The sequence below is a fragment of the Castor canadensis genome, chromosome 15, assembly GCF_047511655.1.
Source record: "Castor canadensis chromosome 15, mCasCan1.hap1v2, whole genome shotgun sequence".
NCBI lineage: Eukaryota > Metazoa > Chordata > Mammalia > Rodentia > Castoridae > Castor > Castor canadensis.
This window is the reverse complement of record NC_133400.1, coordinates 20023905-20075536: the sequence shown is the minus strand read 5'-3', so window position 1 is coordinate 20075536 and position 51632 is coordinate 20023905. Positions and strand designations below refer to the sequence as shown.

The 51632-nt window shown below is 49.5% G+C and overlaps 1 protein-coding gene across 1 annotated transcript; it reads left to right on the top strand.

Annotated features, from left to right (window-relative positions):
* Positions 1-5477: 5477 nt before the first annotated feature.
* Bean1 (brain expressed associated with NEDD4 1) lies at positions 5478-50095 on the top strand. The gene is made up of 5 exons (XM_020174571.2): positions 5478-5585; positions 15101-15207; positions 40247-40507; positions 45982-46132; positions 47936-50095. Exons 2-5 carry the CDS (start codon positions 15183-15185, stop codon positions 48273-48275), a joined length of 777 nt encoding a protein of 258 aa, XP_020030160.1. The 5' UTR covers positions 5478-5585; positions 15101-15182; the 3' UTR covers positions 48276-50095.
* Positions 50096-51632: the final 1537 nt, after the last annotated feature.

Below are 51632 nucleotides of genomic sequence, written 5' to 3'. Positions count from 1 at the left end.
CACAACTTACTCACCTGTGGACAGGCAGGTCCATCCATTCTCAGTTAGCAAAATAAAGAGAATCATGGGTTGTCCGTGGCATTTTTACCTTAGTTAACTTTTACAATTCTTTTAAGAGCCTGAGTTCAGATGATACCAACATTATTTTTCTAAAGGTTTTTTTCCTAAACTTTTAAGTTAGACTCAAATGCACTTCTGAAAACTGTCAGTCTGGCAACTAATATTATTTTAAACACTGAAATCTGTTTTTGAATCCAAAGATAGTTTATTCCTGTGGCCAGAGGAGAAAAAAAAACAGTAGGAAAGCCATTAAAAAATATTCTTCTTTGTTGGTGGTAGTTTTTTGGGTTTTGTTTGTTTTGTTTTGTTTTGTTTTGTTGGCAGTACTGGGGCTTGAGCTCAGGGCCTCCTGCTAAGTTAGGCAAGTACTCTATCACTTGAGCCATACTTCCATCCCTTTTTTCACTGGTTATTTTGGAGATAGGGTACTGGAGTCCAGATGACCTGGATTGCGATCCTCCTACTCATGCTTCCCACCATAACTGGATAACAGGTGCGTGCCACCATGCCCAGCTTTCTGTTGAGATGAGGTCGCACAACCTTTTTTGCCCAGGCTGGCCTAGAACCTCAATACTCTTGATCTCAGCCTCCCACCTAGCTGGGATGACAGGCACACACCACTACTCCCAGCTATTGGTTGAGATGGGGTCTCATGAACTATTTGCCCAGGCTGGCCTGGAACCACGATGCTCCCAATCTCAGCCTCCCAAGTAGCTAGGATTACAGACATGAACCACACGTGCCTGGCTTCTTTGCTCTTTTACAAGTAGACATTCAACATACGTAGGCACCATCTATTAAGACTTATGTGTCAGAAACTGTACTAAGCACTCCATATGTGTTATTTCATCCCATCATAACAATGCATGAAACAGTTACTTTTACCTCTCACTTTCCCAGCATTGTCTGTGTTGCCTAGTCCTTCATTCTCAGGTTTCACTCTATAAGTCCTCCGTCTCCCTCAATACCCTCTCTTCAAGGAAGCCACTTAGAACCAATCCAGCACACACTAATTTCCCTCCCTTCTAGGGCCCACGCCCTTGACCCCTCCAACAAAAGACAAAGCTCTGTCATAAGACAGACCCACCGGACTGAAATACCAAGCTTACTACTGCTAAAGAATAAACTTTGTAAAGGAAGATATCATACAAATATAAAATGTATGCATGTCAAAAAGAGTATTCAACTTACCAAGGGGCAACCATTAAGATAGTACACATGATTCAGCTGGGTGCAGCTGGCTCACCCCTGTAATCCTAGCCACTTGGGAGGTTGAGATCGGGAGGACTGAAGTTCAAAGTCAGCCCTGGCAAATAGTTCACGAGAACCCATCCCCAAAATAACCAGAGCAAAATGAACTAAAGGTGTGGCTCGAGCAGCAGAGCACCTGCTTTGCAAGCATGAAGCCCTGAATTCAAACCCCAGTCACACACACACACACACACACACACACACACACACACAAAAGGATGTTATGACAATTCAAAGGAGAACCCAAAAAGTGCTCCTACATGCACTGCTGAGCCAGTCCTCCCCACGAGATATCAACTGACCTCGCCTGGACCAGAACAGTTTGCATTACTACCAGTTTTCTAGGACTTGCAGAATAATAGAATAACTGAGAAATTATGACTATGACAGGCATAAGCCCCTGTGGAAACAAGTGATACCTAATATTCAATTAAAAGGACACCTGGTTGTCTTTTTTTGTCTGTTTTTAAACATCTAATCTTATCTGGTGCTACCTATCAGCTGTACATCTCCTAAATCCTGAGGGCTTCAGTTTCCCCATCTGTAAAGTGGAAGTCTCAGTAGACAAGAGCTGCTCCAGGATCATGGGTGTTGGCCTGCCCCCCAGTTTCCTCCCTCTGCATCAGGAGCCACCTCTGAACTGGTGGCTTTAGGAGGACCTGGTCCCTGTCTCCACCACCTCCCACCAAGCATGAGCCAAGGTCTCTTCCTTCATCAGCCTCAGTGCCACCACAACCTACCCCAGGGCACCTTCAGTGACTATCAGATGGTTAGAGAGCTTTTTCTGCCTCCTTACTCCCAGCCCCATGGCCAAGGCCATATAGACAGCAGAAATGCAGTTCAAGGCTAGGGAGCCACTTCCGTAAAAGGGATACCTGAGCAAGAGGAAACCTTCCCAAAAGACCTAATGGGTTTTTTAGACAGAGATCCCACCCAGAGGACAGAGAATCGTCCACCCTTAGTTTTCAGACAATTCCTCCCCTCAACAATAATATGGACAAGTTTACCCTCCCTGGGGTGAGGGGTGAGCTGGTGAGGCAAAGAGGTTTAAAGGAGGAAAGGATGATGGGGAGGAAGAAGCTGAATCTAGCCAGGAGGCCCTTCCAACATTTCTGCCCCAAGCCTCCTGATTGGGATGGATGACATCATGGCCCCCGTTCTTTACAAAGAGAAAGGACATTTTGAGGTTCCCTGTGTGTGACTGGGGTAACATGAAACACACCCTAGGGCAAGTCCCCACAGCCCAGCACCTGGGGTCTCTCAGGGCTTCTCATTGCCCTAAGGTGCTGCTATAACAGACTGCAACAGACTTGGTAATTTACAATGAACCAGTAATATACTTGACTTATGGTTTTGGAGGCTGGAAAGTTCAAGTTTAAGAGGCCACACCTGGGGATGGCCTTCTTGCCACCTCATAATGTGGTAGAAAGCACCCCAAGGGGCAGAGAGTATGAGAAGGGCGCTGAGCTCAAAACCACCCACTCCCTGGATAATGGCTCTAATCCACCCCCCGTGAGGGCAGAGCCTTCATGACCAAATCACGTCTTCCTTTTTTCTTTTTGGTGGTACTGGGGTTTGAACTCAGGGCCTCACACTTGCTAGGCAAATTCTCTATCGCTTGAGCCACTCCGCCAGCTCTTCGAATCACTTCTTAAAGGTCCCATATCTCAATGCTGTTGCCTTGGGGGATGGAGTTTCCTTCACGTGGACTTGGGGGACACACATTCAGCTCACAGCATTACCACGGGATTTCCTAAAGGCTGTCCTCTCCAACCTCCCTATTTGACTCTGGGCAGACACTAGACACCACTATGCTTCTCCAGTGCCCAGAAGATTCCCTTCCTGTATGGCTGAATCTGTGCAAAGGAACACCTCAAAAATATCTGAACATACCTACCCACTGAGGCAAAGGACAGCCAGAGACATACACAGACTTACTATGAGGAGTCACTGCACTGCAATGTAGAAAACAGAAACAACCTAAGTGCCCAGCCATAGGGGACTGGTTACATAAAATATACCACCACCATCTGGTACCAACGCGAGGCAGCCCAAGTGAGACATGGGAGGAGAGGAGTATAGTACTTACCGACCTCATTCCATTTCAGGATACTTGCAGAGTTACACAAGTAGAAAAAAGAAAGCTCAAGGTTAACAGGTGGCCCTGTACAATATGTATTTGTGAATGGACGGATACAGTTAGGTAGGCAGAATTCAACTCCGTGAAGCTTAGATCCAATACCACCAGGCCTACTGGAAATGAACAAGCTGGATTTGCCAGACCACTGATGCTCGAATTGGGGAGAGAGGGGGATGAACTCTTTAGGGTTAGATCCTTCTACAAAGACTCACTCAAAGTGAGCCACCACCACCCCAAAACACATCCACACATGATCTTGCTAAAGAAGATGGCTTACAGGTACAACCACTCAGCAACCCAGTATCTGTAGTTGCTCAGGGAGATTAAGGTCACCCTTTGGGCCATGAGCATAGCCTTGGTTTGGGCGTTTTGGATCCTCCAATCCTAGCCCTCTGGCCCTGCCCTATCTCCTCTTTTCTCTGATCTTTCATTTGTTCATCCACAAAATAAATGCATGGGACTGGGCAAAGGGCTTCTCAGTCCCCTTTTTCAGGACTCAGAGGTTTCTTTCATTCCTGCCCCTGTCACTCATGCCACACAGCTGCCCCCATGACAGCCATAAGTTCAAATATGCCTGTCCAGGTCCTGGATGGCAGAGCCCAGAATGAGGCTGAGAGGGGTCCTCCTCCAGGAAGCCCAAGCTGTGGTGCCTGACAGAGAGGGGAGGTGGAATGAGGTTGATTTTCTCCAGGAGCTTGCTCTGTCCCCACCGTTCCTGCAGGGCACTTGGCTGGCTCATTTCCCTTCCACACTGTCCCCAGGGCTCCTCTGCTTCCCCAAGCCTTATCAACAGCATGTTCAACTCTTTGTCATCGTATTTTATTTTTGAGAACCACTTTCCATGGCAGGCCTCTGGGTTTTGAAACAACTTGGCTTGTCTTCATCAATAAAATGGGGGTTTGGAAATGGCTGGCAATCATGTAGTTCATAGATTCAGTCATCAAATTTACCAAGTGGGCACTCTGCCGTAGACCCCTACAGCCCCACCATCGCGCATTCCTCATGGAACTTCCAGGCAAGTAGATATTAAAAATGATTCTACACGTAACAATTGAGACCCCCAACCTAAGGTGCAAAAAACTATGGTAATGAAGAAAAGGAGGCCTGGGGGATGCGCTAGGATTTGTCCAAGGCCCCAAAGTAGAATGCGGACAGAGCTGGTGCTGGAAGCAGATCCATCCCCTAGGCCAACCCCTACCCCAGGCTTGCACCTGCCAGAGAAGAACTCCCGGATAGAGGGCGCAGGGTGGACGAGGACTGAAGGAAATAGGCCTGCTGATGGCTCAGAGGGCAGACTTCGGCCAGGCCTAGGTGATGTCCTGCATCCCAGAATTAACCAGCTAGCAACTGGGCACAGGAGACCAAAACAAGCACCTTTGCCCCTCCCAACGGCCCAGCCCAGCTGTGTCGCACCTGCAGCCCCCACCCCTCCGTCCTGCCCTTTGCTCTTTGCCTGTGATAGGCTTTCCCTGCCCAAAGGCCCAGCCTTGCCTCTGTCCAATCTGTCTGGCTGTCCTTCCCTGACATAAGGTTAGTGCACTCGTCTCTGAAACTGTCTGTATGTCTGTCCTCTCCTTCACACGTCTGGCTGGCGCGCCGGCCTCTGTGCATCTCTGGGCCTCCTCGCCGCCCTGCCCCGCCTGCCGTTGTGTGGGTGTCTGGCTGGCTGTGCGCAGAGGGGCGCGGCTCGGCCCTCCCCCCGCCCCCGCGTCCCCCCATCGCAGGATTGACCCGGGCCGCGGCGCAGCGGTGCTGAGCCCGGGAGACGCGCCGCCACCGAGGGGGGCCCGATCGGGCGACGGCGGCGTGAGCGGCGGCGCGGGGTCGACGGGCGGCCAGGCGGGGCTGCGGCAGGGCAAGGCCGTGGCCGGGTCCTGGGAAGCCGCCTCTGCCTCCACGGAGGGGATCGTGGGCTGCTGGTCAGCTCGGCTCAGCCCGGCCCTGCCTCTCCTGCCCGCCCCGCCCCACCCCTGCGCGCCCAGCAGGCCGAGGCCGAGCGGCGCGCCCCCCGCTACGCCCGAGCCCAGCCTGAGCGCAGCGGCATCCGAGCGGGAACCGGAGCGGGTACCCGAGCTGGAGCCGAAGCTGGAGCCGGCGCTGCGGCGCACGGAGCGGAGCGCGGCAGCCAAGCCGAGTAAGGGGCGTGGGGCTGGGAGCGGTGCTGGGGAGCGGCGCGGAGAGGGTCCCGGCCCCTTCCCCCGCGCTCTGCAGCGGCACCCGGAACGCACGCACCCGGGAGCGCGCCGCGCGGAGCCTCGGGCGCCGGGCGGGCGGATGCGCGGTCCGGAGCGGAACCGCAGCGCGCTCGGAACGGAGCGGGATCCCGGGACTCTTGCGGACCCCCGGCCCAGTTCCCGCGTGCCGGAGCTGGGCACCTGGGCCGGACGCGGCGGCTGTCCCTGATCACGCCCCCCCGGCCGCAGGGAGGGGAGGACTCCCTGCCTGACTCGAGTCCCAGAGGAGCATCCACCCGGTGTGGAGGGCCCAAGAACGGCTCTCCGGCCCCGCGCCCTGGTTTGGGGGGTCACCTGTGCAGCCCACGCAAGGACGGGAAACTAGGGCGCACTGTTGGCTGAGCGGGAGAGGAAAGGGACTGGGATTTTACGGAGTTTGAGCTTGGACCCTCCTCCCAACCCCCTTGAGCCAGGAAGTTTGACCCGCCTGGGCCATGCGCCTGCTTGGGTGCCTGCTGTGTTGTCCTGTCTCAGCACCGAGGATGAGAGGAGGAGGATGACAGAGGGAGCGTCCTGTCGCGCCTTCTTCCCCTTTGGGGCACACTTTCCCATGCTCAGTAGGAGGGACCCAGGCGAGTCCGAGGCGCCTCTGCTGGCTGCGCAACGCTGAGCCGCACAGAGGCATCTCCCAGGTTCCTTCCCCGACTGAACAGTGCCCAACCCGCCCCCAGCTGACTACCGTGGCCCTTCCTCTGTCGCGTTCAGGCTCTGTGGTCTGGGAGAGGCCCCTCAGTGAGGACCCAGGGCTGCCCTCCTGGGCCATGCAGGTACCAGCATAGGTGGTCAGGCCCAGGCAGGGAATGGGAGGGCACAAGTGGCAGGTGTGAGAAGCAGGGGCTCCAACAACTGTTGGGTCATTTGTCTTGATCTGCGGCGCAGCCCCACTGGTGCTTGCCAAGAGGCTCCCCTTCCCCCTCCCCTCTCTCCTCAACATCCAGATTTCAGCTTCTGTGATTTCACTACCCTGTGCCTCTCTGAAAAGTGGGCAAGATTCTGTTGTGAGCAGAAACGTCAAGGGTTTTGGTACTATAAGACAGTCTTGGCTGACTTCCTAGCTGTATGACCTTAGGCAAGACATTTAACCTCTCTGAGCCTCAGTTTCCCTGTCTGAAACATAAGGAAGGTGATTTGGGAGGATTAAATATGATGACTCTCACAGGACACCTGGCACAGTCAGTACTCAACTGCTTTGGGCCACAGTGTCACTTTTGGGGGTGTCCAGCATGAGTAGATGCTGAGGCAAAGTGAGTTCCCCTGAAGTTGTGGGGGCATGCCATTCCCCCAGCCCCTCTAAGGAGGCCTTGGAATCCCCTAAGACCTAATGGTATCTCTGCAAAGCCAAACTTTATCCTTATGGTCACTCCTTTCTTAGGTGCTCCCTCCAGACCCTCTGCCCCAGCTTGTCTCCCTGCCTACACCCCAGTTCCCCTCCAGGTTAGAAAGTGCCCACCTGACTATAAGGCCTCTTTGTCCTTGGCCTATATCTACTGCTCCAGGCAGAGATAGCCCCATGTATTGCTCACACTCTGAACAAAGTCACCTCCCTCCTCTCTGGGTTTGGGGGCACAGAGAAGATTGCTTTCAGTGGGGAGTGATCAGGTTGTCAGGTGACTTGGACATGCCACTGGTGATGACAGCAGGAACAACAGGGAGGCTCCCCTCCCTGAGAGTGGGGAAGCATGAGGGGTGACAGCTGTGACTGTGTGTTGACTGTGATGTGTCCATCCAGGTGACTACGTCCTAAGGCTGCCAGAAATGAACCTCAGGGAGGAAATGGAGCTAGTGACTGAGAGGTTAGAACTTCAGAGCTGGCCTGCCCCCAAGAAGAGATTTGCCCCAGTATGTGTAACAGGGGCCTCAGACCCAGAGCAAAACAGACACCCAAGGCTTAGGGAAGATGCGGCATCCTTGTGGTGGCACCGAGGGTATGGTAGAAAGAAAGCAGAGGACACCCATGTCAGCCCAGAACAAGGGATGAAGACAGGAACGATGTCCATATGTAGCCAGGTGGGGACCCCTTGTAGCTCTGTACAGAATCCTCCTCTGTCTTCTTCTGTAGCCCACTTCCTCACCTCCCCCATTCACCCACTAGGATGTCGCATCCCTGCATCTCCCATAATCCTCTTCTCAAAGGAATTCATCAGAAACTAATTAGGTGTGATTCCACCAGTTCGCTTGGTACTTGTAGTACAGCCAAAAGAGTGTGGTGGGGACATATGCGTGATAAGGCAGTCGTAGGGAATAAACAGCTGGACACCTTAGAGGACTGTCACCTGCAACCCTAGCCCTGAGAGTACACAGAGCACAGGGTGAGGGGCTGGAGGCATAAAATCTACTCCCAAACTCCTAAAGGAGAAGCCGGGGCCGGCAGGGTTTCAGGAGGCCCTTGGCAAGTAAGTGAGTCCAGGGTAGAGTTGTGACTGTGGACACGGATCTTGGAGCTGGACGCCTGGGTTTACAGACTCTGGGCAGGTGACTTAACCTTTCAGAGCCTCAGCACCATCTTGAAAGTGGGAATAAGTGCTACACACCTGCCAGGACAGCTGTGAGGACCGAAAAAGGAACGTATCCAGTGGTCCTCTGCCAGGGGCTCCGCGGGTCTGCATTGTGAACATGCATTTTCTCTTTGAATTCTGGCAACCACTGTGTGATGTAGTGAGGCTGGGAGGGAACTCAGGAGTTCCAGGATCCTGGAATTGTCCCTATGATATCAGTGAGAACACGGAGGCTTAGAAAGGCTGCGGGCCACTACCTCTGCTAGTGTAGAATACTTAAATAAATATCACTGTGATCTTATATGAGTTTGCAAGATTGATAATTAGCATATTGCGACTTACAGTTACCAAGGTGATTCAGTCAGTTTGGAGGTCTTCAATCAGTTTATGTCTGAGAACTGAAAGAGTGTGTTCATTGTCCAGGGGCTGTAGAATTTTTAAACACTTTTTTTTTCCCGTGGTACTGGAGTTTGAACACTTGCTTTAACACTTGAGCTACTCTTCCAGCCACACCTTCATTTTTTTCTATTAAAATAATAATTGAGCTGATTCAGTCAAATTGGTTTAAAAGAACAATCTCCCATTCCTCACCACTCTTCTCCCCATTTTTCTGCTGAGCACTTATCACTTCCAACCTCTCTAGACCTCAATTATTTGTTTATTGTCTTCCCTCATCAGTATCACGCCAGTCCCACAAGGGCAAGGCTCTTTAACCATTTTGTTCACTATATCTGCAGAGCCTAGGATGGCACTGAGCTTGGCAAAATTATAAGATGTCTTGCAAACATAAGGTCTGTTATTATTATTATTATTATTATTATTGCCAAGTGTGTGGAAGAAACCATTTTCCTCAATTATCTGGCAAATAAGACTTATACCGGGGATAACTTGATGAAGGTTACAAATGATAAAGATGACTTTCTAATATTTCAAAAAGGCTTCTTATCACTAAGTTGAAAGGCAAGTTCACTTAAAAATCTTTTCAATAACAAATGGCATATTCAAACCTTTTACTTTGTTAGCACAAAAGGTTCTTTTCTGAATCTTCATTTTAATTATCGTTCAGATTATCAAAGAAATACATGTTCAATGTAGAAAGTTTGGACTGTCATAAAAATATAAAGAACATAAAATCCCCCTTAATCCCACCACAGCCCAAACAGCACAATGACTGCGAACATGAAATTCTATCTTTAATCTTTTTGCTATCTACTCACTGGGGCTTTTTCTTCTACAAAATAAAACATGCTGTATGCACAGTTACAGAACCTGGTTTTTTTTTTGTTTGTTTGTTTTTATTCATATGTGCATACAATGTTTGGGTCATTTTTGCCCCCTGCCCCCACCCCCTCCCTCCCTAGCCCTCCCGCCCCCTCCCTCTACCCCCCACCCCCTCGATACCCGGAAGAAACTATTTTGCCCTTATCTCTAATTTTGTTGAAGAGAGAGTATAAGCAATAATAGGAAGAGCAAGGGTTTTTACGGGTTGAGATAAGGATAGCTATACAGGGAGTTGACTCACATTAATTTCCTGTGCATGCGTGTTACCTTCTAGGTTAATTCTTCTTGATCTAACCTTACAGAACCTGTTTTTTTTTAAAAAAAACAAAACTTTTTTTCTTTTAATGCTATACTAAAAGTCTTTATGTTCTAAAAATTCTTGAAAAACACGATTTCATAGCTATATAATATTCCATTAGAAGCAGAGCCATAATTTGCTCAGTCTATTCTCCCCTACTAAGTGGCAACATTGGAGTTACCGCTCATATGTCATTGCTATAAGGAATGCTTGCCTATGTCTCTTGGTGTTTTCTGAACCCTGAGCCAGGCTTCTCTGTACATTTGGTCAGGACCTTCTTGCTGGCTTGAATATGGACTGGAGATGCAGGTGGATAGGAAGTTGAGCCTTCTATGTTTGGGCCACAGTGGTGTTGGGGAAGGGGATTGCAGTTGATCCTATGAGCTACTTGAGGGAAATTAAGGCAATATGGACACCCAGCAACCTCCAGGCCCTCCCGCATACACACATGTGGCCAGATGGAGACAAAGGCCTCCTTGCTGCGGAGGCTCTCACATGCCCAGGTCCCTTTTATAACACCAGAACCAAGCCTCAAGGCCTCCCACTCAACCTTGGCCACTGTTCTCTTCACTCATTCCCTCCCCCACTCTGGAGCTCATGCTCTCCTGCGTCCACCTGCAGGACAAACATCACATGATTTCTGCACGCTTGCCAAGGAATGTTCTTCTCCACTGGGGACATCCCCACAGCTGGGTCCCAGCCTCAATGAAGAGTATCCTAATCATCCTCTCCTCCTCCCCTTTCTTTTTCTGCCTTGTGTCCACCTGTCTGTCAAATCCACCTGGATATTCCTGCCCAGGGCTCTTGCACTGTCTGCTCCTGGCCCCCTGGATTCCCCCCTCCAGGTATCTGCCCAGCTGGCTGACTTCCTCTGCTTACCTGTCATTCTCCCGCCAAAGTCTTCCACAGCCTCTCTATCTACATGTGCAGTCCACACCTGCACAGCTGTCCTGCTCCATCCCCTGCTGTCATCTAACAAACTCTATCACTGCCTCCTGAGGACAGGGCCTGTCAGGGGACTACCCTCAGCACCCAAGACATGGTACACAAGAGACTCAATAACACTAGAGGGCTGGGCATGGTGGCTCATGTGTATAATCCAGCTATGTGGGAGGCATAGGTAGAAGAATCACAGTGTGAGGCCAGCCCAGGCAAAATCACAAGACCCTACCTGAAAAAATACCTAAAGTGAAAGGGGCTGGGGGAGTGGCTCAAGTGGTTGAGCACTTGCCTAGCAAGCTCAAGGCTTTGAGTTCAAAGGTGGCCTAACCCAGGCTGTCACAATTGCCTTCTAATCATTTAGCACCCTCACCTCCGACTCCACCACTTATGCTTGCCTCCTGCTATGTACACCTGTGCAGCTCTGCCCGAGTCCAAGGAGGACTTCTGAAAGGAATAAACACTGGCCATATGGCTGCCCTGCTTCAGATCCTCCTCAAAGCCCTTTTGGGGAAGGCAGCTCACTCCCTCAACAGGCCCCTTTCTTCTTCTGTGTCTCAGGTTGTCATCTGTGAAATGGGGATTTGTTTGGGGGATCCAGTGAGCTAACAGCACACGACAGCAGTCAAGCAGGTGCTGTACACACAGGACATCACTCAGCCAGCCCTTTTCCCCTGCCCTCCCCTGTCTGTTGCTCCCAGCTTGAGGCAGGGGCTCCTAGGTCTCACTCTGTAGCTCCCATCTGAGCACCAAGAGCCACCTGGTCCTGTGCCCATGTAGACCCCAGCTCTCCCCTTAGTCACACACCCCTCTGCCCAGGTCTGAGTGTCGCCTCAGGACCCAGAGTGGAGGCATTCCAGGGGGGGAATGGAAAAGATGTGGACTTGCTACACACCATTCAGCCACTTCAAAGCCTGGAGTGCTGCCCGCCCGCCCACCCTCCCTCGTGCTCCCAGCCAGACAATCCAGTCAGAGATGAGTCACAGCAGAAAGGAGCCTGGGATGCTGGGCTCAGGGTGAGGCGGGTGGAGAGCAGTGACCTCTGCGTGGGCTGATGCTCAGCTCACCCAGCAACTACACGGACCCTTCCCCACCCCCAGCCAAGCCCAGTCTTGCCCCCATCTGTCCTGAGCCCTTATCATTCAGCTCTGGACCCATGTGAGGACAAGGGCCACTTGTTCACATAGACACCTCCTCCAGAGCTTCAGAGGCCATCAGGCAGGTTTTCCTGTGAGTCCCACTGAGATCCTCAAGTGGGCAGGGGGAAGAGGAACTAGACAGTGAACTTGAAAAAGCTACCTTTTGCTTCAGGGTCCCTGAAGCCCTTCCTGTGTCTCTCCAGGGTTTTGTGGGACACCTTGCAGGTGTTTGGTAAAGGAATCAGGGGATACCAGCCAAGGGGGATGCTGGGGGAACCACAGCCAGAGGGTATGTGTAAAGAGCTAGCTGTGGTGCACCACGCGGGGAGTGGTGATCCTGGTTGTTGTGGGTATTGTCACTGTGGGTGACAAGGTGTCTGGAGAGACTCTTTACAGAACCTCCTTCTCAGATCGTTTGAAGACATCTCAGCATGGCCTCATGCTTTAGCATCAAGCCAAGATTGACTTCGTCCAGGGTTCCCAAATACTTCGAAAGTTCTTATGCTCTGAGGAACTGCTGTGTAGAATAATTTAGGACCAGAGTTGGCCTAGAAAGGTGCTCTTGTGCTGGGCTGTGGGACCCTTTTGTCTCCAGCAGTTAAGGAAGCCCTTGGGTATTGATGGTTACGTAGGAGTTTGCCAGGATGAGGGGGAAGAATTGGCCTGCCAGGGACAGGGAATGACCTGGAAATATGGGAGGCCCATTTTGTCCAAGAAGCTAGCGTACCAGGGGCAGCAGATCTCTGAGTGGTGCCTTTGGCAGTAACCGGGCGTGACCGAGTCCCCCACACAGCTCTTCCTCCGTGTCTTCTCCATGACCTTAGGTGAGCTATCACCCTGAGCCTCGGTTTTCCCATCTGCAAAATGGTCTGTTGCAATCACGTCCATTGGGTCACACCTGAAGGCCCAAGTGCCCAGAGAGCCTCCACAGATAGGAATGTGTACTTGAACCAGCTGGCCCCTTGTCAGTCTCTTGAACCACAATGTCCTCCAAAACCCCAACCTGACCATGGAAAACCATATGCAATGCAGGAGACCTTGGTGCCCTGGTCCCGTGAGGCCCATCCCCCTCCCTGCGAGGCCTCAGCCTCTACCCGGCATCATAGGCCCCAGTGAGAGGAAATAAGGGTCCAGGGGGGTCTTTGGGAAGGACCCTGAGGACAGTCCCTTGAGGAGAGGGTGATCCACACCCTCCCTGGCATCAGGTACCACCCCAAGCAGCCCTGTAGGAAGTACATTCAGCTTGCACTTATTAAGCACCTATAGTATACCAGTTCACTAGAGAAGTATTGAGGACCCCGGGAAGGTTATGGTAAGAAATCAGGCCGGTTTTCCTGAAGGCACAGGGGAGCTATAGAAGGTTTTTTTCAACAAAGGAGTGACATGCATTTCATCTTTAAGAAAGATCTCTCTGGAGGCAGCAGGAGAGGTGAACGGTCAGCCCACTTACATCCCCCCTCCTTAGACACAACACACACATGTATACATGCACACACAACCACAGCAGACATGAGCGCACCCACAAATGTGATCAACGACACAAGTACCCGCATGTATTTTTAGAACAGGAAGATCACGGGCCCCAGTACTCTCCTTGAATTGTCTGGTGTGAAATCACAGTTCCCCAGCAGCCTGGAGATCACCTCCCACCCCCACTCCCCAGGTCAGAACTCGCCCCTTGGTTTCCATGGAGACCGAGAGTGGGTGTCAGGCCAGCCAAAGGGTTTGCTACTGGAAGGCTGAGCAGAGTGAGCAGAGGGGGCTGCAAGGAGTCCCCAGGTCCGCTGCCTCCCTTCTGCCCCCCTCAGGCTCTCTGGGGAAGGACAGGGGCTGGTCGTCACACACCATGCTCCTGAAACCTGCTGTGTGTTCTTGTTCCTGCTTTAATGATGCCAGACATGAGGCTCAGAGAGATGAAAAGCTGGGCCCAAAGTCACTGCCAGGAAGTGGCTGAGTTGACATGAGTGCTTAGGAGTCGGACTTCCGAGCAAGGCTTCCCAAAGATAGGCCTCTGATTCATTTGTTCAATAAGAAAAACCAATTAGACAATGCCATTTGTTGGCCAAAGGACTCCATCAAAACCTGGGACCTGCTTAGTGTGTGTGTGGGGGGGGAAATATATGTAAATAAGAGTGCTAAAGAGAGACGAGGTTGGAACCTCTGGATCTGCCTCTGACAGACAAGTTCTGGCCACAGTGATGTCATCCCAGGATCAGGGAAGCCTGAGACCTTGTGAAACCTGGAAGTCAGTTTCCTGCTGGTTTCTGGTGCCAGCTTCTCCTGAGCTCAGCATCCACGGTCCTGTTTGCAGACCCCAAAGGAATAGTTTGGTTTCTCAAAGCTGTGCAATCCTAGGAGGTAAGAATGTATCTGCCTCCTGCTCCCACAGCCTCTGTCACTTGGGGTGTGGCACACCAAGAAAGACTGATCTGGTTCAAATCTTTAACAACACAGGACGAGGGGTTAGTTTGGGGAAGTATTTTCTCCATTTGCAAACAAGTGTTAAAGTGACTTAGCACCCCCTGGCTGCCTTGGACATCCAGGCATAACAATGAGTTCACATGGCGGGATAGGAGGTGGGGAAGAGGCGTTTTCCTTCCATAGCCTTTATTTCTGAATCGGTAATTTAATATACTGGGTGCCGACTGTGTGAGCTTTGGAGTCAAACAAACCTGACTAGTCCTAAGCTGTAATTAGAAGCTGTGTGACCTTGGGCAAGCTATGTAACCTCTCTAAGCCTAGCTTTCTTATTTATAAAATGAGGAGAAAAAGAGCATCCGCCTCTTCAAAGTGTTAGGTAGTAATCATAAGATGGTGAGCTAGGTGTCATGGAGCACCCTTCCAAAACCAGCTGTGAGCCCTTGAACTAGCCCCTCCCCCTCTCTAGGTCTCAGTTTTCTGGCTATGAAATGGAGCCATCAGGCTGATCTTTAAGGGTCTTCCAGCCCTGAGAGTTGTAAGATGCTCAAGATGCATGACCCTCTGAAGCAGTGGGACCTCGGGGGCACCTCTCATTCCTGATTCAGGGCCCAACGAAGACAGACACCCCATCCCTCCACCCACCGCTGGGACCCCAGCACTCACTCATCCCACACCTGCACCCACATCCCCGTACTCTAGCTCAGGGGTCCCAGACTGGGCACATGGCCCCAAGTCATCCTCTTCTCCCCCAGAGGTTGGAGGCTTGGGATGTGAGGACCCAGCCTACAGGGCCTGAGGGTGCTGTGGGTGCCCCCATCACCTGCCTGTTTGTGTCTCCACAGGTGAGTGGAGGGGCCTTCCCTGCGAGAAGTCAGAGCTGTGCCCGTGGGCAGGCTGGCTCCGCTGTTCTGCTCCAAGGATTACATGTCCTTCAAACGCCCCTGCCCCCGTAAGTGTCTTCCTTATCTGTCTGCCGCCACCCTGTAACTCTCTTTCCTTATCCATCACCACTTGGGTCCAGCTACAGCACAGCCTGGGGGCAGGGGGTTCAGAGAAGGACTCAGAGGTTTGATTGACCAGGGCTAATGGGGACTGATGGTTCGGGGAGGGCAACACTGGAGACTCCTGACAGCTCCCTAAAAACTGAAAATTCCTCTGTGGTCCATTTCCCTGTATCAGCCCTTCCCAAAATGTGGCATATTAATGGGATTACACACACACACCAGCCCAAATGAGTGTGGGAAGTGCTGAATGAGACACATGCAAACCATTCTGCTATGGCAGGGCTGTTCAGAGCCTTTAATGAGGTGACATGTGTTGCACGAGGCTCCCAGGGGAAATAGAAAGCCTTCTGCTCTTCCCAAACCTAAGTGCCACAGGCAATGTTGCATGGTATCAGGGTTCCACAGAGCACACTCTTTGGGGCCCTCTGCACTAAGGAAATTGTCCCAGGTCCCCCACCAGGAAGCTCCTCCTACTTACACCTTACACGATTTTACCCAAGCGTCATCTCCTGGTTCCCTAATGCTATGACTTCAGGAAGTAGACTCCCAAGACAGCACCCTCCCCAGTTTCCACCAGCTCCAGCTCTATGACCCACGCCACCTTCACTTCTCCCATGGCATCCATCTGCTTTCTCTTGAGCCCCCAAACCACCAATACTTGTTATAATTTGGGGGGGGGCACATAACAGTCCATCCATTCCCCTTGAGAAGTCAGGACATTGAGTCTCTGTGAAGTAAGGGATGCCCTCCTCCCCCTGCCGCCTCAGCTGTCCTGTGCCAACTCCCATCCTCACTCTGATAACACCTTGTCCCCTCTCTAAAGTCTGCTTAAATTTCTACCACTGGTTACCAACCATGAGTTTTGGGATGGGGCATCTCTTCCAAATAGCCGAAGCCCAATTGTGAAATCTTTGAACTTCAGGGACTGCTGCTATATCCCATCCAGCTGGGACTGTCACCACACACGCTGGAGGGAAGAACTGGCTGTAGGACTCACAATCCACAAAGCATGTCCAGGAGATGACTGCCAGCTACTGTGGGTACCCAGGGAGGGTACAGGTCAAGAGCTGATGAGCTTATTTCCAGTGGACAGTATAAGCTTAGTACATTGTTGTCACTGTTCCTCTGTTCTTGAGAGAGAGTCAGGAAACGAGGCTAGGCATGGTGGCCCATACCTGTAATCTTATAACTCAGGAGGCAGAGATCAGGAGGATCACAATTTGAGGCCAGCTTAGGCAAAAAGCAAGATTGAAGTGGGGATCTCAGTCAATAAGCTGGGTGTGGTGACACATGCCTGTGTTCCCAGCTGTGCAGGAGGCATAGATGGGAGGACTGAAGTCTGAGACTGGCCCTGAGCAAAAAGCACCAGACCCTAAATAGCAAAACCAAAAAGGAAAGGGCTGAAGGAGTGCTTAAGTGGAAGAGCACCTGCCCAGCAAGCACAAGGCCCTGAGCTCATGACACTACTAATAAATAAGTTAATTAATAAAACAATTCTTTTAAAAAGAATGAGGGAATGAAAGCCCAAGTCCCAGCCCCAAAGGCTACTCTTTGGGGCACCTTGGAGCCCAAGGACACCTGCCCCACAGAGGCCTGCCATGGTCTCCTTCTTGCCTCTCCCTGCTGGTGAGGCAGGGGCATCTGGCAGTGGAGACAGCTGGGAAAGGTCAAAACTGGAAGCGCTGCATGTGGAGGGCTTTCCAAAAGCTGGGGTTGACCAGGTGCTGGTGGCTCACACCTGTAATCCTAGCTCTTCTGGAGGAAGAGATTAGAAAGATCATGGTTGGAAGCCAGCCCCTGGCAAATAGTTCAAGAGATCCTATCTCAAAAATACCCAACATAAGAAAGGGCTAGTGGAGTGGCTCAAGTGGTAGGACACCTGCCTAGCAAGCCAAGCCCAAGGCCCTAAGTCAAACCTCAGTACCAAAAAAAAAAAAAAAAAAACTTCTAGGCGCAGCCTGGCCCATTTGTGCTAATAGTGGTGGCTGTCACCACAGAAGAGCTCTGCACATCCACCCCCTAAAAACCCTAGAGGGTAGTCACCAATGCTTTGGGTCACTCAGAAGCAGTCCCTGCACATCTCTGGATCCCCCTCAGCCATAACCCCACCTTAGCAAGCCCAGGGCCTGGTATGCAGTAGACACCAAAATACATGTGTGTTAAATGAATAAATGCACAGTTGAGCACTCTGGAGGAGTTGCTGAGGCTCCTGAATCTCCTACCCGCCTGTCTAGGCCCCATAGCCCTCATCTCTGAGATGTAGGGGTGTCCCAGCCTGCGGTACTCTAAGATCTCAGGACACTGTGAGCTCCTCACCTCACATTGTCCAATTCGACCCCTGCCCTTTTCCCCAAACTTTCCTAAGAAGGGCCCCCCTGGCCTTTCCAGCACCTGAAACCTGCTTCAGTGTACTCCTCCTACACCCCTCGCCCCACACCCCACCCACTTCCGTGTACCCAAGCCATTCCATGGTTCCCACTTAGTATTGCACTCAATGGATCCTCTCACTTGCATCCCCTTCCCTGGTGACATCAGTTTTGGTTCCCTGACTCCAGATCCCTCTCCAACTCTTCCAGCTGATCTGACTGTCTTGTCACCCATCAGTGGTCCCCTATGGCAGTGGAGGCAGGGATTGTCCTGCACCTGCCCCAGGCTGCCAGACTCTGACATCCAGCCCAGTTCCTGCCTTTCGCATCTGCAAACAGACCTTGTCATCTTCACTCTGCTCCCAGCTGCAGCCCCTGGGCTGGCTGCTTCCAGGCTCTAGTCCATCACAGTTTCTTCCTGTGTTTCCCATTCCTTCTGCTGCCTTCTGCTGCCTGTCTCCCCTGGGCAGCCCCCAGCCGTCCTCAGATTTGGCTTGTCCTGAACTAAACACTGTCTTCCATGCTTAGCCTTCTTTGCTTGATTTTGCTGTATTCATTTGGGCACCACCATCAACAAAGGTCCTCAGGCCAGAAATCTGAGAACAACCCTCAGTCCCTGTCCTCAGCAGTGCCAACTTCCCAGAGACCTCGAGGGTTTTTTGTTCTGTTTTGTTTGACACAGGGTCTCTCTGTGTAGCACAGGCTGGCCTCAAACTCACGATCCTCCTGCCTCAGCCCTGCTGAGTGCTAGTATTACAGATGTGCATTACCAGGCCCAAGTCAGCCCTCTGCTTTCTGACATTGTCTCCCTGACCCCAACTCCATCTGGGCCTCATCTTCAGACTCATCTAGAAATCACTCATATGTTAGCCAGCCCTTACACTTGCTCACCTGTCCAGGCAGTCAGTAGCAGGTGAGCCTCCAGGAAGCAGGTACAAACCCATTTTGATCCCAGGTGATCCCCACATCTCCTCTGTGCCTAGTATGTGCTGGGTGCTCAGTAAGTGTTGGCTGGACAAATGGACAAGTGGGTGAGTGGAGCGGAAGCAGATGTGTCCTGGGCCACTTCCGCAGTGTGGAAACCAGAGGACCTCGCACGGGTTCTAGGAGGGATGCAGGACCCCAAGCCCTTGGGACCCCTGGATGCACAAGACCCAGAAACATAAAGGAAGAAAACTTGCAGGACAGGGCCACACGGCCCTCCTTCTAATAACCCCTTTCCAGATTCAGAGCTACTCTGTGCACTTAGAAACCAAACAGAGACAGCTATAACTCTCCTAACTCGTGTGATGATCTTGCCCGGTCATAAGAAAGCTCTGAACCCATAAAACCTGGAAAACACAGGGTAGGAGCCACAGCCCTAGGCTCTGCCAGTTTAGAAGAGCAAGCATACAAACCCCCAGAAGGAAAAACAAGCACCCAAGTCCCCCAAGCAAGACGTCAGCCCTGGAAGTCAGAGCTCACAAAGTGTACAGACAGTGAAGGGGTCACAGCCACAGGGTACAGGGGAAGGGAGCCAGGGCGAACAGGGCCGACTCACCACAAGAAACAGATATGCCAGTTTCTGTAAACACTGGCCTCTCAGGAGTGGGGTCATCCATCAGCCTCTCAAGGCAGGCTGGGCCCCTCATCCTCCAAGCCCCGATTTCCTCTCACCTGCAGGCATTTCACCTCATCTCTGCCCGTCCTAAAGGCACCCGCAGCACTCATTGCCCCATGGGTAGATGGGAAGACAGGCAGAGTGAGAAGGCAAGAACAAGAAAGGGGAAGGCAAAGAGAAGCCTTGACCCTGGGCAGCCCAGAGACTTTTTGGCCAAATGGCTGTAAGAGGAAAGTGGGAGGCTCTGCCTGCAAGTCGGTGAGCCATCTTCCAGCCTTTGGAGGACCTACCTCAAGCCCATAGTGAGGAGGAGGACCACCTGGCTTCTCAGGAAAGCTGGAGGTGGGAGAGCCATCTCCATCTGGCCCCTACTGGGCAGGACAGCCTGGGACTCCCCGGGGACCCAGGCCCCATGAGCAGCTGCCTCACAACCTTTTTCTTCATCACCCAGCAGATGGCAGCTCTGTGGAGTGCCCTGTGAGGTGGAAAGGGAGGCGGGGACTGCCTCTGGGGACAGATCTGGGGAAGGAGGCCTTTGGGGGCTGAGAAGAGATTGAGCCTGTAGCAAAGCAAAACCAAGAAGGAGGAAGGAAGCATCCGATAGTTCAGGTGAGGCTTGTCTTTGCCAAGCTCATGGTGGCTGTCCACAGGCGGGCAGGAATTGCAGCTTGGCAGGGCCCCTGGGTGCCTTGGGTCTTCCTCAGAGTAGACAGTGCTTGGGTTTAAGTACAACCTGGCACTGGCACCTACCAGCTGTGTGATTTGGAATAAGCTATGTAATTTTTTAAAACTTCAATTTGTTCATCTATAAAATGGGAAACAGGAATACAACTCTTTGGCTTGATGCTCAGATGGGATGGGCCACAGGGAGCATCAAGCCTGGTATGAGGCCCTGAGAAGATGCTCAAGAGACTTGAAATCTTGTCCCTTTGGCCATCTTCTCCACACAGCTTAGTGTTACCCCATACAGAGGGGGAAATAGAGAGGAATGGCGATTCTGGAGATGAATTCAGTTAGATCATTAAACTGTGACAAAATACCTGAGGTAATCAACTTATAAGAAGGAAAAAGCTTATTTCAACTCTTGGTTTCAAATGGTTCGGTTCATTGCTGCTTTTGGGCCTGTAGAGAGGCAGAACCTCATATCAGGGAACATGTGATGGAGGAGGCCCATTTGCCTCATGGTAGCCAGAAAGTGAAAGAAAGAGGAAGCTGCAGAGGTCCTGACATTTCCTTCAAGAACTCACCCCTAGTGACCTTAATTCCTACTAGCATGCCCTGCCTTTTAAAGTCTCCGCCACCTTGCAATAGGGTCCCAGGTTAGGAACCAAGCCTGCAACATATGGGTCTCTAGGGAACATTCAAGTACCAAACTGTAGCAGACCCTTTGCTACTGTTATCTGCTCTGCTAGTTGTGATGGTTATCTCTGCAGAGACTTAGGTGTCAACAGAAGGAAGGACTTGAGCGCAAGGAAGGAAAATGATGGGACCCACTCTACTGTAGCCACCATGCTGGTACCCAGAGCAGACATCACTAATCAGTTGCAGCACTCTTTCCCAGAAAGCCTGGATGCAAATTCAGCCACTACCCAAAGATCATTAGATCAAAGATGTAGAATGAACCCTTCTACATCTCTGCTGAGGTCTGTTTGCAATAGGCTAGGGAATAAAGGGAGTGACTTCGGCTAGTCGTTTCTTCTCCAGTCTCAGTTTCCTCATCTGTAAAACAGGAATTGATAAGAAGAGTATGCACCTCAGAGGATTGCTGGAAGGGTCAGATGAGATATCACTGGTGAAGAGCTTACAGGCCTTATAATCAGTACTCTGTGTGGCCTCTTTGCTACCTTGAAGAAGCAAGGAAGGGGTCAGTGTGCCCATTCCATGCATGAGGAAACTGAGGCTCCAGGCCTTACTGAAGCAAGTGAACCTTTTGGTTTTTTTTGGTGATATTGGGGTTTGAACTCAGGGCCTCATGTTTGCTAGGCACCAGCCCTTTTCTACTTGTTGTTAATTTTCAGGTCAGGTCTCACATGTTTGTCCTGGACCAGCCTCAGACCTCAGTCCACTTATGTTTGGCCTCCCACATACTGGAACCACAGGCATGTGCCACCATGCCTGGATTATTGATTGAGGTGGGGTCTCACTAGCTTTTTGCTTGGGGGTGGCCTTGAACTGTGATCCTCCCAATCTGTGCCTCCCTCCCAAGTAGCTAGGATTATAGGCGTGAGCCATGGCATCCAGCCAGCAGCAGCAGCCGTGTTAATCTTAAATGCACAATCATGTTATATTAGAGGTTCCAGCAAGAGGTCATTCCATCTGAGCTTGAGTATTGTGCATGGGATAATTACAGTGGCACTAGTCCCAGTTCTTGCAGACAACTCCCAGCTGGCAAAGTGTATGTTTCACTGTCCCCTGGCACTGAGCTCACTGCCCCTGAGGCAGCCTTGGTCCCTGATAGAGGCTTTTCCTCCATGTCCACGTGCCCTGCGGAAGGGCCCCCTGAACTCTGAACAGCACCTGGGACAAGGGCAGTCTGTCCCAGGGAACCTTGTGGCTGGAGGCAGCTCTCCTTGGCAGTCCCTGTTGGTCACGGTACAGGGAGAGGTTGGAGTGAAGGAGGACACAGAGTGAGAGACCAAGCCCTGATCCCTGTGATCTGTGATCACTGTTAGGTCTCTCTGAGACCTGAGTTTGGGAACACTGAGTTGATCTGTGTGTGTTTCTCACAAGTATCCTGGAAGAGGATGGTGGGGTGGACTTTGCCACACAGAGCCTTGGGTTTGAATCCTGTCTGCATCTATTAACATCTGACCTTCCCGAGCCTGTTTCCCCAGGTATAAGGCAGGGAGTCTGGTTGTCTGAGGTGTACTGTTACACCTGCTGTGCAGTATGAGGAAAGGACAGACAATAACGAGGGCCCATGGCCTGGCATCATGAGAACATTGCAGCCCCTCAGGTGGAGGTACCCTTGAGTACCAACAGCCAGAAGGAACCTGCAGCTGAGCCCAGGTCACAGCTTGGTTATCTAGTGCAGCTCTGTGTGGCTCCTATTGCAGGTGTGGACATCACCCCCGATGTCCAGTTACTTCCTTATTCATTCAACCAATATTCTTTGAGCATTTGCTACCTGAACAGGTGCCAGAGTTATAGCCATGAGCAAAGCAGTCGCAGCTCTCGTGGAGCTGAGGTAGTCAGAGGAGGCAAAGGAATGAATAGACAGTGTGTCGGGTGGGAGGAGCTATGAAGACAAACCAGGTGAGGTGATGGGCAGAAGCTCTAAGATACTCTGAGAACCTAGCACTGGAGCAGAAGTCACCTGAAGGGAAGAGAGGAAGTCATGCAAGTGTGTAAAGGGATTTATAAGTGCGGGCAGGCATGGCTTGTGCCAGCGGCAACAGGGAGGCCAGTGCACCTGCAGAGAAGGAAAGGAAATGCACTAGAGGTTAACAAGGGCAGATGACGATGGGCATTGGAAGCCATGCGGGATTTTGGCTTTTGCTTCTGGGTGGTTATAGGATATTAAGCTGAGAGAGATTTAATCACCCTGGTTGCAGAAGAAGCTGGAGGAGGACCAAAAGGGAGGCTAGCTAGGAGGCTAGGACAGTGACCCAGGTGGCTGTGACAGTGCCTGGGACCTGGGTACTAATGATGGAAGTAACAAGATGGCAACAGATTTGAAGTTGAAACTGGATTTGCAAACTAGTTGGATTTGGGGTGGATGGGAAGGACAGGCATCAATGGGGACTGTATTTGGGGCCTGAGCACATGGAAGGACCGAGGTGCTGTTTGCTGAGCTGGGGAGGATCATGGGCGGATCGTGGGGGACTGTGAGTTAGGATTAAGATCTGAGATGCATTGTGAACTTCAGGTGGAGATACAGGCGGACAGCTAGATTGATGAACCTGGAGTTCAGGAGTGAGTCTGGAGTGGGAGATGTAAATTTGGGGCTGTCAGTATATACCACTCAGTGCTGTGAAGCTGGGTGAGGCCATCCATGGGCAAGTGCGGGAAGGTGGAGGGCACTTGGAAGACTTGGAAGTCTTGCCAAGCAAGGAAAGTGTGATCCCAGAGTTGTCATCCACTTGTGCCAAAGCCAAGTGCGTTGTGGGTATTTTCCTCCAAACAAGAATAAGGAAGGACACTGCTGTTTCTCTGCCAAGGGGGTCCCTGGATTCACCACTCAGCTCTGACTGCACCTGGAACTGTTACCCTGTGGTTGGAAGGGCTGGTCACCCTCTGTGACATTACTGCCCAAGTGTGTAGCCTCCATGCCTCAGAGATAAGAGAGGACCAGGAGAGAGAAGTCACCTGCCAGGGACCCACTGCCAGGAGCAGACAGGGTCCAAAAGCAGGACTTCTGGGTACAGGGCCAGGGCATGCCTCTGAGAGCTGGAGTACATTATTACTTCACCAGCTTCCAGTTGCTTGTTTGCATTTAAAACAACCCAACTCCTCTGAGCCTTCAAACCCTCAGCTTCTAGGGACTACGCCCTTGGCCCACCTGAGCAACCTCACCTCCATGTCTTGAGGTCACTCCCCTCTGCAGCTCAGGTCTGGCTAGACTCATTCCAGAGCTTTTGCTACCCAGACCCCAGGCCCTTCAGCCCCTGGTTAGCACTTGTTCCCCTAGGAATGGGGCTAAGGGGAGTGAATGTAACTTGATGCAGTAACAACAGCAAGGACTGGAAGATCCAGGCTCAACGACCGTCAGAGCAAATGGACTTAAGCTGTCTGAGCCTCTCTTTATTCCCTTGTGAAATGGGATAATTAGTCTCAGTTTCCAACGTGAGGGCTTGGTGAACACACAGGTGCTACATAATGACTGTCCTTTCTTCTCTAGCATCTAACCCCACAGTGAGAGCTCCAGAACCTCATTCAGACTTCCTTCCCTGCAGGGTCCTCCAGAGACTGCCCTAGGGGAGCAGTTTTTTCTCCTTTCCCTGCAGGCCCCCACCCTTAGGACGCTGGCCCTTCCTCAGTTGAGAGGCTGTCATCAGGGGCAAGAAGGAAGAAAGGAAAGGAGGGAGGAAGAAAAGGGGGAGGGAGGAGCCAGACATCACAAGCCCTTGATAAGATAGCTCAAACAAACAGGCTCTCCCTATCTTGTATGTTGATGTAAGCTCATAAACTGACCTGCTGGTCTTCCCCAGAGACCACCTCATACCACACACGTGGAAACTGAGTCCAGAGAGGAGACTGGACCAGGTCACAGCATGTGAATACAGTGTCAATCTCCTACCTCCACATCAAGTGCTCTTGTCACATAAAGTGGAAGAATGTCCTAGGAGGGAACCTGCCTCTCAGGCTTTGCTCAGTGAAAACATAAAGAAAGAGCAGAACCCCCTTTCAAAGTAAAACTGTGACTTAGCTACCTCTTTAAGAGGACAAAGGTTGTCACAACCAGGTTCCCCACACACCCCAAACCTAAGAGCTACATGTGGCTGGTGGCTATCATGCTGCACAGCACAGTTCTAGGAAATATATGACGCCTTCTGTTGGAAAATGCACTCCACCTAGGGCGGGATGTCTGAGTGATAGGGTGCACATATGTTTGGCTTTAATAGAGACAGCTGAACGCGTTTCCAAAGTGGTGGTATCAACTCACCCTCTCATGTAATGTTGAGAATTCACCAACGGTTGGTATTGTCTGGTTTTTTTTTTTGTTGTTTTCATTTTAGCCATTTAATTATGAAGCAGAGATAGCACATTGTGATTTTAATTTGAATTTCTCTAGTGACTCGATATAGTCCCTTTGACATCTCCATTTCTTATAGGATTGCTCAATCTTTTGCCCATTTTTTTTTCTGGGTATTTTGTTAATGATTTCTAGAGATTCTTTATATATTATGAATATGAATCCTTTATCAGCTATATTATTGCAAAGTCTCCCTGTGGATTGCCTTTTGACTCTTTTCATGGTGACTGTGGATTAATAGACATTCTTAATTTTTTTCATATATAAGGATTTATTAATTGTTGTATATAATTACTTATACACATTTAACTTCAGAAGTTACAGAAAATAAAATTAGGCCCTCTTGCATTCCTTAGGAGCAGAAGGTTTTTATTTCTACCATTCAAAGAATAAGTTTTTAGAAGTGGGAAACCAGGCTGGGTACATTTTCAGCTGGATATAGCAGCACACTTAAAGAGGTTTTGTCTATTGTTGAAATTTCAGATTTAGAGTGAAATAAACTTTAAAGGATTGCTCATAAAATAATTTAAACTTTTTCAGAAATGTCATATTTTTCAAGCTAAAATTTACCTCAGATCCTTTCAAATACTGACAGTGATGCCAGTTGTTTAGGACTGTGCTAGAACACACGGCTATTATACATGCACAGTATGTCACCACCACTCTGTAAACAGAGAGGATGGCAGAGCTGTGGCATTGCTCCGATATTATTCTTCTGAGGGAGCAGGACGATCAATTACACCTGCAGTACTGATGTGCTGGCATGTCTACCAAGCATAAAATCCAGTGATCTAAAACAACATGACTTTCAAATTCCCAGACAGTGTGTAATTTACAACTGAATTTGTATATCCAGAAACCTGTGGCATGTTCTTTAAATTCTTTTAAAACATAAATTACTCTAAGCATTAAATAAAAACCCTGGACTAAATACTATAAGTACAAGACTGGCCGAAGTTCACTTCTGACTTAATATATGTTTACCTATTGTTTCAATATCAATTTTTGCTCAATTTTAGCACTCAGTGTTTCTACTGCAGCAGGATTTATTTTTCAGTGCACAAGAAATGAAAGTCACAGACATCCACGGTTGTCTTATTGCAAAAGCCATAGGATGGCAAGCTAATGAAACACACACAGAACAAAGGTGCACACACCATTTTCCCTTTGTTTGACATTGGCTTTGATCAGCTCTGATATGGACAAGAATGCAAAAACATATCATAAAAACTGAATAAGGGCCTGCCTCTAAGTTTAATTCAATAACCAAGAACTGTATCCTTCAATTGCAAAAGTCTCTGCAGGGTGGGAAGTGCTCAAGTGACATTAATACCGAAACACAGGTAACAGGAGGTAGCAAAGACACTGATAATGTGAGTCACCATTAAAAGTCAGTCTGGGTAAATAGTGCACACTTCCTGTCACCTGCTGCTAAGAGTTGCATATTTTGAACTGAAAGGGTACCCTGTGGGGCTTTTAACTTAATATTTATTTGAAGAAAGGCTGTCTTAGGTCCTCATGTTGAACATGAAACCTAGGTTTCAAAATTGGTTTTACTGCCTATTATACTCTATTAATACTATTTGACATTGAACCTCAAGAATTGATGGTTAGTATCCAGCAAAGAACAAACATATTAGAGTGAAAAGCTAATCGTGAAGAAATGGGAGGCTGCATGATGGTGTGAAGGGCTTTGTGTATCTCAGGATCTGTACCCAGTTCCAGGCACCTGGACAGACACCTCCGTGGGAAACACTCCAGGGTCCTGGGGCAGGTTGCAAATGCCGAACATAAGTAGAAAGATTTCATTCAAAAACTTTCACAATCCAACCATGGCCTTGACCCTCTTCCCATCTGGGTCCCCTTACTTGCCCACACCCACCATTTTTCTCAGCCCAAACTCCCACCAAAGTTCTTTTTTTTTTTTTGTGGTATTGTGGTTTGAACTCAGGGCCTTGCTCTTGCTAGGCTCTAGCTCTACCACTTGAGCCATGCTCCCAGCCCTTTTTATTTAGGTTATTTTTTGAGATAGGATCTCATGTTTGTGCCTGGGCTGGCCTGGACTGAAAGCATCCTATTTGTGCTTCCATGTAGCTGGAATGACAGGTGTGTGCCACCACGCCCAACTTAAAGGCATGAAGGGGTTGGCTAAAGTGTAGCCACACAATGCAGTGTTTTCTAGGTCTATTTCCACTGCGGATCTCTAGTTCAATTCCACTGTGGTCAGAGAACATATGTGGTATGAGTTCAGTCTTTCTGAATGTATGGCTACTTGTTTTGTGGTCCATGCGTCCTGGAGAATGTCTTTTTGCACTTGAGAAGAATGTGAAGTGTTCTGTAAGTGTCAGTCAGGTCAGGTTGATTGCTCTTGTTGTTCAGGTCTTCTAGATCCTTGCTGAGTCTCTGCCTAGCTGTTCTGTCAGTGTTCACTTGGGACACTGAAATCTCCAAATATTATGGTTGAATTGTCTGTTCTTCTTTCAGTTCTGCCAATTTTCATGGTTTGGGGGGATTTTTATTTGGCACATATACATACATAGTCATTATATCTTCCTAATATATAGACTCATTGGGCAGTATGAAATGTCTTTATCTCCAATAAAATTTCTCGCCCTAATTCTATTATGTCTGATATCAGCATAATCATGCCAGCTGTTCATATAGTATATCTTCTTTTATTCTATTATTTTCACCCATTTGTGTGTCTTTGACCCTAAAGTGTGTTTCTTGTAACCAGCGTATAATTGGATCTTGCCTTTTAATTCACTCTGACAATCTTTGCTGTTTAAGTGAAGTTATTAATCCATTCTTATCTTTTTTAAAAATTTAATAAAAATAGATGATGGACATAGGTTTACATCAGCCATTTTGCTGGGTTTTTTCCATTTTATTTCATGTCTTTTTTTCATCTGTTCCTCCTTTTGTGTTAAACATGTTCAATGTACTGTTTTGATTCTTCTGGATTTATTTTTAAAAATCATTCGTGGTTGCTCTAGGGATTACATATGAGTTTTACTGTATCACAATCTACTTCAGAATAATATTAACCCAAATCCAACAAAATAGAGAAACTTTTCTCCAATATATCTTCATTGCCTCCCCTACTTTTGTGCTTTTATTATATTTATTACATCTTTATATGACATGAACCCAACAAAATGACATCAGAACTATTGTTTCTATAATCTTTTGTCTTTTAAAGAAGTTAGGAGAAGAAACAAGAAAGAATATATTTACAAAATATGTTCTATTTCCCTATATATTTACCATACCCAGAACTTTCCATTTCTTCTTTCAAATTCAAGTTAACATCTGCTGCCATTTTCCTTTCAGCTTAAGTATTTCTTATAAGGCAGGTTTGCTAGCAACAATCTCTCTCTCTCTCTCTCTCTCTCCCTCTCTTTCTCTCTCTCTCTCTCTCTCTCTCTGGAACTGTCTTTATTTTGCCTTCAACTTTGAAAGACATTTTATAACATAGAACTCATTTGTCAGTTTCCTCGAACACATTGTTCCACTGCTTTCTGCCCTCCACTGTTCCTCATCAGAAGTTAGCAGTTAATCCTATTGTTCTCCTTCTGTGAGATACTCTTGATACTCTGTGCTTCTCTTGATGCTTTCATGAGTTCTCTTTGCATTGGCTGTCAGTAGTTTTATGTCAAGGTGTGGGTCTCTGTGTTTATCCTACTTGAGGTTGTTGAATTTCTTGGCTATGTGGGAAGGATTACAAAATTGGGGGAAATGTGTCCATTTTTCTTGAAATATTTTGTTTTGTTTCTGCTTTCATTATGGAATTCCCACTATCTATAGTTTGCTATGCTTGGTGTTATTCTGGAAGTTTTTAAGACTCTGTTCAGTTTTTTTTTTTCAGTCTTGTCTTGTTTCTGTTCCTCACATTGGGTTGTTTTCTAATGATTTGTTTTTAAGTTCACCATTCTTCTAACAGTTCAAATCTGCTGATGGGCTCCTCTAAGGACTTTTCATTTCAGTTATTTTTCAACTCAGAATTTCCATCTGGTTCTTTATTATTAGTTATATCTCTTTCTTGAAATTCTTTTTTTTTTATTTGGAGTTACTAGGGTTTGAACTCACACTTGCTAGGCAGGTGATCTACCACTTGAGCACTCTACCAGCCTTTTTTTGTGTTGGTATTTTTAAGATAGGGTCTTACAGACTATTTGCCAGGCTGGCCTCAAACCATGATCATCCTGATCTCTGCTTCCTGAGTAGCTAGGATTATAGGCACCATTGCCCAGCTTTCTTTCTTAAAATTCTTGATTCCTTGGGACATTGTCATCATGAGTCCTTCAGTTCTTTAAGCATGAATTCCTTTAGTTACTTTGACTTTTTTTTTTCTTGCAGTGCTAGAGTTTGGTAGGCTTTCTACCACTTGAGCCATGCCCCCAGCCCTTTTTGCCTTAGTTATTTTTCCAACAGTGTCTCATGTTTATGCCCTGGCTAGCCTGGACCTTGATCCTCCTATTTATGCTTCCTGTCTACCTGGGATGACAGGAATGTACCACCACTCCCAGTTTGATCAGTTGAGATGGGAGGTCTCAGGAACTTTTTGCTCAGGTTGGACTTGAACCACAATCTTCTCAATCTTCACCTTCTGAGTAGCTGGGATTACAGGTGGGAGCCACCATGGCCAGCTTAATTACTTTTTTTTTTCAGGTACTGGGGTTTGAACTCAGGGCCTTAGGCTTGCTAGGCAGGTGCTTTACCACTTGATACAGTCCCCAGGCCTACTTGGACACATTTATAATTGCTGCTTTAAAGTCTTTATTTATTCAGTCCAACATCTAAGAATATTCAGAGAGAGCTTCTGTTGTCTGATTTTCTGCTTCATTTTTATTGGATTCTTTTCTGAATATGAATCATACTTTATTGTTTCTTTGTCTCATACTTTTTGTTGAGTGTTGGATATTTTAGATACTATATAGTAGCCATTATGGATTCTGACTTTTTACCCCTCAAGGTGTTGTTGTTATTCTATTTGTTCAGTAACTGACCTTAACTAAGTCTGTTAAAATCAGTTTCCCTCACAATATGCAGGTGCTAAAATCTCTGCTTTATTTTTCTTGTTTGTATTTTTAAGATTTCCTTTCTAATTATTGACCCATGACTGGGCATAGCTCAGTGTTCAGCTAAAGAATGATCAGAAGTTGCTTTCAAACAGCAGTCCATCTCTGCTGACGGATACCTGGTGTGTAGTATGGGGAAAACATTAAAATCTTGGACCATTTTCAAGTTTGCTGCTGATTTCACTTTCCACTAAGCTCTCTTACAATCTCTTTACATAAATGCAGGTTCCATTGGCCACAAAGGTGTTGGTTCTACTCATGCTCACAGCCTCCAGTTCACACAGGATATGTGGAGAACTTCTTGGGCTCCCTGTAGCTGGCTCCCCATTAAATTTCTAGTTAATCCACACTAAGGATCACAGCTTAAGGCTAGCACACTGGCTGACCCTCCTCATTTTCTCACCAATAAGATTGTCATGTAGCTGACAGCACTCTAAATAACTGCACTTTCATCAGCAGTAGCAGGAAGCTGCTGGCTTTCACAGCTGGTCCCACTCTAGCTGATAGAGTTGGTAGGGAGCAGTCTCAAATCTGACTTATGGAGATCATCTGTGCATTTTCAATGCACTAGAAAATCAAGAAAAAGACTTACTAACTAGCACGAGAGAACCAAGGAAAGTTTCCTTTACTACTAAAGTTGAGCTGCAGAAGTATCTCTGAGCATCCTGGGTGCCAAAGAAAACAGGTAGAGAGGATCATGAGTCTCATGATCTATAAAGAGAAAGTAGCTCTTTTGGAAAGCAAAGATTTTCATGGCCTTCATGGCTTGGAGAAATACTTCACATGGAGCCTCACCTATGGGATACTGACAGGTATAATGGACAAGACCTGCAGCAACACTTTTTGATAAAGCTGCTTCTTAAGCTAGTCCCCTCAGTGTGGGCTCTGAGGCAGAAGGCCAAAGCAAAACTTCAGGAAGACAGACTGAGGCAAGAGCCTCAGCCATGGGGGCCCAAGAACACAGCTCCAGGCTGATTCTGCTTATTCCAGAGACTGGACAAGCATGTGAATGACATGGCCTCCACACAGCACTCTAGAGTGTTCCCTCTCCCTGGGGTGGAACAGCTGATTTGCAGCATTCATGAATTTAACATTTTATGGATGCATTATTCATGAGCTTCCTAGAATGTCTATATTAGACTCAATGGTCACTTTTCTGCATTTGAGTCTCATAATGCAAGCAAGGGTGTGGAAGCTAATCTCCCTGACTGATGGGTGGGCTCAGCCAAGCCCTCCTCTGCCACAGTTGCTTCTCAACCAAGTCCCCCACCTCCTTCTTACAGACACTAATAGTGTTAGAGAACCCTGAGTTCTTTGGGAACCAACTCTAGATAGTAATGAAAAAGAAAAGAGCATGGAGAGGTCAAAGCCAATGATGATTCTAGCAAGAAACTGAGAATTCAGTGTGGGTTCCAGTGAGTATCTCATTCCATCATGAACTGGTTCCGTAATGTTAGCCCATTCACTATTCCCCCTGCAGAAAAGGAAAAGTGGTTTATGAAACTGGCCCAGTGAGTTTCCCAGTCAATGAGTAAGTTGTTCTTCAAGCCAGAGATAAAACCTTAGTGAATGAAAACAAGGTGGTAAAGTTAGGGATGCATGAATTAATTTTACTGCATTTACTTAAGTGATAGAATGTATCTTAACAGTGGAATAAATCAATTTTATCTTATATTTATAGAATCATTAAGATCTGTGGGTGGTCACATATATTTTTCCAGTTATATTTTAATGCAGTTGTTGAAAACCTTCAACTTGGCAGTGGAGCACTCTCCTGGTAACTCTGACACATAAAGCAGATGGAAGAAGAGTTGCTCTGCTAAAAGACAGGGAGCTCCATAGTACACCAAATCTCTTCCTGTTAGTGCCAGAGCACTGGTGGGGATTTTTGCTTTCCACTTTGAGAAGTTCATTTCATTCTGATTGATAGCCATGTTCTCAGTGCCTAGTATGTGCATAGAGTAGTACTTGGTGAGTGTTGGCAAATGGGTGGATGGATGAATGTATGAATGAATGAGTAGGTGGATGGATTGGTATATGGATGGATGGTGGATAGATGAATTGATGGATGATGGATGGGTAAGTGGATGGATAATGGGTGGATGGATGGGCAGATAAGTGAATGGATAGATAGTAAGTAGGTAGATGGATCAAGTGCATGGCTAGATGGTGGATAGATGATGGACAGATGGATGATAGATGAGTAGGTAGATAGATGAGTAAATGGATGGATGGATGAATAGAATATGGATGGATAGATAAAGATATACAGGTGAGTGGATGGATGGGTGGATGGATGAATGGATGAATGAATGAGTAGATGGATGGATTGGTATATGGATGGATGGTGGATAGATGAACTGATGGATGATGAATGGGTAAGGGGATGGATGATGAGTGGATGGATGGATGGATGAATGGATGGGCAGATGAATGAATGGATAGATAGTAAGTAGGTAGATGGATGGAGTAAATGGCTAGATGGTGGATGGATGAGTGGATGGATGGATGGATGGATGGAATATGGATGGATGGATGGAATATGGATGGATGGATGGAATATGGATGGATGGATGAAGATAGATAGGTGGGTGGATGGATGATGGATGGATAGATGAATGGATGAGTGGATGAGTAGATAGCTGAGTGGATGCTGAGAAGATATCTAGGTAGATAATACCTAGGAGGGTTGATGATTTGTTAATTGAGTTAATTAATGGGGGATTGGTGAATAAGTGGATGCCTTTACATTCTATTCCTCCTTTCCATCATAATCTGCCCCACTCCTAATGCTACAAATGGACCTTGACATGACATTAGTTGACTTCCTGTAGAGACGAAAACCCATTGTAAGAGGACTTCTGAATACTAAGTAACCTTGTCCTCACCTCTGTGATCCAAATGTTCAACTGCCTTAATGGTGACATTCTCCCAGCTTTCCTGCAGGAATGCACCCCCTTTCCTGAGCTCTGCTGGGACCTCCCTGCTCTCCTGCCTCTGCCTGTGCTCCTCTGTCCTTCCCCTGATCTCGTTCTGTGGGTTTATTATTCAAGACCCAGCTTGCCCTTCTCTCTGTGATGTCCCTGATCTGCCCAGCCCTCTGACATCACCACATCAGTCTCTGGTGGCAGTCATAGTGTGGCTGGATATCAGCAAGTGAGCTGAGATATCACTCACAAAAGCAGGGGAAGAGACTCAGGCGTGTTTAAGCCAGGAACTGGGTGTGGTGACTCATGTCTGTAATTCCGGCTTCTCAGGATGCAGAGATGGGGAGAATTTCAGTTGAAGGCCAGCCTGGGCAAAGTTAGCAAGACCTCATCTCAACCAACAGCAGGGAGTGGTGTTAGGTGCCTGTGATCCCAGCTATGTGGGAAGCCATAGGTAGGAAGATCACAGTCTAAACCTGGCCCAGGCAAAAACATGAGACCTTATCTGAAAAACAAGTAAACAAAAAAAAAGCCTGGAGTGTGGCTCAAGAGGTAGATCACTTACCTAGCAAGTATGAGGCTCTGAGTTTGAACCCTAGTACCACAAAAAAAAAAAAAAAAGTGGTCCAGGCCCACAAGTCTTGCCCTTCCACAGTCCCTGCTCCTAAGTCCCTGCTGAGACCAATCAGTGGGGAGCAGAGGGAAGACGGTGCCTGCACCATGTTCCCTGTGTTCCCTCCACTTACTGCTCAGCCCCACCTGTCAGTTTCTGCAGTGGAGGAAGAAGTGCCCTGCTGAGGCACTTGCCAGGGAAGTGGACCGGTGATGAATGTCTTCAGAATTTTTGTGACAGGAGCCATCCGTCAGATCTGAGTCCTTGTCCCCCTTCTTCCTCTCAGCAGCAGCATCTGTGGGAGGGCAGCAGGATGGAGGTTGAAAGATGTTGACTCAGCCCCCCCACCCCAGGTCTCTGTGCCTTTCCTGTGTCACCGAGGGCTCAGGTAGCTTGGGACTGCAGAGACTTCCCTGTCCCTGGACAGAGTGACTGTAGAGCTGCCTGCAACTCCACTCAGCAAGGACTTGGTAGCAATGGTTTGCCTCAGTTTCCCTGCCCTACATGTTCCCTAGGTTCCCCAGACTGGAGCCAGCCCTGATCTCAGCCCCCTGACACAACCTGGATCTCAGTTCCAGTGGGGAGACTGAGACAGGAGGAAAATGAGTTTGAGGCTAGCCTTGGCTCCAGACAAAAATCATCCCACAAGACTTGATTTACTGTCCTTGACAGAAGCACATATTCTGCCCTGACATTCTGTCTGTGTTTGTAACCCTCTGTGGACCTCACAGTTGGGCTGGCAAGTTGGGTGGGTGATGGACAGGAGGATAAGCCAATGGATAAGTGAGAATGACAGGATGCACTCAGGCATCAGGAGCAGCCAATAGCAGTTCAAGTGACTTCGGAGCTTCCATTCTGTGCAGACCATGCTTAGAATGCTAGGCAGAGCAGTTGACCAGACGGGGAGGACGCAGGCACACATGTGCTCCTGGTGCTCCCAGTTCTTACAGAACCAGAGCTGCTGAGAGCACAGGTTTGTAAAAAGCCATCTGGATCAAGGTCCTGGCTCCATCACTTTGAACAGGTCTGTGCCTCAGTCTCATCTGCAGAATGGAGGGACAGATAATTCCTGCCCTCAGGGTTGCTGTGTGGAATAAATGAACTAATCTGGGTGGGAGGGTGCAGAGCCTGACTGGGGTGAAGAAAGTGCTTGACCCTGAGAGCCCCTGTGTAATCATCATTGTCCTCTCCCTGCAATCTGGAGATAGAATACTCACAAAACAGAGGTCCCCTCCCCAGTCCTGGATGGTTTCCTATTCCTGTGTTCCTGACGGGGGCTTTCAACTCTGCAATGTTGGTGTTGGGTCAGCAATGTTCAGTTTATTAATTCAGAATAAGCCCCAGGTTATGGTCTGCTCTGACTTCAGATAAAGTGGCCCAGGAGTAGCAAGGCACCCTTTTCGGAGAGGAGTACTTTACCTTCACAAGATTCAAACCCCCAGACTGCCTGGTGCCTGCAACAGCACCTGAATAGACTCAGAATGGGCTGAGGGTACAGGCTTCAGCTTCCCACTGGCCCAGGTCCCTTTCTGTGGCACTGTGTGACCTTGGAGACATTACTTAGCCTCTTCAAGACTCTTTCCTTACCTGTTACCTGGGGATCCCATCACAGCCATCCCAAGGATTAAATGAGATCAGATACTGAGCGTGGTGCTGGTTACACAGCAGGGACTCAGGCATGTGGGGGGAGGGTGGCATGCCAGGGGAAAGGGAACATGTTGAGGGACAGTTCCCATGTGATCACAGGCAACTGAGGAGCTGCTTGGGAAGCAAATGCAGGGCAGGGGCAAAGCTGGCTCCCTCCCCTGTCCTTGCAGGGGGACAGGGAGGCAAGGGCAGTGGGAAGGGGACTGTCATAGTATTCCTCTGCAGTCATATTTATCTTGCAGCTAAAATGGGCCCTGAGTTTGGGAATTGGAAGAGTTCCCTTCATCATTCAAAGTAGCACCTCCTTCTGCAGGTCACGGTGACTGGGAGATTAATTTCCCACCAGCACCAACCAGCTGCATCTGTAGACACAGGGTTGTCATTTCCCGCCCACCTGCTAATGAACCTGAGGCTGAGCTGTTATCGCCTGCTGCTGCTTCAGGTGCAGGGAGGGGCATCTTCAAGATGACCCCAAGAGCTGGCACCCAGGCAGCAGCAGGTTCTGTGCACTGTGCAAGGCGAGCAGGCGTGCACACATACCTTAGTTTTGCAGTCTGGGCACCTGCAGCCTTGCTGTGACCGCTCTGTAATAGCACATCTTTAAATTGGGGCATGGCCAGAGTGTCCCAAAGCCTTGAGGTACCTTGGGTCAGAAGACAGTGCACAGCCCCAGTGGACTCAGCCCACTGTTCACAGTGTTCGGAGACCAATACTTCTACCCTAGTCCCTGCCCTTGGCTCTGAAGGTGAGAGGAAGAGCATGATCTTTGGCTCCTGAGTGACAGGATGGTTGGTGTATTGTGTCACACTGGACGAATGGTGGCCAAAAGCTCCATTTCATGGCCAGTTCTAGGTGGGTGACGTCACTGGATGGAGTGCCATGTTGAAAAGGAGACTGAGGCTGCCTTCTGGACCAGAAAGGAAAGAGGACTGTGGTTAATCAGTAATGTCTGCCACTGGCATAGACAGGAAATGGTGGCAGGTACACTATCCATTCAGTAGCCAAAGACTAGACACCCCTAAATTGAGACCGAAAATTAAAGCTGATCCCTTTTGCCTGGGGGAAAGAGATAGAAGGGAGCTTCACCTTGCATCTGCAAGTTTTGAAGAAAAATGGAAAACACGTGTTTACAGTAGCTGACCGCCACTGGAGTAAAAGTGAGACGTTGGCACTGCATCTAAAACTCAAACTGCCACAATCAGCCCAAAGATTGAGAAGAAACTGGATTCCAGCCTAATGGGGAAACAGACACAGAGCCAGCTAAGTCCACCATGGCTCACTCTGTCATCCAATAACTGTGTAATGAGCACCTATCATTGCCCAGCACTTGACTGAGTGCTGTGGATCCAGTGAACGAGTCGGGGCAGATGGATGTCTGTCTTCAAGCAGGTGACAATCTAGTAAGGGGAGCAGGGAGCCTAGACATAACAGCTTAATAAACAAGTGAACAAATGAGTCGGCAAGTGTTTGATGATTGTAAGAGGGGCTGTTTGAAGAAACGGGAGGTGAGATGACACAAAGTGGGTGAGGTCAAGCAGGGAAGTCTCCATCAGCTTTGTGTTACTTCGATGAAATAACTGAAGCTATTGACTTTTTTTTTGGTGGTACCATGGTTTGAACTCAGAGCCTTGCACTTGTTAGCCAAGTACCACTTAGATCGTGGCCCCATTCTTTTTTGCTTTACTTTATTTTTCAGATAGGGTCTTATGGTTTTGCCTGGGCTGGCCTCAGACTGCTATCCTCCTACCTAAACCTCCTGCATAGCTGTGATTACAGATGTGAGCTACCATGCTCAGTCTGGCAATTAACTTTCTAAAGAGAAAAGTTTTATTTAGCTCAGGCATAGGAAGGCTTGGTGAGGTCTACCCCTACTGCCTGGCATGGATCACAATGGTGAGGAATGTGTGTTGGAACAAAATGCTCACATCTCCCAGCCAGGTGTAGTAACTCAAGTCTGTAACCCTAGCTACTTGGGAGGCAGAGATCCAGAGGTTCGTGGTTCAAGGCAAGCCCAGGCAAAAGTTTGTGAGACACCCCCCATCTCAACCAATGGCTAGATGCAATGACATCCGTCTGTCATCTGGGCAACAAATGGAAGCACAAATAGAAGGATTGTGATCCAGGCTGGCCTGGGCATAAAATAAGACTGTATCTCAAAAATCACCAATGCTAAAAGGGCTGTGGGTGTGGTTAAAATGGTAGCGTGTCTGCTTAGTAAGCGTAAGGCTCTGAGTTCAACCCCCAGTAACATCAACCAAAAAATGCTCACATCTCCAATCAGAGCCAAAAGCGAGAGAACCCACAGTCCCTCTGGAGGACAGGCCCCCAGTGATCTAAGAACCTCCGACAAAGCCCCGCCTTCCAAAGGTTCCACTGCCTCCCCATAGCTCCAGCCTGGGGACCAAGCCTTACCTTTGGGGGACACTGAACATAGCAATCTCTGGGAAGTGACTTTTAAGGAAAAGCTAAAGAATAAGAGGCAGCCATGCAGCAGGTTCTTTGGGGAGGCTATTGTGATAATACTGCTATGAATATTAATGTACACATTTTTGAATGGATAGGTTTTCATTTTCCTTGGTAAACACCTAGGAAGGGAGTTGCTGGGTCATCCGTATTATGTTTATCCATTTGAGAAGAGCAGACTGTTCACAAACAGCTGAACCATGTTACTTGCCACCAGCAGTTTATAAGTGTTCTAATTTTCCACATCCTCACCAACACTTAGCATTATCTGTCATTTTTTTTATAGACATCCTAGTGAGTGTGAGATGGCATCTCACTGTGGCTTAGATTTGCATTTCCTGGGCGACTGAAGATGTTGAATACATTTTCATGTGCTTGTTATCCAGTTGTATCTTTGGAGAAATGTTTTCAGATCTCTTGCCAATTTTTTTTTAACGAACTTATCTTTTTATGATAACTCTGTTTTACATCTTCTAGGTCCAAGGACCTTCTGAGATAGAAGTCCAGTGTTTTCTCCCAGATGATAGGTTATCTTTTCACTTTCATGACGGTTCCTTTTGATGCATAAAAGTTTTTTGGGTTTTTTGTTTGTTTGTTTGTTTGTTTGGGGGTTTGTGTGTGTGTGTGTGTTTGGTTTTGTTTTGTTTTGTTGCAGTACTGGGGCTTGAACTCAGGGCTTACACCTTGAGCCACTCCATCAGCTCTTTTTGTGATGGGCTTATTTGAGATAAAGTCTCTTGAACTATTTGCCCAGGCTGGCTTCAAACGGCCTGAGTAGCTAGCATTGCACATGTGAGCCACCAGCACCCAGCAAATGGAAAATACAGTAATATACAATCATTCTTTTTTTTTTTTTTTTGCTGTACTGAGATTTGAACTTAGGGCCTCATGCTTTCTAGGCAGGTCCTCTACCACTTGAGCCACTCCATCAGCACTGACACACAAAAGTTTTTAATCTTTATGCTTACCTTTCATTTCTTGTGCCTGTGTTGTTGTGCCTAAGAACGATTTGCCAATCCAAGATCATAAAGTCATGGTTTGCCAGATTCAACCAACTAGCATTTTCTTGGGAATTTTTGCTTCTGTATTTATAAGAAATGTAGGTGTGTGGCTTTCTTATAATGTCTTTGTATGGTTTTGGTATCAGAGCACCAAAAATCTTATGGAATGAGTTCGTAAGTATTCTCACCTCTATTATTTTGTAGAAAAGTGAAAATTGATATTATTTCAGTTTTTGGTTTTTTAACTGTGGTAGAGTATGTATAACATAGAATTTACTATTTTAACCATTTTAAGTGTACGGATGAGTGACATTAAATGTGTTCACCATCCATCTCCAGAGCGTTTTTACATCATCCCAAAGCAAAACCCTGTGCTACTAAAGTTACTTAGTTTTAGTGTTCACTAGGATTCCCCAGTGAAGCTAGACAATAAAGGCACATGATCAAGTCAACAGGGGCTCAGACATGGCTCCCACACAGAGCAGGACCCAGGAATGAGCCAACCTCTGCCCCACTCCCAACGCTTCCCTGCCCTGGCGTCCAATGAGTGTCTGAAGCCGCTCCCTGCTTCCGTGGACACTGGGCTGGTGGCCTCAGGCAGGGACTGCAGGAAAGTCAGCACTGGACTCTGACTGCACCAGCTGCAGAGTAACTGGGTGGCCACGGCCAGTCTTTCAGCAGCACTGAGCCTCAGTCCACACACCCGCAAAGAAAGCAAGCCACACGCACACAAATGTGCACACACTGCTGAGCTGGAGGAGTTCAGCGACACTCCAAGGCACTCACTAGCGAGGTGCTGGCTGTCCCTAGCAATGTACCAGATACCTGCGGCTGCTCCTGGCTGATTCTAATCCCTGTCTGGGACCCCAGTCCCTTTCCTGCACTGTCCTTTTGCTGCTCCACACACCCCTTTTTGAATGTCTCCTTCACTCTCCATCCCTTTGCCCTGCCCAGAACACTTCCCTGGGCTAACCTGTTCTCCCCTCCACGATCACCACAGCATCACCTCCTCTGAGAAGCTATGAACTGAGCATTACTGTGTGGGTTGCAGCCTACAGTTTCAGGTCTGCCTAAGGCCAGCAGGGTTGTTCCTTATACCCTACCCACCACACACACACACACACACACACACACACACACACACACACACTCCCCGTGTATCTCCTGAGCCTTTCCAAGACCTTGGTAAAGTCATGGTGACTTTTCAACCTGACATCTTGGTGGAGTAGAGTACTTGTCTAATACTGAGGGTCTTGAATTCAAACCTCAGCTCTGCCACTAATTTGCTGTGCGACCTTGGACAATTCCATTGCCCTTATTTTTTCCCTTTTCCTGTCTGTGAGTTAGTTGAGCTCCTGAGGCAGAGGCATCAGGAGAGGAAGGGCAATAAGCCCCCGCCACAGAAGCTTCTGCAGAGCAGCAGGGCTCTGTTCCCCTCCTCCCAGCAGGAGCAACCAGGATGAAATCCATGGGCTTGGCCCCAGACCATCGTCATTTATTTAGGGTAAATGACTCAGGGATGCAGAGGGGAAGCAGGGAGGTGTGTAGCGGGCCTGGCCCCAGCTCAGTATTCTTTCTCTTATGTCCACAGTAGCACGATACAATCGCACCAGCTACTTCTACCCCACGTTCTCAGAGAGTTCGGAACACAGTCACCTGCTGGTGTCTCCAGTGCTGGTGGCCAGCGCCGTCATAGGTGTGGTCATCATCCTCTCCTGCATCACTATCATCGTGGGCAGCATCCGCAGGGACAGACAGGCCAGGCTCCAACGGCACCATCACCGCCACCACCGGCACCACCAACATCACCGGCACCGCCGGCGCCAACACCAGGAGTACGAACAGGGCTACGGTGAGCTGCCACCCACCTGGGCCTTGAAACGTCCATCCCATGGCGACTGACCCAGGAGGCTTTGAGGTGGTGGCTCTGCCCAGGGTCAGACAAGGGGAGTCTTGGTTGATCAGGAAGAGCTCACAGGTGCCTACCATAATATTCTCCAAGCCACGAGAGGCCCCATGCTCTACTGAGAGAAGAATTCAGAGAAAGGCTAAAGACCAGAGGGAGAGCATGTCACACTTCCCAGTCCCTGCTGCTGTTGGTCCAGGCTGAACCAACACTGGTCTCACTGTTGTCTGAATGCAGGAAGGAAGGGATGGATGGACGGATGGCTGGATGGACAGAGAGATGGAGAGAGAGGAATGGATGGGTGGGTAGATTAGTGAATGGATGGAGAAATGAATAGGTAAATGGATGAGTGGATAGATGGACAGATCGCTGAGTGGGTGGATGGATGGCGGGTGGATGGATAGATTAGTGAATGGATGGAGAAGTGAATGGGTAAGATGGGTGGTTAGATGGACAGATCGCTGAGTGGGTGGATGGATGGCGGGTGGATGGATAGATTAGTGAATGGATGGAGAAATGAATGGGTAAGTGGACGAGTGGATAGATGGACAGATCGCTGAGTGGGTGGATGGATGGCGGGTGGATGGATAGATTAGTGAATGGATGGAGAAGTGAATGGGTAAGATGGGTGGTTAGATGGACAGATCGCTGAGTGGGTGGATAGATGGCGGGTAGATGGATAGATTAGTGAATGGATGGAGAAGTGAATGGATAAGATGGGTGGTTAGATGGGCAGATTTTTAGGTGGGTGGAGCGATGGATGAGTGTGTGGGATGAGGATGGACTGGTAGGAGGATGGGGGTAAGAGACTGAGTGGATGGATGGGTGGAGGGAATGAGTGGCTAAACAGCAGAAGTATAGGGATGTAGAGATAGATACAAGGGGGATGGGTGGATTGAGTGAGATAGATGAGGTAGATGGAGGCTGGGAAGATGGCTAGATAGGAATTTAGGTGATAGGTGGGATAATATGGGGTGAACAGGTACACAAAAAAATGGATGGATCAAGGGTGGGATGAATGAACAGTGAATACATCTATCCAGGAAGCCTGCAGGGCACAAATAGAGCTGATACCACGGTCTCTCAACTAGGACAGTTAAACAGAGTTGGTGGCTAATCTTTGGGGCCCCGGTCTCAGGAGTGCCCATTTGTCCAGAATGCATGAACTTTTTACAGAATGTAGCTGCCCAACTCCGTGTCAGGGACCCATTGTCTAAAAGCAGCAGGAAGGAAGCCAGTTGCGTTCAGTTCTCAGACAATTTTCACTGGCAGAAGGAAGCCAGACCTGTCCCCACAGGAGCCTGCAGGAGAGCCTGGCCACCCACCAGGTAAAGAAAAGAATGCAGGCCCTGGAGTGCAGAGCCCCAGGAGGGCCTTTCATGGCTGAAGATGAAGTGACGTGAGCCTCCTGGGAGCCAGAGCCAGGGCAGGACTGAGGGGCTTTTCCCACCCTTCCCACCCAGGGCAGCAGAAGACCACTGAATGGACTGACCTGGATCCAGTCAGGAGGCCTTTGAGGCCCTCGTCCCTCTCCCAACACAGAACTAACTGGTTAGGAAGGAGCCATCTTCTAGCAATTAAGCCTAGCAAAGAGCAGAAGGCCTGGTTAAAGTGCTCACTGTGCACCTGGCACTTGTGCATCATCTCATTGTGCAAAATCCTCCCGATGGGCCTTCAAAGGAGGCTAATTTTTATCGCCATCCCAACTTACAGATCAGAAATTGAAGTTGGAGCAGTTAAGAAATAGTCCTGGGGTCACCCAGCCAGCAAGTGTAGATGGGGGGAGTGGCACTAGGGAGAGGAAGCGAGAGCCACCCGTGGGCTCAGGGCAAGGTCTGATAGACCTCACATGTCAGGCGGACACATGGCCACAGTAGAAGAAAGGCAGCTAGTTAATGGTCTGTCCTGTTAACCAATGACAAGGATGAGAAGAAAAGGTCAGAGTTGAGCATGATGGCACATGTCTATCATCCCAGAGTTGAGGAGACTGAAACAGGAGAATCACGAGTTCAAAGCCAGCCTGGGCTACATATTTAGACTCTGTGTCCAAAAGGAAAAAATAAGAAGAGTCAGCAGACATGAATGGAGCACATGCGACAGCTCAGCCCAGTTCCCCAAGTCTTCTCTGAAACCCAGGACTCTCCCATAAGACAAGCCAGGAGCCTTATAGGACCCCAGATGGCCTGTCCCACTTTTGCATCAACAGCCTGGTCCAGGGTACCCAGGGCATTTCCCCAGAGAGGACACCAGGTACCACCCGGATGATGCCGGGTAGACCCACGTGGCCCAGCTGCAACCTGCCCCTCACAGCCTTGCCCTTGCTCTCCACACCAACCACTCCTCTCCAAGCAACTGCTCTTGCTCTTCCCAGCCTCTGCCCCCTGCTTCCCCACCAGGCCCGGCTCAACGTCCACCTTCTTCGGCCCCTCCTTAAGCCCCCCAGGCAGAGTGGAGTCAGAACCCCACTTCCCTGGGCTTCCTTGGCATTGCAGACATACCCCTGTCCAGGCCTCTCTTGTGGGGTAACTGTGACACATCCATGTGAGCAGGGCCTGCCTGGGGCACACCCACACCTGGGCCCAGCCCTGAGGAAGGTCTCCATGGGCAAGGAAAGGAACCACCTCACTTCATCCTCATAGAAAGATGAGGGGCCACTGTAACCCCAAGCTGAGAGGGCTGAGAGGTGGGCCTTAGTCTTGAGGAAAAAATGGAGACAAGCAAGCCCCTCCTTAGTCTGCGGTGGGCTCAGGACCAGTGCAGCATTAATAAGGTCCCAGCTGTGACCCCCCCCAAGAACAGGCAGATGACTGGAAGTCACCAGCCATGCCAGATCTAGATCAGAACTTTTCAGAATTTTTTGTGGGTTCCTCTCTTCAGCCCCTTACATGTCAGAGCCCCGCCCTTAGTCCTGGTCCTCTCTCTACACCCAGTCCCTGCCTCTCACAGCTGGCTCCAGTCCTCCCACAGCTCCCAAACTCTGTGCCCAAGGTCTCTAAGACATCACCCCATGAGGGCCTACAGGCACCTCAAACTTGGGGTGTCCAAAGTGGCCTCATCTTCCGTTTTTTACTATGACTCATTGCCTAACTTCTCTGTATCTCAGGTGAGCTATTAGAAAATGCTTACAAGGACTCCAGCACCTGGCCATGAGTCAGCATTCCATGAATGTTAACTGTTCTCATTGCCTCTTCTTCCCAGAAAACCTGCATTTGCCTAGTAAGCACCAAGCTCTGAGTTCAAATAGTGCTGGAGAGTGAGAGAGAGAGAGAGAAATATCTAGAGCATTAAGAGAGATCTGTGGCTATTTCCTCTGGTGTAGACGCCCATGGCTGCCAGCTCCCCTAGTTCCCTCTCCCACAGCCTATCAAGAGACAGAGTCCGGGACTGGACTAAGTAATGAACTGAGGCGTTTCTTAATTTTGGTAAAGAGAGGCAGAAGAAAGTGAGACTTCCAGAGTCCTGGACCATTTGTATCTGTGATGACCTGGAAGTCCAGAAAGGCAAAGGGAAAAATAAGGAATTTATGGTGCTTCTTTGTTGGTAAGGCTGGTTTCTCCCCAGCTGTTCCTCAGGAGCTCTGCCCAGCTGGAGCTGATCTCGGTCCCTTCAGGATTAAGGTCTGAGCTGGGCAAAGACCTCAGAGCGGCCTCAGTTTCTCCAGAATACTCAGCCTCTGCCTGTAAGAGAAGGCAGCCTGAGGCAGTGGGGAGCGGCAGAGTGGTTCAGCACTATGGCTCTTGGGCAGCCCACCCTGGCAGCCCTAGCTTTCCCAAGGATTCCTGAGCACCAGCCACAATCTCCTGCCCTGCAGGTGAAACCCTTCCTAAGACTCTTCGTCCCCAGCGACACGGCAGGCCTGGGACCCTAGCTGCAGAGTCCTGCAGCCCTGGATCAATGTCTGTCCTTACTCTGCTGTTCTGTGCTACCACCTTTCCTGAATTTCTTCCTGACACCCTTCCAAAACTTTTGTCTGGCACCTTGAAGGGAAACAAATCTCAGTCCCATGCCTTTTGTAAAAATTAACAGCATATATGATGGGGTTCATTTTTTCCTAGTAGAAAAGAAATAGGTGTCCATTGCAGAAAACCTTAAAAACACAGACATTGTAAAGGAGAATTAAGGGTCATGATCCTGCAGGGCAAAGCCACCAATAACGAATGTGTTCAGAATAGTTTCCTCTGAGGATTTTTTCTGTGTTCATATCTAGCCCTGGAATTAGACCTGCAAATATGGTTTTCTATCTAGATTTTTCCACCCCTGTTGAATCAAGAGTGGGAAAAAGAGGTTGGGGGGATGGGAAGAAGTCCTTGGAATTACACAGGCTGCAGGAGTTCCCTCTCCACATTTTACAACATTTTATGTGACCCTGAGCCTGGTGTTCTAGTCTACAGAGTGGGCTGGATGCCAAGCCCCACCCCCAGAGGGGAGGAGTCACCTGGGAGCCCTTGGGGTGGGGAGCCCTCATGACTCTGTAGCCCTCATAACTAGACAGGGAGGTGAAATTGATTAGAAAGTAGGGTGCCAACACAGCCAGCTGCCCTCTGACCCTACCACTTGCTGTGTGGCCTCAAGCAAGTCACTTGGCCTCTCTGAACCTCCATTGAGAAATAAGAGGATTGTGCTCCAGCAGCCTTTCCTCGGCAGTGTTGTTAGGTCTAAGAAAATGACATTCTGTGGTCAAATGCTAAATAAGTACACCTCCCTGTGTTTCTTAGTTGCACAACTTTTCAGAGCCTTTAGTATACTAATGTGTGGTTTAATTGGGGAGGGGAAACAGAGGAGAATGCAGTGTGTGAAGTCACCACATCATCACAGAAGCCCCCTTTTCCCCTGGGAGACCCAACGTGAATAAATAGCGTGTGGTTGAGGCAGGAAGGTTTGGGGAGGCCTGACTCTGGAGACCTCTGCAGCCCTCCTTCCTCAACATTCTCCTCCCCATTTTCCATGCATGTGGCCAGTTTCACAGCTCAAGGTTCCCAGTTTCCGCCTTACTCTTCTTTCTCATCTTGGTCCTTGGCTCAAGTACTTGAAACTCCCTCCCTTCTTCCCCTGGGCAGTCCTGGACAGGCCCAGCTCCAGCAGCAACCCCTCCAGGGAGCCTGCCTTAACCTACTGGCTTGACTGCCAAGCCTGTCTCTGCTCCCCCAGACCCCCACTAACTCCATCAAAGTTCAGGACACATCACCTGCCCCAGAACAGGCTGCCCTCCATCCTGGGGGCCTCATGGGTCAGGGCCACCTCTGCTTCCTCTCTGTGATCCATGACCAGAGTGATGGGGGCCCTCACATTCTAGGGCAGCTGTGCATGGTATGGGAATGGTTGGGTGGGGACATCAGAGCTTCGGTGGCCTCAGAGGTAGACCTGTGAGGAAGGTCTCTGGCCCTGGTCTGAGGCCTGGGCTGTTGGTCTGTTCCCTGCAGTGTCTGACGGGCACACATACAGCCACTCCAGCCGCAGGATGCACTACGCCTGCAGCCCCACTGAAGACTGGCCCCCGCCCCTGGATGTCAGCTCTGATGGAGATGTGGATGCAACAGTGCTCAGGGAACTGTACCCAGATTCTCCACCAGGGTAAGGAGGCCCCATAGGGATGGGGCTGTGAGAGGGTGGGGCTCTGGACACCCCATGGGAAATAGCAGCAGCTCCCCACATAGTGTAAATGCAGAAAGGCTTCAGTGGGTGTGGCCCTCCTGACCAGCCAGGTCCTCTTGAGTCTGGGTGTGACTCGGCAGATGTCATCAGGATACACTAATAAAAAGACAAGCTGGGCTCCTTCAGGCTGCTGGACAAGGGGCAGGATGCCTTCCAGTTTGGGGATGGTCCCATGACAGCTGTCCTGCAGAACTGGACTGCTTTGCAGGGGTTTCCCTGGGAGGTTAAGGCAGTGAAGTGTTAGATTATTCTAGTGGCCATGGGATCAATGTCCCCTTAGGGAGAAGAAGCTACAGAGTTTTTATTTGTAAGGCCAGGAACACGTCATCATCCCCGAGGCCAATTTACCTCAATGGCTGTCCATGCAGCCACAAAGATCCCAGACTTAGCCATCCTCTGTCACCTGGCAGGTCAATGGTGTGTGTGTGTGTGTGCATGCATTCATGTGTGTTCAGCCCTGCCTTCCCAATCATTTGCCCACCTTCCCTCCCCTACCCCAGCCCTGCCTCACCTGCCTTTCCATCCTTGTCCAGGCTCCAACCCCAATCTACCAATCTGCCTGGAGTGAAGTGGAGCCCTCAGCCTTCCCCCCACCTACCTGCACCTTGCCCAGGATGAATCCAACTCTTTGTTCGGACTCACAGGGAGCTCCACCTCCAAGATCCCCAGCCTTGCTTCCCATGCACCATGACAGTGATCAAAAGCAGCCCCTCTGGGCCTTGTCTTTTAGATGAGCCACATTGGCCTAGAGGAGTCCTTGGGGTCCAGTTCCTGGTCTCTGCAGCCCAGCTAGCCCTTCCCCCACACAGGCCAGAATAGTTCCCTGGGGGGATGGGAGGTACATACATCCTCCTGGACTGTACGGTTCCTGTCTAGCCCAAGCTATACCCTGAACATCAGCAGGAAAGCCAGTTTTACAAAAAAGGAAGTAGTTTATAGAACCAAAGGGAAAATTTATGGCCACTGCTCCTGGAGACCCCAAGGATAGTGGCAGTGGGAAGAGAGGATGGACAGGAAGCTTTCTGGACTCTAGGTCCTACTCTTGGGGTGGAGCATCGTGGCCCCAGCACCTTAGTATGAGACCCCAAATCCCAAACCACATCCACTGGGACAGGAGTCGTGTCTAACCTGCACTTAGGGTCACGGGGCCCTGTCCAGAGGGAATTCTTTTCTGGGAGCCTCTGAGTCCTCTCGTCCCCTAACTCACAGGCAGACACCCTCCCCATCAGTTAGCGAGGGAAGAGGAGTCAGAGCACCCCTCTCTTCCCTACCTGGAGACCCCCCAGGCCCTGGACAAATAGCCTCATCATCCCCTCCCTTTCTCCCCCCTCCCACCAGGGGCACTGGAGGAGCAGTGGGTGCCCTTTACCCTGCACCAGTGGACTCAGAGCTGCACCTCCTTCCTAAACCCAGAAGGCAGCTGTGTGGCAACTTCAGTGGCTCTGCCCAGCCCACCCCCAGGGTGCCCCTCTGGGCATCTTCCTAGATGGTGGCTGCTCTTGTTCTGACACATCTGAAACCACAAGATGGTCACGGACCTGCTCAGGGACTCATAGCACACAAGGGTGGAGTCAGGCCCAGAGCCCATGTTGCAGGAGTGCTGGGTGCCCTCCCGGGAGGTAATGAGGTCCCACTGGTCCACAGCCAGAGCATCTGGTCACTGTGGATAGGGGAGAGACACCTACACCCACCTCTAAAGCCCTGGCCCCTCTTGTTTCGCAGCTATGAGGAATGTGTGGGGCCAGGGGCCACTCAGCTGTATGTCCCCACGGATGCACCACCACCCTACTCTCTGACTGATTCCTGCCCCACACTGAATGGCGCTCTTGACTCAAGCAGTGGCCACAGCCACAGCGGACACCAGCCAGAGCAGAGGACCAGAGGCCAGAGTGGCCTCCGCACCATCTCCATGGACATGCTGCCCCCTTATGAGGCCGTGTGTGGAGCTGGGTCCCCATCGGATCTGCTGCCGCTGCCTGGACCAGAACCAAGGCCAAGGAACTCACAGGGCTCACCCATCCCACCCTGGTCCTCAGCCTCCAGCCCAGAGAGGGTCGTGTGAGTGACCCAATTCATGAGGTCCTGCTGGTCCCTCCAGGCTGAACCACATCTTCCTGGCACCTGTGGGCACACACAGATATGCACACACAACTTGTGCATATACGTATACATGGCTACACACATACACTGACATTCCCCATGCACACACAGACATAGATGCGTCCTACACATGTGTGCCCCCCCATCCACACAAAACCACCTGCCAAGGTTTCACTCAAATGAAGTGCTCCCAGCTTCCCATCTTGTCCTTCCAACCTGGTGGCTGTGCCTCTGTGGACAGTGCTGGGGACAGCGGAAGTAGGAAACCTGGCTTTCTCTTCCCTCTCTCAGGCTTCACCAGGCAGGCCGTGCCCAAATTCTCATTCTCCAGAAACTGTTCAGCCAGCCCAAGTCAGCCTCCTGCCTCAACCCCTACCCCAGGGCTCGTCCCCCTGGGAGGCATAACAGGCCCAGTGAGGTCTTGCTGTGTGCTGTGCCTATCTCTCAACTCTAGGGCAGAAGAGCCACATCACCACCCTGCCACTTACAGTGTGGGGACACAGGTCTGGGGGGGCTCAGACATGACCTGGAGGCCCTCACAGCCCTCCCTAACTCAACACCCTCAGTCTGGTGGTGCTAGTGGGGTTATCTCAGAAGCCCACCCCAAGCTACAGGGATGGCAGAGTCCATAGGTATTCAGGGGTGGAGGTGGGTTACTGTTGTTTCCATGTTGGTCCATCACTGCCCCAAGACAGAGGGTTATCAAAGAAGGTGAGGCTACCACCTTTGTCCAAGTGACCTCACTGCAGTGCTGCCTGGGCACCGCTCCAAAGTGGATAAGGGCTGGTCACAGTTCATGCCCCACCAGCCATGTGACCTGAGCTCGAATGGACTGGAACCAAACCCCAGGACCTGGTGCTGTGTTCCTGGGTAGCAGCTCACAGCTGAGAACTGTGAGTCAACGCATTCTGGCCTTGCTCACCCCTTCCCTGGGTGTTTGCAGGGAGGGACAAAGAGGATCCAAGCTCCATTAAAAACCACATGCCACTATGAGAGGACTGGTGTCTCAGCCTTGCTCCCAGGGTTCTGCCACTCAAAGGGGTGTGCGGAGCCTGCCTGGTTATAAAAACAGGAAGATCTTGGCCTTCGAGTTCCAGCAGTCTCCATCAAAGGCTACAGGTATCAGAGGTGATCCGTGAAGACCCAGCCTGCTGAGGTGGCAGCCAAGCATCTTTGAGGAATGTTCTGGCCAGCATCACTCATGGCATGGAGCAAATCACCCCGCCTCCCTCCCTCCACCCATTGTCACCCATCCCTAAACAATAGGACCCTCCCACATAATTTGTCCTCTTCCCACATTTCAATTCCTCCAATGAAGGGCTAAGACAATTCAGTAATCCTTTTCTTAAGCAGAGGGGTAGCAAGGATGGCGAGAATGAATTTTATTTTCTGTAGAATCAGCATTTCTTCCGGTACAGAGCTGAAAGAGATCCAGCAAGAGATTCTGTAGCATCCTGCGTGAAGCATCCTGGAGCCCCAGATGCCACCTGGGGGAGGGACCTTGTTTACAAGCAGTTCTGCCCACCTTTGTGGTGTACTGCTTCCTAGGCAAAAATATCTGTCTGTTGTACTGTATAGCCTTTAAAATGCACCCCAGGGATGAGACTCTTAAGGAACGCACCCTGTACCTGGGACTCTAGAGAGTGCAGGGGGGAAGACAAAAACCCCTGCCTACTAGTTGGTGTTGGAAGGGTGGAGTCTAGGCTTTTCTTGTTCCTGTACTGGGGGCTGAATAAGCAACAATGTATCTTTTGTGTGTTCAAAATATATCAATAAAAATGTAACAAGATATAACTTTTTTAAAGAGTGAGTGAGGGCTTATGCCCTTTGTAAAATGAAAGGAACCCCCAAACAGAAGGGATCTGAAAATATTTCTGGGTCTAGCTGGCAGGCCCCCACCCCATACTTCTCAGAACTGAGTCACTGAAGCTGTATCAGTGATCACAGGAGTTCTTTTGTTTTGTTTGTTGATTTTTTAATTACAGGGTCTCCCTAACGTTGCCTGGGCTGGCCTGGAACTCATGATCCTCCTGCCTCTGCCTCTCAGGCTCTAGGATGAGCCACCACACCGGCCCTTTGTTTGTTTTTAGCCTCACTGAAGCATGGCATCATTTCTCTGAGACTTGGCTGATTTTGACATCACCACAATGGGTCATGAACCTGATTGCAAGAACATATGAGGCCGTGTTTCATTTTAATAGCAATTGGCTTTCAGCACCCAGTAGCTCATACTACCAGAAAAGAAAGGAATTGTAATTAGACTTAAATGTATTGCTTTCCCCTCACAGGAATCCTCCTGTTCTGGGCTCTCTGTAAGACCATAGTTTTAGACTTTGGTCTCTTGGCAGACAGAATTGGTTCCCTTTCTCTGTCACACTTGAGCCCACTAGCCTAGTCGTAGACCTCCAAGCAGCCAGACACTGGGGTGCTATCCTGAAGGGTAGGGCAATGGGGAAGACAACTGTGAGATAGCGCAGCACAAACTCCTTCCTTCTTGCTCCAGCCTAAATCCCCAGTCCCAGCTGGATGGCCTGAGCCCTGCTATCCAGAGCCTGATACCCACATTCTGAGTCCACACTGCCACCTGCCGACTCCCTGCTGCCATTACTCAGTGTGAAGGAGCCTGCCCTTGAAGAAGGAGGAAAGCTTCTCTCCCTCTGAAACCCACAGCCTGTGGACACCCATAGTTGTAAACAAACTTGCCATTCTGATCCCAGGCCTGTCTCTCACCTTTGGGATATCCTTTGAGGTTGAACATTCAAGCATCCCAGTTTCAGCATGAACTCCTGTCTCCCAGCCTACATCTTTGGCCCAGCCTCCTCTCTACATACAAAATAGTCTTTGCTCTGTTCTAAACACCACCATGAATTGCTCAGGTGCTGCCTCTGTGTTCTGGGGCTCCTCCTCCTGGAAATGAAGGTATCAGCCTCGTGATGATGGTGTCCAGCTATGTGCAGACCTCTCATTCCAACACCCATTTCAAACACAGGGCCCCACAGGTCCTTGGAACAGATGGTCTCTTGACTATCCCTGTCTCTTCCATCCATGGCATTCCCTGTGCTGTGAGGGGTCCACATATGCTAACACATTCAGGGTCTTTTGCACATTCCTATAAGAGACTGACCTCCTCTCTCTGTTAGGGCCATGAGGGGTAAGGATGGAGGAGACTATCCCAAATACCTGTGCACAGCCTGGACTCGTCATCACGCCAAGGAGATGAGGTGAAGCCACATCACCAGGATGGTGGGAGCAGGAGGGGGCGGGACCAGATCCTAAGACAAGATATGGGTCTGAGGGTTTCGTTAGGGAGATGGTCCCA

What these genes read in the sequence shown, in the direction of transcription:
- Bean1 (XM_020174571.2), top strand. Translation starts at nt 15,183, where the DNA reads ATGTCCTTCAAACGCCCCTGCCCCC. An exon ending in CTTCAAACGCCCCTGCCCCC is followed by an intron (nt 15,208 to 40,246) that starts GTAAGTGTCTTC and finishes TTATGTCCACAG; the next exon opens with TAGCACGATACAATCGCACC. An exon ending in TACCCAGATTCTCCACCAGG is followed by an intron (nt 46,133 to 47,935) that starts GTAAGGAGGCCC and finishes CTTGTTTCGCAG; the next exon opens with CTATGAGGAATGTGTGGGGC.